The sequence below is a fragment of the Theropithecus gelada genome, chromosome 9 (assembly GCF_003255815.1).
Source record: "Theropithecus gelada isolate Dixy chromosome 9, Tgel_1.0, whole genome shotgun sequence".
NCBI lineage: Eukaryota > Metazoa > Chordata > Mammalia > Primates > Cercopithecidae > Theropithecus > Theropithecus gelada.
Window position 1 is genome coordinate 94,780,027 of NC_037677.1, and position 70,829 is coordinate 94,850,855.

Here is a 70,829-nt window from a genome sequence, read left to right on the forward strand (position 1 = left end):
GACTTCTCTAAGATAGTTCTGTTTGAACAGTACGGCCCCATTTGAAAGGAAATGCAGGGAATTGTAGCCTGACTTCATACCGAATGGTATACCTCTGAGTTATACCTTTGCTCTGTTTTGATTCTTCAAGGCCAAGAGTGACCTTGGGCAGTACAAAAGAGATGACTACTCCTGTCACTTGTCTGTGAGGATGCCTCTTTCTGGCTACACTTTAGCTTTTAAAGGCATTGTTAGTGGTAACATATAGCCCCATGTTTATTTCCCAGTTTTCTTGTAATCTTCATAATTTCAGTAACTTACTTTGGTTCTCATTCTAATGCTGTATGCTAGTAGTCTGTCCTGTTTTTCAGCCAGTAGTCAGCCACCTCTTTCAGATTTATCCTTATAACCAGACCCAGAGAAAGGATTTTTTTTTTTTCACCTACACTTGAAAATTATGGAGTGTTGCTGCTTCTACCATTAGTAGAGAATGTGCTTTTTAGTTACATTATTCAAGCAGTTGGGATTGATGTATGCGAGCTGGAGGTAAGAGCTCCTGCTGTGACCCAGCACAGACTGTATTGAGCTTTTCCAGATGGGAAATAAATCCTTGGGCACATCCAAGCCATGCTTTCTCAAGATGAGTTAGCTGGAGAGCACCCTGTAGCTGCCACTGGCGCCCTTGTTAAATACTCAGGAAGATAGCTAATGTACTCTGCTGTGCATATGTGTTGAACATCCAAATCTCAGGATTACCTGGAATTTAGAGAAAAGTACATTTCCCATGAGTTCTGATATGCTCTTCATAGAGTGAAAGTCTTTGTAGAATAAAGGTTAAGTTAGGCTTCTGAAGAGTAAGCTGACATTCTTAGCACCTTAGTGTCTCTGAGGCTAAAGTATGCTGAGGTGAAAGTCTTCTGACATTTTTGGTTCTGCCTGGAATTTGGTGGTTGGTATTCTGCTAACATTCCTCATCTAGTTATAAGTCATGCCAGCCACCAGTCTTCCCATGTCCTTCCCTTTCAGCTCAGAGTTGTAACAGCACAACCCTTGTATGGACTTTTCCAAGAATTAGAACTGACTGCACCTATCAAACGTGTGATGTGGCAGCAAGGCCGAGACCAGAGCCGGTGGCTGGCTGCCTGGCCTGCTTTTTTGGGCCCTTTTAGAAACTGAATCCAGCAAGCAGCGGCGGGTAACCTCCCTGCCTGAATCTAGTCATCAGTCACCACATGCTCCCCTGCTAGCTGCACATTCTTTCACAGACCATTAGCTGCATGTGTGAGCATAATGTTGTTACTGTTTGGGGGATGCTTGCTGGATCCAACAGGAAATCAGTCCTTCCCTTGTTTACCTAAACTGTCATGCCAAAATATAATGCTCCCTCTGCCTAATGAAGGAGACGAGGGAGTTGAGGAGAGGTAAGGTCGGGGAGAAGGAAGAAAGCACTTCTTTGTATTCACAGAGGGTTCCCCAGAACATGTCCCTTTTTACTCCCTAAGGAGGGGGTAGCTCTTGTGATGTGGTGGCTCTTGTGATGTGGTGGGGGTAGTGCTGTTGTAAATCTGCTCTATCTGCTACCATTTATTTTGGCTTTGCAGCCTTGATTATAAAAGTTTACAATCCTCAGACTTTACCTTCTTGTCCCTATCCTTCACCCCTTAACCTTTCTGACCCGTGTTTCAGCTCTGAGCCTGGGGAGGCTGACTGGGAAGCAGACTTATGTCTGATTGGAGAAATGTAGATGGGCAGTCATGAGAAGCATGTGTGCCCTGTGCATCCCAGGCCCTGGCTCTGTGGGAGGGAAAAGGGTAGGACTGTGGTTTTGGGGCGTGTACATAATCACAGCTGGTCTGGTCTTTGTAGCAGTCCATAATGAGCAACCTTTTTTGGCATTAGGGTGTCAGTCCTGTAAGGATCATCACTAAAGTTTGTCTCAGTGGAGAAAAGATCAAGAATCATGTCAAGAAGACCATGGGGTTTTATTCCACTTGAGCGAGAGAAATCACAGCCCCATCAAGCAGGAATGGTGGCCTTTCCCAGGTTCCATCCTTAACTACACTGACTGTTCCCCCTTCTGATTTCTCCATGGTCTTCTGTCTCTCACTCTGCCAGACTTGTTTTCATATCTCCATAGAGATGAGTAGCTTGTTTGATGTTCTTTCCATGGCAAAAATTTATTCAATGCAAAGTTCACTTGAGACACTTGGTTGGGACTTGAAGCTTAGACCAATCCTGAGATGCGTGGTGATCCTGAGAGATCAGACTGTCTGCCAGGTAAATCGTCCATATTTTTTCCTTGGCAGAGGCCCTGACAGGGCCTGGGATCCATGTTACCTCAGCAGTCTTTCTGCTTGGCCTACTCTTGCTGCTCTGTAGGAAGGCCCTATCTGGCCATTTCTGTGAAACTTGCCCCTTCTCAAGCACTCAGTAACTGTTGGTGTTGGCCCATCAGGCAATAAGGGGATGCCCGAGGTCTGTGCTTCCAAGGATAATAGAAACACCCATGTGTGTGGTAGGATAAAGGTAAGGACACTAAAGAACAGAGTGTGAGAGGTGAGTTGTAAATAATAACAGATGAAGAAAGGATTGGATCCACCAGCTTCTCTGCCAGTTGTGATTTTGATACAAGTTGTGTTGCTTTGAGCTCCTAGCAGAGAGCTAACACTACCTGCTGTGTATTTTGGTACTCGGTCCTATACTCCTCCAAGACATTTGCAAAGCACCACTTAGATGGGGGACTGGACCATAGTCCATCCCTAAAGAACTGAAAGCTCCTGAACCCCGCATCTCTGTGGCAAGATTCAGGGATGACTGGGTTTCCTTATAGAAGAGGAGCTCAGCTGAGCAAAGCCTGGAAGCCATATTCCAGGCCCTTAGGGGGTAGGCCCAGTGCCACCCTGAAGAAGCAGTACCATCTAGATTGGTGATCTTGCCATTAGAATGCTTCCTGAGCAGGTTCTTGGTGCCCCTTGGCACTGGCCCTTTTCCTCTGAGTTGGGACTGTGAAGGGCATGGCTCCAGTAAGCTGAGGTATGTGGTTATCGGCAGTAGCTAGGAGCGTGCAGTGAGGGCTTCAGATGAGGTTGTTCCTGAGACGCTGTTCTTGCTCCAGGGAGAGTTCTGCATTGGCTGGGTATGAATTCCCTGTGGGCCAAAGGAAAACAGGTAAGCAGCCAACCTTACCACAGTCTCATCCCTTCCCTGACAACTTAACGTAGATCCACTCTGCCCAGCTCATCCTTTATATCAAGTCAGTCATGGCGTGGGCACAGACACCAGTCATTCTATAGAAATAGGCCTGGGACAGTTGTGTGGTTTCAGGAACATCAGGAAGAACAGGCTATTGACTGGAAAGGGCTGTGCTAGTTATTCTCCTTTGCCTCCCTCCCCAGGTTCGTTCTCTGCCCTTTTTTTCCTCTGTGCCCCAGAAAGCTGACCCCTAGCGATTACATCACTCTGGTTCCTTTGTCTTCTTTTTTTTTGTTTGAGTTGGGTCAATGGAAAGCAACAGCAGAAGGTCAGAGGGTGGAAGGAGAGAGGCCAAATATTCTTTCCCCTACTTCGGCCCTGTGGTTCTGGCAGTGATGGTCTTTGACTCCTGCTCCAGCTAGGTTCACCCTCCTTCACCACTCTGGCTTGCACCTGGCTGCAAAACAGCCCTTGCCCCTCTTCAAGCCTAAAGCAGGTAACAGTTTTCTACTTTATTTATGCTTGATATCTCAACACCCCTTGTTTCCTTATAAATAGTCCTTTAATTAAATAACCTCAGACTCTCACCCGAGTGTGCCTTCTGTTTTCTGCAGGGACCCTGTTGGGTCCTAAACCCTGGCAAGATGACCTGCAGGACTGCATTATTTTTCTTGTCCTTGTCACTGCCTGGGAACCCTTGCAGCCTGATTCCAGCATTATGGAGGATCTGCTGTCTCCATGTGTGTAGACTTGGATTCTAGTTCCTGGTTCCTCTTTTCATTTAAGTTTCATTTAAGTGGCAGCATAATCTACTCAGCCACACAAATTCAAAACCTTAGACTGTTCTTCCTCTTCTCATTTTCGTCCATCTGTTGCCACGGTTATTTTTTGAAAACCTAAATGATCTTTTGCCTCCTTGACTGAAATTTGTCAATAGTTCCCAGAAGCCCACAGGATAAAATCCATTATCTTAGAACTATCACAACCCTCCCTGCAAAAAGCTCTAGTACTTAGTAGGTTTGAAGTATACAGCCTCATTTTACAAAACAGAAAACTCAGGTCGTGATTTCCTCACTGTCCTCCAGCTAGAAAGTGGTGGGACTGGATTCCGGAACCAGTGACACCTTCCGAAGCCCAGTCCTGTGCTCCTTCCTTACTCCTCCCATCTTTGACTTTGGCCCCTCCTTCAAAACTCAGCTCAAATACTACTTCTGTGAAGCTTGTGCTAGCCCCCATCCGGTTGCTTTCTGTCTGTGCTTGCTCAGCATTCAGTCCACACATTAGTAGTACTGGGGCTATTTGCATGTGTGCATACCTCATCTGACACTTACATTCCCAGTGTCTGGGGCACAGCGTTCAACACAACAGTGAGCCTTAATAAATGTTTGTTGACTGAATGAACAACTCTGCCCATCCCACCGCACAGATGCAAGTATGGGTGTGAATGCACATCCCATAGCAAATATAGGCATTTTTAACCCTTGAAGATGGAGGGAGTCTTTACTGACAGGTAGAACAGCCCCTCTTCTCTGACCCCACTGGATGATGATGCTTCCTTTGACTGATGCTACCAATCCTTTAAGTGGCCCTGTTTTCCATGGTCCCCTTCTTGCAAGCAGTGATCACAGCTGGAGACAGCAACACAGAGCAAGAGGACTTCTACTTTTACCTGTGAGGCCCCTAACCCTAACTTCTACATGAAAGAGAAAGGAAAAATAATGGACTTGAAAATACTGACATGGCTTGAGGTGACAGGAAAGATTCTAGGACAGATTGGAAACTGAGTTTACAATCGAACAGCCTTAAGTGCACACAGGGATGTAGAAGATGTAGTTATTGGGTGAAGCCAATGGTCTGACCAGTTCTAGAAGTCTGCCTTGCAAGATGTCAAAGGAAATGCATCTCTCTTCCATCCATTGCCTTTTACAAACCACACACATACAAGTCACACACTAGAGTGTGGGAGCAGAGGGTACATTTACAGTCTTCCAGCTCCCTGAGCCTATACATGACTGGTTCCACAGTGGCTCGGAGTTACCTGTGTGGCAGTTGTGCAGCCAGACCCGATGCCCATCATACTTGCAGCGGCACTGTATCATATTGTTGGAGAAATCTGACTCTGCCACCTCATAGTGGGGGTTCACAATCACCTGGAGTGAAAGAGGGGACAACTGAAAATGGATGATTTGGTTTCTGAATGAGTTGACTGTGGCTGTGATAATCCCTTACATGTGTTTCTATTTGCTTCATTAATTCTTACAGTTACCCAGGAGGTAGGCACTGATGTTCCCATTTTACAGATAGGGACTGAGAAGTTCCAACTGAGAAGCTGATTTATCCAGTGTTCACTGAATCAGGACTTAAACCCAGGTTCGCTGGATCCAGCTTGAGTGTTACTTCCCTAATAGGACAGCTCCTTTTAGAGACAGGCCTATCGGAAACCCTATATGGGAAATTCTCTCCCTTCATTTGCCCTCAGGGAAAGTTTTAGAACATCTGGAGGAAATTGGGCTCTGTAGGGAATCCCCCAGCCACCTTACCTGGAAGATATAGTTCCCAGGGCCCACGTCTGTGATATCCACCCATTGGCAATCAATGTCATGCCGGTAGGTGTCCCAGCAGCCTACAGTCACTCCCTGTTCCCCAAAGTTGGCACACGCGTAGCGCCGCTGCAGTCCTGTAAGGAAGGGGACAGCTTTTGAGACAGGACCAAGCACTCTGCTAGGTCTTTTATTTGCTTTACCAGTTCAGTGTCATCATGCCTGGTTCACAGATTAAGGACCGTCAGAGCTAGAATCTTGCTATGAATCCAGCACCATGACAAACCACATTTGTGACAAAGGTATGATTCATTTGATTAGTTTGACTGCTCCAGTGCAAATCCCTGTTGAACTAGGAACTGTGGTTGGAAGATTCCAACCCTCCTGTGCTCATTTATTTGTGCATCCGCCTATCCATCCTTCCAACCTTCTAAAGATCCGGTGTTTACCATGCAGTTCCTAAGGGTTAGGGACTGCGGGTATGCAGACAGGAAGCAGACAATGCTTGCCCTCCACGAGCTCAGCAGAGATAGGACAGGTCTGCAGCTCTTCTCCAAGACAAGTGCTGAGTGTTTTAAAAGAAGAACAGTGTGTGTGGGGAATTTAGAGGAAGTAAAAACCTCCCGTGTAAGATTTCAGAAGGTAAGAAATTGCCTTGATTGCTAACTTTTCAAGCCAGGGTCTCCAGGTGCCTTGGGCGGCTGAACGGAGCAGAGAGAAGCCTGATCCCAAAGGGGCTGAAGAACATAACAAGAGGAGATGTTGGTAGGTGCTGACAGGAAACCACATACCTGTGGGGCAGTTTGTGTCCTCCAGACAGAAGCTGGCTTTGTGCCCCTCAGCCACCTTGGAGCCATTGAGAGTGAGGAGGTCGTAGTGGGTGAAGACCTCAATGCTGTGGTAATGCCTGCAGAAGGGATAGAGCAGTCAGTGCGGCAGCAACAGGAGAGAGGGTCCTCTCTGGAGGGGCTGGTAGGGAAGACAGGCACCAGGCCCCATCATGACCAGAGAGGAAAGTTACAATAGTAGGCAGTGCCCTTCTCCCTCCCAAACCCAAGATTAGTATGACACACAGCCTACTTTGTTGGCATCCCTGCCAGGCAGCAAGCACAGCTGCCCTTATCACCTAGGGTCTCAACCCAGGCAAGAGGTAGAAGCCCTGCCCTGGTCGCCTCCAGGAGGCTGGTGCCTGACAGCAAGGCCTGAACTGGAGGGAGAGGTGGGGCACCAGGTCTATGAGCAGCCTAGGAGCTGAGCTGCTGGGAAGAGGGTCCCTGTCAGCCTGAGACCAAATTGCTACCATTGTTTCCAATCCAGTTATAATGACAGCTGTGTTCATGCTACAGGGAAAGGTGGTTATTATCTCGGGTGAGACCAAGTCCCAAAGTCATTGCCCATTCCTCTCCACTTTCTCCACCCATGACTGTGTTCTGAAGAAAAAAAAAATGCTGCCTTTGTCACAGGCATTGTCTCTCCCTCTCTCTGGTCTGGAAGCTCCTGATAGGAAAGAATGTTCATTGTCCCTTTTTTAGTGCCAGTCTGTTCATGCTGTTCTTTGAGGGCCTTGCCTTGCTGCTGAAGGAACCAGCGAGCTTTTCCTGCAGAGCCAGCACCCTGGATGGGATGTCTATTTTGGGCCTCCAGGTTCCTGGGAGTCCCCACTTTACCTGGCTTCTGAAGGCAAGGCCTGTGATCCAACATAGGAAAAGTGTCAAATACCATTCTAACAGAACAAGTCTGCTGGCGGTGATGCCTCTGTGGGATGTTGCTGTGGGAAACAGACCCCACGGGCATCACTGACATAGTGAAGGCGAGAGCGATGGAGGGGCAGGTGGATGCCGCTGTCCTCACTGCCTCCTGCAGGCAAGGCCAGCAAGGAGAGCGCACACCCCTCCCAGGAAAGCTTGCCTGTGGCCAGGGAAGGACCAAACTGCTCCCTGGACCCTGCTTTTTGTTCCTAACCCTCTGGTGCCAAGGCATGGGCAGGCTCTAACCTGTGGCACTGGTGCCAAACCCAGCTCTCGCGTCCAGTCTTTGGACGAAAGTCTGTCCGGCCCAGGTTGTAGATCTGTGTGGAGAAGCGCAGTAGGCGCCGGTATCCATAGGGCCAGTCCATGTGATCCGCAGACTTGGAGAGGCAGTTCTCCTCGTGGGCACAATACAGCTGGCTGAGCGGGCGGTCCTCCAGGTAGGCTGTCTCCTGCACTAGCTGGGCGTTCATCACCAGGTCTGGTGCACCTGGGGCAGCAGAGGTCATGGCAGTGACTCAGAGGGTGGAAAGGCAGCCAGTCTTAATCTCCAGCACAGGGCAGGCTTGCCCCCAGATTAAACCCTCTGGGAGGACCCCACAAAAAAAGGGCAGTTTTAAGAGTCAGGAGATGGTGAGTTCTAGTAACAGTTAAAGGAAGTCTATCACCTTAACCTGGGAGGCAGCTACAGTGTCATGGTTAAGCTTGCTGGGTTTGGAGCCAGGCCACCTGGGTTCATTCTTGGCTTTCTGACTGTATAATTCACCAGCTGTGTAACTGCTTAACCATTTTGTCTCTCATTTTCATCATCTGTAAGATGAAGATAATAGTGATATTAATGTGATGACACCTGTAACATGTCTGGCCCACAGTAAACATGCGGTTGAAGTAAGCTAGTATTTCTTTTGTAAAATGCTTTTAAGCCTGTAAAGTGCCTTTATGTAGCTTAGTTCATATAATCCTCAGAAAGCTCTGCTGATACCTAACTTGGATACTTTGCCTGTACTGTCACTAAAAATCATTATCACTAAAGTAGTCCTGGGCGGAAGTGAGGCCCTGCCACACCGCTGACCACAGCGTGCATGCCACCTGGGCAGGCCGGCCGCAGCTTGCCCCAGGCTGGAGCCATCTGCTCCTGGCAGTTGGCCCTGTGGGGTCCTGTGGTATATATTGGAGACAGCCAGGAAGTGCCCACTGACAAAGAGTTCCTTAGGGAAAGAAGGCAAGCTTTCAGAAAGAATGAGAAGAGGGAAAGAAAGCCATGTGAAAAGCCAGGGAGGAAAAACAGGTGGTTATAGAGGCTGCAGGTTGACTGGCTGTGCCCAGCTGTCATGAAGCATCCATCAAATGTGTTCAAGAAGAGAGCTGCCACTGTAGGCAGTGGAGCAGGGAGGGGTTCGAGGTTCCCAGGAAGGGGAGTTGAGTGGGGAGCAGTCTCCCCACGTGCTGGGAGGCCTTGGTGATAAGGAGACCCGTTCTGATGCCCCATCCCTGCAGGGGAGGGTCTGATGGATGGGCCCAGGGTTCTCACCAGGGTTCCCTGGACAGAAAGGAAGCCAAGAGCTCGCTGACAAAGGTTAAGGATGTCTTGGTGTTGAAATTTGGCCAAGAAGAACGTCAAGTGGCCACTTCGGTTGATGCTATCTGTAGCCTTTGGACCGGGTATAGTCCATCTTGGCACTGACCTGGTTGGGAGATGTCAGAGATGCTGCTGCCTTAAGAATCTGGGTTTGTGGGGCAGAGCAGTGCCACAGATGGCCTTGTCCCAAAACCTTTTGGGTAAATCCCACAGCTCAGGAAGAGAACACACAGCTGGGCCTTGGCCCCAAGTGTGCTCATATTTGTATGTCCTCTACGACAGCTTTCAAACTGCTTTTCTGACTACAAACCACAGTAAGAAATACATTTTATGCTGTAACCCAGTACACACATAGTTCCAAGGAAAAACTGCCCTTGCTATGTCCTGTCCTGTTCCATTGTTTGAAACTGTTGTTCATAACCCAAAGTTGAAAACGGCCGTTCTGTGTCCTTGTGCTTTCTCATGTTCTCAGTGTTCTTTCTCACAGTAACTCCGTGAGGGGGCAGGGTATGGATCCTGATGGGACGGGTGATTGGGCCACACAGCTGGGAAATGGCAGAGCTGGTACGTTCATTCCCTCATGCTGCTGGCCGTAGGCCTGGGACCAGCATGCAGGGCCTTCCCTGAGGAGGAGCACAGGCCTACCTGTCCCCAGCCCTGTGAGCCCTCCGTCACTCACTGTCCATGCAGGAGACTCCAGCCAGGAAGCGCCCGCCGCCATGGGAGCAGTGCACCGGCCCGTGCCTCTGGCACTGCTGCAGGGCCAGCTCTGTGCCTGAGCAGCGCACCCCGCTCATCACCACCTCTTGGGCCCTCGGCATCCCCGACCAGTACCAGGTTTCCTAAGAAAACAGCCAGTGTCACCCAATCAGCGTGACTTTGGAGTCACCTTCTGACTCCCATCTGAGGTGTGGCCCCAGTCATACCACCCCCACCAGGTTGTGTCCAGCCTGGGCCCGAAATCTTTAGTGATGAGAACCCATATTCCCTGGGGCAGTCCATGACACATTTGGACCCTTCTGATGTTAGAAATCCCTTCCACGTATAGAAGTAAAAATCCACCCACCGTGGCTTCCACTACTAGCCCTACACCCCTCCCTCTTCCAGACGGCAGAGGAGGGTCCTGTTCCCCACTCTTCTGTCCGGGGGCTGTGCTCCCATTTCCCTAGCCGCTCCTCAAGTGGCCCAGATCGTCATTTGTGCTCAGGGTTGCCCAGTCCGCATTGTGCGGCAGCCCAGTGTGGGTGCAGGTGCAGAGGTTTCTCTTGCAGTCACGCCTAGGTCCTCTTGATTTTATTTTTTGACGTATTTTAGATCTATCCACTTATTTCCCCTGGACTGCCTGGTCCAGTCCAGCCTCATTTCTCACCTGGGCTACTACAGTAGCCTCCTGAGTGTGTTTCCTTGCATTCATGTGAGTCTCCACCCAACTGTTCTCCAAACAGCAAAGGAAGAAATCTTTTAAACATGTGGATTGCATGTGGATTGCAAGCTTTGAGTGATCTTGCCCCTGCCTCCTCTGCCCTCATGCTTGACAGCACTCTCTCCAGAGCCACTCTACAACCCCTGGCTCTGATCTCCTCAGCCGAATCAAGCTTTCTCTGGCCACAGGGCTTTTGCATAAGCTGTTCATTCCTCCTCCCCCTTGTCTAACTTCTATTCATCTTTCCTGCAGACACAACTGTGTCCCTCATTGACCATTTCATTAAGGACTGTGTCTTCTTGTTCACCACATTGTTCCCAACACTCGGCATCATGTCAGCTCATAGTTTCACTCAGTAATGAATCGTCAAATGGGTAAAGAGGCAGCAGCTTTAGCACAGGAAGTTTTGGGCCTCAGTCCAGGGGGTGAGAGGTCATGCGGAAGAAACAACACAGGGACCTACCTTGTGGGCATGGATGGCAAAACCCAGGCCGAGCTGTCGGCAGGCCACCATGGCTTCGGTGAGCCCCCAGTTTTCACTGCACACACTCCCCCAGCGTGGGACCCCGTTCACCTCCACCTGCACCTCCAACAGCCCCTCCTCAGGGATGCGCCCACCAGCCAAGCGCACCTGCAATGGTGAGGGGTGTATGAGGAGTGGGGTAGCCTTGCAGGGAAGAGCTCAGGGCTGTGAGCCTGGAGGGCTGCCCAGACCAACTCACTGTGTCGCCCTAGACAAGATAGTCCCCTTCTCTGCCTTGGTCTCCTCTGTAAGGTGAGGACAGTGTAGCAGGTAGTCTCTAATGTCCCTGCCTACTAGAGAAATCTGACTCGAAGTGCCTGGACCAGGGGCTCTTCCTCCTGCTCTGGCACTTGCCCTCCACCATTAACGACAACTGGCAATTTGCCAAGGGCTTTCATGCCCCTCGCCTCATTCACAGTGACCCCCTGAGAGTGTGAACCCCGTTTTACAGCGGCACCAGCGACTTGCTCACAGTCCACATTAGCACTGACACTGCCCTGAGCATCCCACACAGACTCCCTCGTGCCGACAGCCCTGTGGCCGTCTTTCCCAGGCACCTTCTTTCTCAGCTTCACAGGGGACCCGAGACGGGTGTGGGAGAGTACATCCATCTGCAGAGCCCCTGTGACCTCTGACATTTTGGAGGGGCTGCAGCCAGGCCGGCTGTAAGGGAAGGAGACTGGTGCCCAAAGCAGAAGCACTAGCCGCTTCTCCTGGACCTCTCCCCGCTAGCTTGATGTGGTATCCTGGGGACTCCCCAGGGTTTCCCGGTCCCCAGCCTGAGGCCATGCTCAGACCCAAACTCACCTGATTCTGAAAGCCCATGTTAGGGACGTTGCACCTGACAGCAGCATCATTCTCATGTTGACAACCATTCTGGGACCCTTCTAGGGCAGGGCAGTCGCTGAGGGTCCGCTCATACCCCCTGCAGCGCACCTCACTCAGGTGGATGGGCCCTAGCCCTAGACAGGGAGAGAGGTGCTGTGTGCAAGGCTCCATCTCCGTAACCCCGCACTTGTGGCTTCCCCTTCACAGAGGGGGAGAATTTTCTGTCCTGGCCCTGTCACCCCCGGGCCGTCCAGACATGGACCAGTGGCATACCCAGGCCTTCTCACCCCTCCCCAGGCCACCTCACTCACCTTGGCCCAGCCGGGCCCCAAAGAGGGCCTCCCGAGCAGAGCCAAAGCCCAGCTGACGACACACGACACTGGCAGAGATGAGGTTCCACCTGTGGTCACAGACCGTGCCCCACTGGCGGTTCACGAGCACTTCCACCCGGCCCTCGCCCACCTGGGCCCCGGAGCGCAGGCGCACCCTCAGCTCCTGCTGGGAGAAACCTGCTTCAGGGACGGCCGAGGAGGAGGCAGCCAGCAGGGGCTGAGCCACCACAGCAGAATCCCAAACGGGACTCCTTCAAGCTCCATGGCGGTGGCCAGAGCCAAGGGTGGGGAGTTCCAGTCCTGCCTCTGACTTCCTATAGCTGTCACCCTGAATAAGCTGTTTTTCTTAAGCTCCATTTCTTCAATAACCAATCACCACCACAGCCTCATCAAGGATGTCGTCTCAAGTGTGGCGCTGAGGCGTCTGTACCACCTCACGAGGCCACCCCAGTGTGGCGCTGAGGCGTCTGTACCACCTCACAAGGCCACCCCAGTGTGGCGCTGAGGCGTCTGTACCACCTCACGAGGCCACCCCAGTGTGGCGCTGAGGCATCTGTACCACCTCACGAGGCCACCCCAGTGTGGTGCTGAGGCGTCTGTACCGCCTCACAAGCACTTGCTGATCTCCTCTTTATAACAGAGGAGCAGGCTCAGGCTCAGTACTGGCCCTCAGCGGGATGTAGTTAGGATTTAATTACTGTTTTTACGGTCACCTTCTATTCAAGGCGGGTGATGTCAGCTTTCCATTTATGGTAGGGCTATATATGATCCTTTTAAATACATTCCAAGGTTCTACAGTTCTGTGATTCACTCTCCTCCTCCCAGTCTGGTTCCTCTCGCCTGCATGTCCTGGACCTCCCTGCACCCCTCACCAGGCAGGGTCCCGCCCATGCCTCCAAGCTGTGGTGTGGGTGCAGGGCCCCCAGGGCTCACCTCTGCCCGGGACCCTTTGCGTTGTGGCTTTGTCTTTGGTGGGCGGAAGCGAGGCCCTGCCACACAGCTGACCACAGCGTGCATGCCACCCGGGCAGGCTGGCTGCAGCTTGCCCCGGACTGGAGCCACCTGCACCTGGCAGTTGGCCATGTGGGGCTCTGTCCCCAGGCAGGTGACCTGGTGGATCCAGAAGGAGTTCTTATTCGTCAGGCTCTTCAGCCTAGAAGACAACGGAGATTGAAGGTGGAGGAAGGGCTGAGGGAAGAGCTTCAGGACTAAGGCAGGCCAAGGTAGAAAGGAGGGGATAGAGGCCCTTCATGCCACACCCTGTTGCTTCCTCCCCCTAGGGTGCTGCTCCTCACCTAGATTTAGGGTCCCTCATCTTCAGATCCCAGACTTTCCTGTTATGGGAGAAAACAGATAGGAGATGGAAGGGGTGTGGAAGTCCCACCCCCTGCCACCTGGTTCCTCATAGTTGTCCTTAAGTTTGCACAGGACTTTACATTTGTAAACTTGTTCATAAATCTTATTTCAATGCTGAGTTTCACAGCAGCCCTGATGGGGTGGCCACCTCACAAATAACAATTTTACAAGGAAGGCAAGCAAGGTCCCTCAGCCAGGCCTAGAGTGGGGACAGGCGGATCAAGCTTGCCCTCTCCCAAATCCAGAGGAAGGGGAGCATTTAGGGAGGGCCCAAGACAAGGGGCCCTCTGGGGACAGGTGGGAGGTGAAGGCCTTGCTAGTGGGGGTGGCCCCAGAGACACCCAGGCTATCATCAGGCCTGCCCTCCTCATGGGTGGCAGGCGAGTCAGCGAGACCTAGGCGTGCAATTACCAGGCAGGGGGAGTCGGGCTGCATCCCAGGATCCCCAAGGATGGAGCCAGGGACTGGCCACCACGCATGTTTCCTCAGGACAGGGGTCCTCTAAGTCAAAGACACAAGGACACTGCAACAAGGGCCTTCTAACCCTTTAGGGAAGCAGGATCAAACTGATTGGGGTGGATGAAGCAGATGACTCACATGTACTATGGGAGATTTCTCCCTTGATGAGAAACACAAGTCTTCCCTGACACGGATCTGGCAGAACCGTGACTGTGGCTGTCGTTTACTGGTTGATGGAATCAGCTGTGACAGTTCAGCCATGTTTCTGACAATATTTTTATGTCTCCTCTCTCCAGGTCCCCACCCCATGCCTCGCTTACACGCAACCCAGTCACAGCCTGGCTTGAACCAGAGCTGAGGAAATTCATGAGGGAAGAGTTGGGATATTCACAGTGGAATTGAGGATGGAGGCCCAGAGGCCCTCCCCAAAGCCCTAAAACCAGTCACTGGCTGAACTGAGGCCAGAACAGTTTGTCTAAACTCTACATGTGGGTGTCACTGAAAGTATCTGCAGGGAAGTCTAGGGTTTTAACCAGGGACACTCAGTTTTATGTTCGATTGTTTTCACGGGGCCGGGACGGAGCGCGCATTCTGTACCTAGTCAGTTCTGTTTACATAATTCAACAGTGCAGTGTTTACTTTCTGACTGTTTCTAGGTATTTCCCAGGATCCTAAAGGTCCTCCTCATTCACTTTCCTATTTATTATTCTGAGGCCCCCATGAAGCAGGAAATCTGGCCACATTCCTCAGTAGGGCCTGTTTTCTCTCCCCCAGTCCCAACACCTGCTGGATGTCCTGCCACAGACAACACCACTGCCACTCAGTCCTCACTGAACTCTGCGAGGTCCCACATGCCACACACATCACACACTCACCTGTGTGCACACTTACTTGCCCCTTACATGAGTCCACACTCAGGCTTATGCACACACCCTACATCGCATGCAGGCACATGCACATGCACTCAGCCCCTGCCCCACAACCCTGCCTCCTGTGGGGCTTACACCAGCCACGCTCCTACCTGTAGTAGTGGCTGTCGACAGGCACCTCGCTGGGGAAGCCCAGCATCCCGCACACCACCCTGCTGTTGTTCATGGTCCAGCCCTGGTCACACACCTGCCGCCAGTGGCCCTCATACTTCACCTCCACGGCTCCCTCGGTCACTGGGCTATGCTGCTTGGCACTGGCAAGGATGGGCTTGAGCCGCACCTCCTCCAGCCGCCGGCCCTGCAGGGTGCACAGTCACCTGTGGGCCTCGGGACTCCCCGCTGCAGATCTTCATGCAGAAAGGCTGGGGCTTGGAGCTTGTAGAGACCATCCCACCCAGCCCCATCATTGAACAGGCCAGGAAACTGAGGCCCAGAGAGGGGGAGGCATTATCAAAGGCCACAGAGTAAGTGCAAGGCAGAACCTCAGCTTGTCTAAGCCCTTTCCCTCAGTTCCTTGAATTTGTCCAACTGGAGAGAACTAGGCAGATCTGGCCCTCCCTGGGATCAGGATGGGAGCCCTTGGAGTTTGTGAGGCTTCTGCTGGGCATGGAAGGGCCTTCTCTGTGCCACCCTGAGAGCGCTGAGATGGGCATAGACCAGCCACTTGAGACCATAGCAGGATCCTTTGGCCCATAAGACCCCCCAGCCCTAGCCCTGGGATGACTTAGACCAGTACAGAGTCCCCTTCACAACGTATTTCAGTGACCAGCTGTCCTGAGGCTGGAGGCTGCCTGGCAGCAGAGCCCTGCCCGCTCCTGTTTGGCTTGGGCTGTTTTTAGCTCAGGGTTGTTTGTGCTGGGAAGAGGCAGCAATTGTGGCCAGGCCTTGTGGATGAGGGAGCCCCTTACCCCACTGCGGTCTCCCTTATGGGAGCAGCTTCTGTGATTCCCAGTGGGGTCAGCTCTGGTCCTCTGGCCTGCCTTGCCTCAGGCTGGGGCCCTCTATTTATGCACCTGCTGCAGGGCACACTCAGGAATCGGGGCCCCATGCTCAGTGCAAACTGCACCCTTTCCCCTTGCTCCTGTAGGCCCACCTTCTGGGAGGCTCTCTGTCCTCTGACCCAGCCCTTGGCTCAGACCAGAGCCTGAACAGCCCCCTTACCTGGGGCCCAAGGGCATTGGAGACGGTTTCAGAAAGGTAGCCACGATGGCGCCTGGGGTGGCATATCACCCCTACGTCTTCAGAGTGACTGCAGTCACTGACACCCCAGCCATTAGACCCGCACTGGTCCAGGGAGCTCTCCGTGCCCACACAGCGCACATTGTCCAGCCAGATGGGTCCTGTGGAGTGGGGGTGATGCTCAAAGATGGCACAGAGAGGCAGGTCACAGGCTCTGCCTCCTGCATAGGATCCCACACTTACCAAGTTACCTCTTCCAAACCCTGGGAGAAAGTGGCAGAGAGGAGGAAGGTTGGGTCTCCTGGGGAATTCATATTTATAACCCTGCCTGCTACCTCCTTTGGGCACTGGGTCTTAGAGAATCTGTTTTTGGAAAATGCCAGGTAGCTGTAGGAATCAGACCTACCCATTTGCCCATTTTTTCATTCAACATTCTCTAAGCACCCACTGTGTGCAATTGCTATGTTCAAGGAACTTGGAGTTTAGTGGTGGTGACGGCGGTGGCCTTATCACAGGAGAGAATGGGAGGGTGGGAGCAGGGGCTCTGTGCAGCTGAGGCACTCAGGAAATGCCTTGTGGAGGAGGTCACGTGAGCAGGGTATCAAAGGATGGGTGAGTGTCAGTGAGCTCAACCCAAGAGAAGACTGTCACCATCTCCTTGCCACCCCGCTGGGCGGCACCAGTCACTCACCCTCCCCTTGGCCATACTTGGCACTGTGGGCCCAGGTCAAGGCAGCTTCGAAGCCCAGCTGGCGGCAAGCCACCGTGGCCTCCTGGAGAGCAAAGCTGTCATCACACACGGTGCCCCACTGGCCCTGGTGCAGCACCTCCAGGCGGCCCTCCTCTGGCTTGCTCTCTGGGCCCACCAGCCGGAGCTTGGTGGTGCCCAGTGACTGTGGCCTGCTGGGAGGCGGCTGGCCTAGCAGCAGCAGGAACAGGGAGAAGGTGGCTGGTGGGGACCACGCCATGGTGACTTCAAGGACAGCTGAGGCCAAGATACCTGAGGAATGAGTAAACATGACAGTGATCACCACCTCTACCCAGATCTCAGGCCTCTTCAGCAATGTGGCAGCTCCTGGCAAGACAAACGAAAGAAGACCCCCCGAGAGAGAGACAGAGAGAGAGAGAAAGAGAGAGAGAGAGAGAGTGTGTGTGTGTGCATGCATAGTGGCATTAATTGAGTCTGGGCCAGTTTAGCTGATTTGGTTCAAATCCACCACATTCGCCATGCGACCCTGAGGAAGTTTAAGCTTAACCTCACTGAGTCTCAGTCTCCTCATCTGTAAAATGGGGATAGTAATCTCCATCTCACAGTGTTGTTGAGTGTTAAATAAAACACCGTAGGGAAAGTGCTTAGCAAAGTCCTAGCGATGGCGAGTACACAATAAACAGCCGCTCTTACATACCTAAAGTCTTATGTGTAGGTAGACGAGGTCACCCACCCTTTGAGTCATGGGGGAGCCCCCAGGGTGCCCTCAGGTCACGACTATCTACCCCAGGGGCACTGCCACCACCTTCTGATGTTCCTAGCACCCTAATCAAATGTGTGAAATGTTGCCTTCACCCTAGAAGGCACATGGAAGGCTGGAGCAGAAAGGGCTGAGGGGCATCGAGGACTCCACCACTCATTGGCTGTGTGGGTTGGGCAAGTCTCTTCACCTCTCTAAGTCCTGACTGTCTCTTTTTCCTTTTTTTTTTTTTTTTTTTTTTTTGAGACAGAGTCTCGCTCTGTTGCTCAGGCTGGAGTGCAATGGTGCAATCTCGGCTCACTGCAACCTCCGCCTCCCAGGTTTAAGCAATTCTCTGCCTCAGCCTCCCGAGTAGCTGGGATTACAGGTGCCCACCACCATGCCCAGCTAATTTTTTTGTATTTGTAGTAGAGACAGGGGTTTCACCATCTTGGCCAGGCTGGTCTTGAACTCCTGACCTCGTGATCCACCCGCCTCAGCCTCCCAAAGTGCTGGGATTACAGGCGTGAGCCAGCGCACCCGGCCCTGACTCTTTATTTCTAAAGTGAGGAGATGGAACCACATATCATCTGATCCCTCCTGCAGCTTGGATAGCCTATGATAGCCTCGCATCCATCTAGGTGTATGATTCATGCAGATTCAATACACATTTTTTGAATACTTGCTTCAGGCCAGGTGCTGGGACACAGAAATGAAGACATCAAACACCCTCCCTACCTTCATGAAGCTCAAGCAAGAAGAATTAGGGAAGCCTTTCAAAGAAGGGACACTTAATCTAAGCCTTATTGGGTGAATAAGATTCTCCCAGGTGAGAACAGGGGCATTCAAGGTAGAGAGAAGAGGACTAGGAAAGAGGGAAAGAGGTGAGTTTGTGCAAGAGCAGGAAGTGCCCTTCTCTTACCCCAGACTACAGTGTGGGGGCTTGGAGGAGAAAGAGATGGAAGGACGAGCTGGGGCCAATGATCAAGGGCCTTGTGTACCACACAGAGGGTTTGCCTTCATCCTGTAGGAAATGAGGGGCCAGCGGAGGGTTTCAGGCAGTAAACAGAGAGGGCCTCTGTCTCCAGGAGGCTGTAATCAGATGTTCTTTGGGTCCTTAGAGAGAGGATGAGGCTGGGGGCAGTTCCTCTCCCCCTCACACAACAGCCTTGGTCCTGGGACCAGCAGGTGGAGAAGGGTGTAGAGGAGAGAGTCACAGCTGGTTAGAGCTGTCCGAGACCTCTGGAGCCACCAAAGCTGAAGCTCCTTCACCCCGAGGCTCTGCTGCCGAGGGGAGCTGAGGCCAACCTGGACCGGGATGGAGAAGACGGGCTAAGAAAGCTCATTCTGATGAGACCTGCCTCTTCCACGGCCATGGGGGAATCATGCAGCTCATCCGCTTGAGTGCGAAGGCTCTCACAGGCCCCTGCCACTCTCACTTCCATGCATGGCATCTGCCCCACTCCCTCTCAACAGCCTTAGCCAGCAGGGCCGGGTGGAGTGGGCTCCTAAAAGTGCACTAGACAAGTTCTGGGAATGAAGCTTCACGGGAGTGGGGATGTGCTGTGTCCCCAGTGTCCAAAATAGTGTCAGGTGTGTAGGTGGCACTCATTCATATCTGTGGTTGCATGGGTGGGAGGTGGCAGCACAGTGCTTGAGAGCACAGGCTGGACAGTCAGACTGCTGGGGTTCAAATCCTGCCTCCACCAGTTCACTTCTAAGTGATCTTGGGCCAGCGATTTAGTTTCTCCCTGCCTCAGTATCTCCCTCTGAAAAGTGGGGATAATAATAGCAACTATCTCATAGGATTTTTGTAAAGATTAAATGAAGAAACATTAAACCCTTAGAAGAGCAAGCATTCAGTAACAATGAATTATTATTATTATTGAGATGGATTTTTGCTTGTCACCCAGGCTGCAGTGCAATAGCACAAACTTGCCTCACTGCAACCTCCGCCTCTCAGGTTCAAGGGATTATCTTGCCTCAACCTCCCAAGTAGCTGGGATTACAGGCATTCGCCAGCACGTGCAGCTAATTTATTTGTATTTTTAGTAGAGACAGGGTTTCACCATGTCGGCTCTTGAACTCCTGACCTCAGGTGATCCACCCACCTTGGCCTCCCAAAGTGCTGGGATTACCAGCGTGAGCCACCGCACCGGCCAACAATGAACTATTATTAACAGCTACTGTGAGAGCTATGACAGAACCATTGGTCGAGATTGGTCCCACCTCCTCTCTATACAGAGGGAAATGGAGGCCACGTCCAATCTCAACTGCAAGTCTTTGGTAGTCCTCTCTATAGCATTCTCTAGATTTGCCCTTTTTCCCTCCACGCACACTACAGAGCCTAGATGCTCCCCTCTCCACTCCCTGAGACTGTGTAGGGGCTGCCTTCCCATTCTCACCTCTGCAGCTCTCCCCCTCTGACCCCTCCCACGCTTCCTTTCCAGACTGAAACACTGTCTTCTGCATGTCAGGGCCTGTGGGGGCTCCCAGCTGGCTGTCCCATGAGCAGAGTGCTCTCCATTGTTTCCCATTCCCTCCTCCGTGCTCCCCGGAAGAGGAGGTAGATAGCCAGGGACTGAGCCAAACCACTCCCCAGATGGCAAGAAAGGATAGGATGGATCGGGCTCAGGTCCCTCAGCTGCTAGGACCCAGTGGTCACACTGGGTCTCGGCTGAGTGATGACCACACCTCCTCTGCTACCCCCAGGAGTCAGGAAGCTCCTATCTCTGCCACCAAATTGTGTCTGGTGTCAATTGTTTTCCTTTCTCTGAGTCTCAGCTGCAAAACCTGTAAAATGAGGGGGTGGCACTCGAGGGCCCCTCTATACAACATGCTCTGATGGGGCCCAGCGTAGGCTGGGCAGGTCTGCTGTTTGACTCGTGGCTGAAGTCCGCGCCACGCTGAGGAGGTCTTATTACAGGCTGTGGACAGCCCCAGGCCAGCAGCTCCTTCCTCTCCAAGGGACCAACCTGAGGGCACAGGAGGGCTTCCGCTGTAGAACCCTGGGGTCTGGGCCAGGGAAGCTGCCTTCCATGAACGCTGCTGGAAGGTGGGGGGATGGCAGCGGGAACCAAGAGTCAGATGCAGGGAGAGCCCCTCTTATCGGCCTTCCTGTCCACTATAGGCCCCCCAGAGCTTTTGCTCACACCAAACTATAGCCTTCATCTCCCAGCCTCCAAGCCTTTGCTCTCTCTGTTCCTTTCCCTCTAAGACTGTTAAACTCCTACGCATCCCACGGCACCAGCTCAAATGCCACCCCCTCCATTAAGCCCTCCCACAAAGCCTTCCACAAAGCACATTGTGTGTTTGCTTCCTGACGCCACAACCAGACTGCAGGTATCTGTTCCCCTAGCACTGAGCACAGAGAACCAAGCTGTGCATCCTCCCTCAGAGAAGGAAGCAGCCTCAAAAGTGGCCGTTACTTTCCCAAATGGAGGAGAAGGGGACAGAGGAGGGAAAGAAGGTGGAGGGGAAAGAGGAGGGGAGGGAAGTGAGGATAATAATTACACATTTAAAAATACAGATTAAATACTTATCTCCATTTTACAGACAAGAAGATAAGGTCCAGGGAAGTCAGGTAACTTGCCCAGTCAGGATTCAAACCCAGGCAGCCTGGCTAGACGCCGGGCTCTCAAAACCACCAAGAATGAATGTTGGAAGAGTGGGAAGAGGAAAGGAAGGCAGGGAGCAGACTGAAATTCCACCGTGTTCTGGAGGATTTATGACCCAGGCCCTGATGTGAGGGCACTGCGCAGGGTGCTCTTCGCTGAATGCCACCGAGTGACAGATCCAAGACCTTGCCAGCTTGAGGCACAGAGGCACCTGCTCCAGGTGTGCCAGGAGATGCTGTGACCTGGCCTTACCTAGCACAGGTAGGGAGGGCTGGAAGACAGCAAATGCCTGTATTCAAGAGAGAGCATGGGGGGTGCTGTCCTGAGGGCGCAGCAACTTCGGGATGGCTCTTCTCTTCTCTGCAGTTCGGCAGCTCTTCTCAGCAGCCTCCTCTCAGCCCTGTGGCCTCCCCGGGGTTACCGACTCTGTGGACCTGAAGCAGTGCCAACAAACGGTCTCTGAGCTGTACCTGTCCGGGCTAGGAAAGGGGGGGCTCAGAGTCTTCTGTCCGCTTCCCTTCCGTGTTTCTGTCACACACCGACCCCCAACATAATCAGCTCCGGTCTGGATAGTTGGAGAGCCCAGATCAGCCCTGGCTCTTTGTCCCCCAAGTCATAAGTGTGACATCTGAACCCGCCTTGCCCCTTCCCTGTCTCCTCCCTGGGAGAAGGTAGAGCAATGGTTACACACGGCCACAAACAAGACATGCAAGCACCCCTGAGGCCTGGGCGCACCACTCAGGGCGGGCCTTGGGCCAAGCTCCCAAACGTGGTTACTTGTCCAGTTGGAAGCAGGTTGGTGAGCGACTGGAGGGCTGGGCTGAGGGTCCATGGGACCCCTTAGGCCCAGTCTCCAGGAACCCTCAGAGGCCTGCAGACCCACAGAGAGACAGAAGGACAGACGGGACAGCAAGAGGCAGACCAAGAGGCAGACGCGGGGCCAGGGGCCAGGGCCAGGGCCAGGCCAGGCGGGGGCTCACCAGCTGGAGCGCGGACGGTCCGGGGCTGGGCGGGCGCCGCGGCCGAGCAGCGCTAACGGGCTCCCTCCCTGGGCGCCCTGGGGCCTTTTTATCCGCCTGCCGCCCGCGGCCCCCCGGCCCCCAGCTGGCCGCGGAGGAGGCCCCGCAGGCCCCGCCCCGGGCGGGCGTGGAGTCCGCGGGCGCCCCGCCCGGCCTTCCGCGCGGCGCCCCCCGTCGGACACGGGCCAGGTGGCAGGGGCGCCCAGCCGCAGCCGGCGGGGCCGGGAAGTCCCGGGGGCGGGAGCCGCAGGGGTGGGGGGAGCGGAGTTCCCGGGAAAGGGCGGCGCGGGGCCTGCGGCTGTTTTGCAGGGAGGGCCGCTGCGGCCTCTGGAGTCCTTCTCCCAGGCACAGTTGCCTCTTTTGCCGAACGAGGTACTGACGCTCACCTAGAGTCCCAGTCCGTGAGTCCTGCTGAGTGCCAGGGCCCCCGGCACAGCGCCCTTCGCGCGGGTGTGCCCGGCTGTCACAGGGGCCGAATCGCACGAGCGCGGTTTCTTAGGACAATGTGGACGCTCTTTCGGGGAGGCCCGGGGCTCAGTTCAGATAGGTCGAGGTGGCGCGGTGCAGCCGTGCCCTACTGCAGGAACACGCGATTCCCCCCGAAGTTTACTGTACTGAATACCGTCCCCCGCCCTCTGTGTGAAACTCCGCGCTGCCCATTGTGCAGTTGGGAACACTGAGCCCCAGGCGACGTAATTCTAGGAAGTTTGGGTTTGTGATCGGCAAATACACAGTGAATGCGAGAACCCCTTCACGGAGCTGAATGATGTAGTCCTGGCCCTTGTCAGACTCACGGGAGGAGGGTGTTAGTGCAGGGAGCAGGGACTGTGGAATTGAAATGTGGACATGGCTGACAGAGAGGAGTCCCATCAGCTGATCTGAGCACTTAGGTGCCTGAACCCCAGTCCCAGCCCTCAGTTTCTTTACCCTAGACCTGGTCCTACTCTGAGCCTCAGTGGCCCCATCTGTAAAATGGACAGAGGGTTCTAGCCTCCTGGTTTCCTCCGTAGGCCCAGAACTGCCCCACCTGGTCTCCCCTCTTGCCCCCACCTTGCCTGAATGTCCTTCCAAAGGTTCATTCATCCCACAAGCCTTTATTGATTTTCTCCTACATGCTAGACAGGGTCCTGGAGTGCTAGACGCTGGGAGGGGGCCTTCCCATTCTGGTGGAGAAGGCAGATGTGCAAATAAGAATAAGCCTGGACAGGCAGAGTGTGATAGAGCTAGGATGTCGAGATGGACTTTTTCGATCCTGGGTGACAGCCAGGTCTTAATGACCCTGCTGCCAGGGACCTGCCATCCACTCCTGGCCGCCCATGTCCAAGATGTCCCCCTAGTGCCCCTGCCCCACCCCAGCTGGGCCAAAACATTCCCTGTGATGAATCAACAGGAAAGAATGCTCCCAGCCTCGGGTCAGTGGCAGCAGCCCAGCTCCTCCCCCAGGGACAATGAGGCAGCTGTGGGCTTGGGTGCCAGGTATGCCTAAGCCCCCTCCTAGAGCTCAGCCACCTCTCATGCTGAGCCAGAAGCAACACAGAGGGCTCAGAAACGTGGGCTCTGCCTGCTGCCAATCGCTCACCAGGCCTGGCTGCCCAGAACTAAAAATAACCCTGGAGCACAGGGGCCAGCAGAGGATAAAGACCAGGGAATGAATGGATGTTGCCCTGAAGTCCTTTAATTTGCACAACTCTGGGCAGAGGCCAAGGCTGGGAAGCAGTGGAAGTGGGGATCTCTAAGGCATGCGCTGTGAGCCCCCAACCCTGAGAAGAGAGGGGCTCTGGTCCCAGCCCCAGCTCATGGCAGACTAGCAGTGGGATTTTCTCAGCTGAGTCGTCATCTCCTCATCCTTAAATGTGATTGCTGTAGGGGTCAGATGGGACCACTGGATTCATCTCAATCAGCTTTGATTTGATTGAGAACGCCCTCTTCTTCCCTCCCACCTGGCTATGCTCACCCAGCCTCAGCCCAGCACCTGTGACCCTCTCCACGCTCTTTGTATAATGGTCTGTGTCTGCCTTAACTCTGCCCACCCCCTCCCCCCAGCTTCTTATTTGCCTCTAAACCCAGATCCTGTCACAGGGCTTGGCACATAGCAAGTGTTCCAGAAGTGCTCACGGATTGAATAAATGGACCTAGTAGTGTGTGCCGGTTTCTGGTCCCCAAGGAGATACAGACAAGCCAGAGGTGATTCCTATCTTGTCCTCAAGGAATTTGCAGAGTGGTGGGGGAGACAGAGCCACAATCAACCAGCAGGACAAGGCATCATCACCATTATCATCATCATGGCTGGCTGGGGTCAAAAACCCTTGGACAATGCTTTCATCACCTCCTGTTTACACAGTGAAACTGGGACACAAAGGGGTTAAATGACTTGGCCAACATCACACAGCTATAATCTGCAGAGGGGAGCAAGTGATCAATGACATCGAAAGCACGGGGCTGTGTGGATGCCGAGCAGGGAAGTCTGAGGGTTGAAGTCTTCCCAGAAGTGCCTTGAAAGGTGGATCGGATACACTGGGTAGAGAGGTGGGAAAGTGGGGTGGTCAGGAATAACACTTGACGATGCTGCGGAAGCCGTGAAGCATCATGCAGGTGTCTGGAGTTACCGCAGCTCCCCTCATCCCTCAGCTACTACCCAGGGACTGGGGTGTGTAAGCATCACCTCTCCCTGCCTCCTCCCAGGGAAAGGAGCTAACATGAATCTCTTCCCCACGGGCTGCTTCTCAACCCTCCCTTCCTGCCTAAGCCAGGGTCTCTACTTTCCTCCCAAGTGGGAAGGCCAGAATCTCCTGCAGAAAGCGGTGGCCTGCAGGGTGCACCTGGGTGAACCTAGTAGTGAACCTGGTGGAGTGCCCAGTGCCCACGCCTGCTGCAAACTTCCTCCTCAGCAGCCTTCAGGACTCAGTTCCAGCCTCACCTCCTTTGTGACTCAGTATGGAGGAAATTGTATAGCTTTAAAACTGGGCAACCTGAGTTCTAGTTCTGCTTCTGAATTGTGTGGCCTCGGGTAAGTTATTTCACTGAGCCTAAGGTACTGCCTCCTGCATCTATTTGTCCTGCCGTTGCATTCCTGCCCCCTCTAACATTCAGTGCTGTGGCAGTAGCCCCCACACTGCTCTCAGTTTTTCCCTGCGTCTCACTCTTCCTGACATCAGTCTTTCTAAAGCATCTTGCTCTACCTCAAGAATCTTCAATTGCTCACTACTGCCTGCAGGAAAGGAGGAATCTCCTGTTGCCTCTACTCACTTCATTTTCCATATTCTACCTACCCTTCAGGCCTAACTCAGATTCCAACTTCTCCACGATTTCTCCCATGAAAACTTGCATGAATGCTCTCAAAGTAGAAGGTGCTGGAAAAGTCACAAAGCCAAACCAGATACAGTGTTTGCCCTCAAGGAGCTCACTGCCTAGTGAAAGAGATGACTCAAAGACATAGCTTGATGGAATGTGGATTGAGATAACAGAAAGTAGGACAAAAGGGGAGAACAAGCCATTTTGGCCAAGGACAGGCTTCTCCTTTATTGAGAGCTGTTTAGCTAGGAACAGGGCTTTTGTTCAGGGAGAAGATGGGAGCTGAGGGGGTTTTGTAAGATCATGAAGTTGGGGGAGTGGGGAGGGTGGATCTAGGAAGGCTGGAGAGGCTAGTCAAGGATATGGTTTCTAGGGAGAAAGGAGAGATGGGCTGGCTGCAGTAAGGAGAGGAAATTCGGGGGAAGAGCAGAGCTAGTTAAAAAGAAATTCTAGGAAGTTTGGGTTTGTGATAGGCAAAGTCACCCTCTCCCCTATTCTCCTGTGAAAGCTTCAGAAATCCTGCATAAGTCAATCAAGTTTGGAGCTGAACAGGCCCACCCCAGCATTTGCAGGGCCTAGGGCAAGACTCAAGGGAGGCTTCACGCCATGAGTCAAGTATTTTAAAGCCATCAACCAAATGAACCCGTTGTTAAGTCAATCATGGTCTATCCTCCTACCTTGACAAATACACCTTTGGAAAGACCTGGAAGGCCAGGTTTGCATTCAGAACTCTCCACTCCTCGGAGTTCTGTATGGAACACGCTATGACAAGAGTGTCTGCCTCTGGCCTTGCACCCTGGTGTGCTCCTTCGCAACATATCCTGCCCCATCCCACACAGCAAGGGGCCTTCTGCTGCGACAAAGACATGCAGCACCCTCGGCTCTGTGCAGAACTCCCACAGACAGCTGTCTTGTGGCTGCCCCATGCCTGGGTGCACACTCTGGCACAGGCACAGGCCGCACTCAAGAGGAAGGGCTAGAAGTGGGCTCCGGCCTCCTGGGCAAAGAATTCCAAGAGCACGGGTTTGGAAATCCAGTGGAAGTTCCTTGCCCTGTGACTGGCAGGGGGGAGGGGGATGTAATTGACAAGGGCCATGGTGATGCCCTCTATAGCAGGAGGACCAGAGCAGGGACCCTTGCCCAGGTCTAAGGGCAGCATGGAAGTGGGATTGTGTGTATGTGTGTATGGGGCAAGGGAGAGGATGTGACGTGAAGGTGGGAATGTGGCTCAGAGGTGGGCCCTGGGGGAGAGTGAGGGGGCTACTCAGTCACTCAGCCTCCTTAGAGTCACACACAATGCTCCGCGGCTGAAAGAGAGGAGAGGATGGCTCCAGTGCGGGGCGTGGGTGAGGCGGGAGAGGATGGCCCCAGTGCGGGGCGTGGGCGAGGCGGGAGAGGAAGGCAGAGGCATTTGGTCTGGGCTCAGGTGGAAGATGCTGGCAGGGAGAGGGTTGAAGAGGGAGCAGCCCAGCCAGGTTACCTTTAGAGAGCTGTGGGCCACCTGAGCAGGGGCCTTAGCTGGGCAGGTAGTAGGGGCCGCTGCAGCTTTCCCAAAGGGTTGGGGTAGGGGTGGGATTTGGTTAGAGTTGGGCTACAGGAACATTAATCTTGCCAGGTACTGTCCTGAGCTGGTTTAATGCTTCACAGTCATACCTTTTTGTAGGAGGTAGGGGGAGAGGAACTGATAAGGGGGTTGGGGTGAGGGGATGGGAAGGAGTTTAACAAGCTGTGAGCTACTGAAAGGCAGAGAATAGGACTCAGATTCCCCACTTCCACCTCCAGGAATCCTGGCACAAATGCCCTGAATTCCCAGAGATGTTTGAACTCTGTAAGATCAATTGCTCAACGCGCATTTCTTCCCCAGAGCCTCTTCCTGCGCCTCAGGAAGACACACGCTGTCACCCCATTTCTCATATGTAACTCCTCCTCACCCGGGGAAGCTCGGTGTCCTGGCTCTCCTCCTCCCCCTCCTCCTCCTCTTCCTCTCTCCCCTCAGGACCTCTTCCTGCCCTGCTGCCTTCCCCACCCTCTCTCTTCTTCCCCCGTCTCCCTCCTGGCCACACACCCTTTCTAAACTCACCTCCAACCCCTCTCCAGTTCTCTTAAAAATATATCCCCCCCTGCCAATCTCCCTCTTTCCCCTCCACCCCCAGTGCCACCTGCAGAGCCCCGCTTTCCCTGTCTCAGCAGCTGGACACAGGCGCAGCGCCTGGATGTGCTTCTATTCAGGTAAATTACAGTCATAAGTTCTGGGAGGAAATGAGGTGGAATGAAGACTCAGTGCCACAGCCACGCAGCCCCGGAGGCCCCTTCAGGAGCTCATGCAAGTCTGCACTGACCTTCTCACCTGCCAGTAATTGAACCCCTTTTTCCTTAAGCAACACCAGACAAGTTAAATTAAAAGACATTTCTTATTCTATGCTGTTTTCCTGGGTGCTTTAAAGCAACTGGTGTAGTAACTGTGTTGCATCTCCCATGGCCCATGGCGGATGAGATCAACAGGCCTTAGTGGACTAGCCTGGGAACTTTGCAGGCTACAATGTTCTCTTCGCAGGGGAACGGTGTTCTTCCTAGCCCAGGGCTTTGCTTCTTCTTGGCCCCTTTGGGAAGATCACTGACTATTTGGGGGCATAGCCAAACTGAATGCTTAAGTGTTAGGAACCACTCCCAATCCCAGATCCACTATTGGCGAATTATGTCTGGAATTAATTGAGATATTCCATGGGAAGTAATTTCAGGAACAGAGGTATTGATTAAAGAGAGTGACACGTGAACTTAACACAGATATCTTCAGTCTTGTATTATCTTAGTTTTTCTTCTCTTTTCTTTTTCTTTTTTTTTTTTCTTTTTTTTCTTTTTTTTGAGATGAAGTCTTGCTCTGTTGCCCAGGCTGGAGTGCGGTGGTGTGATCTTGGCTTACTGCAAACTTTGCCTCCCGGGTTCAAGTGATTCTTCTGCCGCAGCCTCCTGAGTAGTTGGGATTACAGGCATATGCCACTGTGTCCGGCTAATTTTTGTATTATTAGTAGAGATGGGTTTTCACCATGTTGGCCAGGCTAGTCTTGAACTCCTGACATCAAGTGATCCACCCGCCTCGACCTCCCAAAGTGCTGGGATTACAGGCATGAGCCACTATGCCTGGCCCAGTCTTGTATTATCTTGCATTTTGGTTTGTTGATGTAGAGCTTTGTAAACATTTTAAAGACTCTTTGTTAGGAATTGGTTTTATCTACCAGCTAGAAAGTATGATCCTTCAAGACTGGGACTGACAGATTCCAAAGGGTTAATTTTCATGTAAACAGCTCATCTTTAGCTTCCAGGAAGCAGGAAGGGACAGCCAAGAGCTGTCCTGGTGGGGAATTCCCTTGACCTGGCTTGGAGGGGCAGAGAGGCAGGGGACCTGCCACAGAGGTCAAGGGAGATCCCTGGATCAAGCAGGACCTGAGCCAAGACCAGAGCCAGAGAGCCAGGAGCGAGATGTAGAGCCATTGACATCAAAGTGTTATCAAAGACCAAGCCAGAAGTCAGGACCGAGGGTGGAGGGGAGAAGGACAAGCCCTGTCAGAAGCCAGGGCTGAGTCTGACGAGCCTGTTCAGATGCCACCAGACAGAGCAGGAGGCAGGCAACCCCCACTTCTAGTCCAGAGGCTCTTCGAGTGTAGTCCTGGATCAGCAACATCAGCATGGCCCAGGACTGTGTTTGAAATGCCAATTCTTAGGCCCCACCACAGAGTCACTGGATCAGAAACCTGGTGGTGATGGGGCCCAGCATCTGCGTTCTAACACATCCTCCAGATAATTCTAACTCCTGCTACCATTTGAGAACCTCTTGTCTAGACCACACCTTTAGACACTGTTTGGTCTGAGAGTCTGGAGCCCTGCAGGTGCCATTCTCCTTGAAGCCCCAGACCCGTCTGGCAGGCAGGGGCCCTCTTGCATTCTGAGGAAGCTCTTCCACAGATGTCAGGCTGAGTTTTGGGGAAGCACAGCCTTCTACATCCCAGTTATTTCCAAACGGATTCCAACCTCTTCATGGTGGAGTGGGAGAGCCATGTCCTGCTTAGAGTTCTGTAAGGACCTCCATGTCCCCAAGGAGCCCATCACTGTGGTGGTGGGAATTCCTCTTGTTGTCTTCAGGGGGCCCTACCTGTGCTGGGTCAGGAAGGGGAGGTCAGGCCAACATCTAGATTCTGACAGAATCTTCCTGCATGATGGGAATTTCAACATCTATTCAACACCAGAAAAGTCAGTGCCACTGTGAACATCAGACTGAAGGCTGAGATCTTCCCGGAGACCAGCTGGCCAAAAGGTGTCATTGATGCCCAGCTCTGGGCAGGCAGAAGAGACCCGAAGCCTGTTACAAATGCCTTCTCTTTCTTCTTGGAGTTGGTTCTGGCTTTCATAATTCACAGTGGATCCAGAGTTGCAGAGATAATTCTTAGTCTTGGGCCATTCTGGATATATCATTCTTCGTCATAGACCATTCTGGATACATCTTTGTGGCCAAAAAAGAGTTAAATAGCTTCAAGGTTGTTGATTTGTTTACCAAAAAAAAAAAAAAAAAAAAAGAGGAGGAAAACTCAGAAAGGACAAGAAAAGCTTCATTTCCTAGCCATTAACTGAAAACCACTTTTCCTAGGACAGCTTGACCTCTAAAGTGTTGACTGATCATCCAGAAAAAAATGTAGATAAATGATGTCTCTTTTTAGCATTTCATACTAATAAACAAGGTGGGAGAGAAGGAATTTCACCAAGATATCAGCAGAAACATAACTTCGGAGGAGAAATAATTTCCTCTTCATTACCAATTAATGAACACAAGCTTCTGCCCGCCAGCACTCTGAATTGCTGTCGCTGTGGTGAGGTGGTGTGATGGGAACTTGGGGTAATGCCTTAGGCCTCTGGCAATGATTCTTACATCAGAGCTAATAGGTGAATGTGTCTCATTCAAGGTGGGTGTTGCTCTGTGCTAAGTCTTGGGCATGGAGCCATTGTATCTGTACAGAAAACACTTTACTAGGCACAATGGGGACACCAAGAGGGAAAGACCCAGTTCCTTCCCTTGATTTAAGTCATGGATTATGTTCATATCACTATATGAATTAAATAAACCAGTGAAATCTATTTGTATAGATGAGATCATTCATTCACTTATTCATTCAGCACATATTTATTGAGCACCCATGATTTATGTAGCCACTTTGGGGGTCTAGAAAAGTCAACATAACCCATGTTTCCCAGGCTCCAGGACAGTGCTGGGGTCACACTAATGATAATGGCCATATTTCCCGGGTTCGTGTCTCTACTACTCAGAGAGCACTTCCAGCACCATGCCCCCCAACCCCCTGCTCCAATCAAATTCTCACTCAGTTTGCATCTAGGAGTTTTCAAAGGCGGCCAACATGTACTCATAAAGCAGGCTGTAAGCCACGGTTAGATTGCAGCATCTTCCATAATCTTCCCACCCAGCTTTGCACACTTCCTTCCCCAACCCTTGGTGTTCATTACTGAGAAGCTTTGTAAAAAAACTTTTCAAGTATTTGTGGCTAGTGCCCACTGCAAAAAAATGCTGCTGTCCATGCCAGGGTGTTAGCAGCTCCTAAAGCTGCCACCTCACCTCTCAAGGCATGGAATGGTGCTACGTTTCCTCCGTAATGAGGAAAGTGCCTGACTCCACCCTGTGCTTGCAGTGTGCCATCTGTACTCTATTCTGTTCCACTGGCCTATGGCCTGTTTTTTCACCAGTATCACACCATGTTGGTTATTATAGTTCCATGTAAGTCTTACATCAGATAGTGTGAGTCCTCCAACTTGGTTCTTTTTCAAAATTGTTTTGTTTATTCTAGCTCCTTTGCCTTTCCATATATATTTTATTTATTTATTTATTTATTTATTTATTTTTTTTTAAGACAAAGTCTCACTCTGTCGCCCAGGCTAGAGTGCAATGGTGCGACCTCAGGTCACTGCAACCTCCGCCTCTTGAGTTCAAGCAATTCTCCTGCCTCAGCCTCCTGAGTAGCTGGGGCAACAGGTGTGCGCCACCGTGCCCAGCTGGTTTTTGTATTTTTAGTAGAGATGGGACTTTGCTATGTTGACCAGGCTGGTCTTGAACTCTTGACCCAAAGCATTCTGCTCACCTCAGCCTCCCAAAGTGCTGGGATTACAGGTGTGAGTCACCACACCCAGCCTCCATATACATTTTAGAATGTCTTTCCATATACATATTTCAGCCTGTCAATTTCTTAAAAAAAAAAAAAAAAAAAAAAAAAAAAGCCTGCTGGGATTTTCTTTGGGATTACACTGAATTTATAGATGAGTGTGAGGAGAGATGACATTTTAAGAAAACTGAGTCTTTCAATTCACAAAGTTTGGTCTCTGATTTCTTTAATCAATGATTTGTAGTTTTCAGCATAAAGATCCCACACGTAACATAATTTTTTAGACTTATGCCTGAGTGTTACATATTTTGGTAAGATTGCAAATGGTGCTTAAAATTGTTTTAAATTTCCGATTGGTTATTGCTAGTACATAAAAATACAATCGACTTTTTTTGTATTGACTATATATTTTCTGTGAAATTGCCAAATTCATTTCTAGTAACTTGTATTTTCCTTGAACTTTTCTACATAGAAAAGCATGTTATCTGTGACTAGAAACAGTTTTATTTCACTTTTCCCACTCGTGTGCCTTTCATGTCTTTTCCTTGGCTAATTGCACTTTCTAGGCCCTGCAGTATAAAGATGAGAAAAAAGGACAGCGAACGTCCCCGCCTTGCTCTCAATCTTATGGGAAAAGCTTTCAGTGTTTTACCATTATATATGTATGTTACCTGCAGGTCCATTTCACTTCAGTTGTCAAATTTATGTGTGTAGGGTTATTTATAGCACTCTTTCATTATCCTTTTGATGCATGCAGGGTCTTTAGTTATATCCCTTGCTTCGTTCCTGATACCAGTAATTTGCGTCTTCTCTCTTTTTCTTTGTCAGTCTTGATAGAGGACTGTCAATTTTATGATCTTTTGGAAGAATTGACTTTTTGTTTTATTGATTTTCTCTATTGTTTTTGTTTTCAATTTCATTGATTTCTGCTCCTATCTTTATTATTTCTTTCTTCTGTTAAAACTGTGTTTATTGTTTATTTTGTGTTTTTAGGTGCTTAAAGTGGGAAATTAGATGATTAATTTGAGACTTTCCCTCTTTTTTAATGTAAGCATTTAGTGCTATACATTTTCCTTTCAACACTGCTTTATCTCTGTCTCACAAGTTTTGATATGTTGTATTTTCATTTTCATTCAGTTCAAAGCATTTTAAAATTTCCCTTGAGACTTCTTCTGTGACCCATGAATTATTTAGAAGTGTGTTGTTTAATTTCCAAGTGAGCAATTTAATAGATATATTTAGACCATTTACATTTAATGTAATTATTGATACATCTTAAGTCTGTCATTTTATTTTTGTTTTCTGTTCTCTCTGTTTTTTGCTTATACATTTGTTTCCTGTCTTTTTATGGGCTAATTGAACATGTTTTAGAATTCAGTGCTGATTAATCTATACAGTTTTTCAGTGTATCTGTTTGCAAAGCTATTTTAAGTGGTTGCTTTAGGTATTATATTATATATATCTAATTCATTATAATCTACTGGTATTGCCATTTTCCCAGTTACAGTGAACTGGGGAAACAAATCTCCTTTTATGTCTCTTTCCCCTCCCCCATTTATATAATTGTCTTAAATATTTATAACCACAACAGTGTTTTGTTGGACGGGGAACCTGGACTTATACCTCCACCTAGCAGTAACAAATGATGCCACTCTTTCCCTGATGGAGCAGTATCAGAGAAAGCCAGTTAAAACAAAAGGTTTAAACAGTATCCAGAGTGTTATAACATAGTACCCCAAATTTTTAGGCTTTGATGAATCACTCATTATACTGAGAACCAGGAAGCCCTCAAACTGAATGAAAAAGACCATCAAGAGATACTAACACTGAAATATCACAGATGTTATAATTTTCTGAGAAAGATTTTAAAGCAGCCATTATAAAAATGTCTCAACAAATGATTATGCAGTTGAAACAAATGAAAAAGAAAACAGTCTTAGCAAAGACATAAAAAGCTTCAGAGAAAAAATTAGAAAATACAAAGAAGAACCAAAAGGAAATTTCAGAACATAAAAATACAGTAATCAAAATTTGAAATCTCAATGCATGAGCTCAAGAACAGAAGGAAAATGGGTATTTATTCATCTCTTTACTTTTCTGTTTCTTTTTCTTTTTTTCTGACGTTCCAAAATTTCTTCTTTTCATTGTTTTCTGCCTGTTTAGAAAATTTCTGCTAGCCATTCTTTTAGGATAGGTCCTCTGGCAACAAATTCTCTGTTTTACTTCACTTGAAAATATCTTGATTATTCCTCCATTCCTGAAGGACTTTTTTAACTGATATAGAACTTAGAGTTGACAGTTTTTTCTTTTAGTTATTTTCTGTCTTGAGAATGTGCCATTTCTTACTGGTCTCCATGATTTCTGATGAGAAATCCTTTGTCATTCAAATTGTTTTCCCCTATAGGTAAGGTATCATTTCTCTCTCATTACTTTCAATAATTTTCCTTGTTTTTGGTTTTCAGAACTTTGACTATGATGTATCTTGGTATGGAGGTACTTGGGTTTATCCTATTTGGGATTTATTCATCTTCTTGAATTTAGAGGTTTATGTATTTTGCCTACAAAAATTTCAGCAACTATTTCTTCAAGTGCTTTTTCAGTTTGGCCCCATTTTCCCCTCTGCTTCCAGGACTCTGATGACAAGAATGGTGAATGTTAGATCTTTTGTTATAGTCCTACAGTTCCCTGAGGCTTTACTCGTTCTTCTTCTTTTTTTAAAGTCTATCTTCTGTATATTGTTTAGATTAGTTAATGTCTATTTCTCTATCTCTTAATGCATTGATTCTTTCCTTCGTGTCCTATATACTGTTCTTGAGCTCATCCATTGAGTTTTCAAATTTTAGTTATTGTATTTTTATGTTCTAAAATTTCCTTTTGGTTCTTCTTTATATTTTCTATTTTTCTTCCTCTGAGGCTTTTTATTTCTTTGGTAAGACTGTTTTCTTTTTTATTTGTTTCAACTGTGTTTGTAATCATTTGTTGAGACATTTTTATGATGGCTGCTTGAAAATCTTTGTCAGAAAATTCTAACGTCTGTGATATTTCAGTGTTAGTATCTCCTGATGGTCCTTTTCATTCAATTGGAGAGCTTCATGGTTCTCGGCATGATGAGTGATTTTTCATCAAAACCTAGACATTTTGGGTGTTATGACACTCTGGATATTGTTTGAACCTTTTGTTTTAACTGGCTTTCTCTGATACTGCTCCATCTGGGGAAGAGTGGCATCATTTGTTACTGCTAGGTGGAGGTATAAGTCCAGGTTCCCAATCCAGCCTCCCTTGATGCATGAAGGGGAGAGCTTCTCATTACTCCTGGGTAGGAATGGCTCGTTGGCTTTCTACTGTGCCTTCCCTGACGCTTCCCTGACTGGGATGAGTAGGAGTTCTTGTCACTATTCCTTACATGGCCTTCACTGACCCCACAGGAAGGGGGTGGCCTCATTATTACTCAGTGGTAGTGAAGGTCCTGATTCTCCACTAGCCCTTATTTGATACCACACTGGTGAGGAGGGGAAGGAGTGCCTTATTACTGCTGGGTAGGAGTGGAAATTAGGCTCCACTGATACTGTCAAGGGTATCAGTGGTGGCGAGAGGCTCATTACCACCTGCTGGGAATGGAAGTCCCAGCTCCCTACTCAGCCTTTTCTGATGCCACTGTGGTGGAGGGACTGAGTGCCTGTTATAGCTGGGAAAGAATGGAGGTCCGGACTCCATGCCTGGTCTTTGCTGGGGTGTGTGTGTGTGTGTGTGTGTACACATGTGTGTTGGCCAGTGGTGGGGGTAGGGGACAGAGCCATAGTTTTTTCTGTGATGTCTGGCTAGAGTATAGCAGTCATTATCTGGACATTTTCTGTCTTGCTAAGCTGCCCTTTTCCTGATCTTTTAGCTGGAGAGAGCAGGTTTTTATTTGACCACTTTGCTTTTCTTTTCTATGCACATTGGTGCAGCCAGGTTGCTTGCCTCTTCAGCACTAAGTCTAGGATATACATGAGGCAAACATAACACCCAGAGAACTCACCATCATTCGTTCCTTGGGCCCCAGGGTCTCTAGCTGGGTTGCCTTATTCTTTCCACCTTTAAAGGTCTCCTTATGTTTATTTTATATATAATGCCCAAGATTTTCAGTTGTATTAATACTTAAATTCCCAGAGAGACAGAAAAAAGTACTTCTATTTCATCCTCCCAGAGGCAGAAATGTTTCCTCCTCATTTATTTTCTGAAGAGTTTATGTAGGATTGGTATTATGGTTCCTTAAATGTTTGGTAGAATTTTCCAGTGAGGCCACCTGAGCCTGTGGTTCTCTCTGTTGGAAGATTTTTTACTGTGAATTTCTTTACTATATCTAGGATTATTTGAGTTACTTATTTTTCTTTTTTCTTTTTCTTTTTTTTTTTTTTAGACGGCGTCTCGCTCTGTCACCCAGGCTCGAGTACGGTGGCGTGATCTTGGCTCACTGCAACCTCTGCCTTGTGGGTTGGAGCAATTCTCCTGCCTCAGCCACCTGAGTAGCTGGGATTACAGTTGTGCACCACCACACCTGGCTAATTTTTGTATTTTTAGTAGAGACGGGGTTTTCACCATGCTGGTCAGGCTGGTCTTGAACTCCTGACCTCAGGTGATCCACCCATCTTGTCTTCCCAGAGTGCTGGGATTACGAGCATGAGCCACCGCACCAGGCCGAGTTACCTATTTTTCATGTAAATGAAAATTTGGCAGCTTGTGATTTTCAAGGAATCTGTCTATTTTATCTAAGTTTTCAAATTTATAGCCATAGTTGTATTTTTTTTTTTTTTAACATTCTCTTATTTTATTTTTAATGTCTTAGGGTCTATAGGGATATTCTTTTTTTTTTCTTTTTTTTTCATTTCTATTATTGTGTCTTCTCTCTTTTTTTCTTATTAAGCCAGATCTTGAGGAGGACAAGCATTATCTTGTGAGGCGTCTACCTCGGCTGACAACTTCGAATAGTATCCATTCAAGGGGCTGGATCTTGTAGGTGGGAAGATCTTGAATAAGGGAGAGGGTTATGTCTCAGCCAGGCCAGAGGCTTCAAGTGAATCTGAGGGTTCATGGTTCTCATACCCATTCTCCTATGTGTGTTATCCTAGATCTTAGGGTCCATTTATTCCCTATCATGGTTCAGCATAAGAAACTAGTTAAAAATGCATCCATATCCTTTTCAGTTTTACCACTCTTACAGCTAAACCCTGTGCCTAATTCTCAGCACTCTCCCCCATGGCTACAGGGATGAGAGTCTCATGCTGAGTCGGTAGTTGACTGAGCCTGTTGTTTTCTTTCTGTAATATTTCTAGGATAGTATTTATCCTTATTATTACCATTGCCACCACAATATTCAAGTTCTTGAGTATCTCATGAGCCAATATTTTCCCTTCTATCTGTTTGTTATCCCAGTACACCGCTGGCAAGAACCTTAACATTTGTGAGCTGCAACATAGTACAAAGGGTTTTAACACCCACCCTTACCACCATTAATGCAGTCATTTTGCTATGTGAACCAGTAAATAATCCAGTTTCAGAATCCTATCCTGAGGGTACACTTTGGTACCAATGGAATTAGTTTGGGTTCTCCTGGAGGCAGTGCCTGAGACAAGGACTGGTCTGCAAATTGTTTACGTGACAGAACATTCCAGAAGGCAGAAGTAAAGGACAAAGAAGAATGATGCCAGCAAGGGAGAAAAGCCAATAGATGTGTTATTGAGCTGGTGACCATAGTGAGTAATTGACGATCTATCTACTAGGGACTCTTCTTTGGAGGGATACAACTAAAATTTTTCCTGAAAAGATGTGAGGCTGGGACATTTATTTCCCAATTCTTTCTCCATTTGTGCCCTCTCTTGTGGAGGGTTGCCTTTAGGGCATTAGCTACCTAGGGAGATACAGCATGGAGCATAAAAAGCATCTGCTGGACCTCCATGCTGCAAGTGTGGAACCTGGATGCAATGCCAGGCATGGCCATAGTCCTTCAGCTACAGTATAGTTTGAGCTTGTGTTATGACCCCAACAATTGTGCCTAGGTTTATCCTAACCTGACTCTAACTCTGCTGGTCTCTTAGCCAACCAGGCTTCTCCAGTGCTGGCTCTCTCCTATGATATGCAGCCTGCTTTTCTGGGGTTTTGATGTCCTGCCTGCTCTGATGAGCGTTCGGGGGAGAGATGGGGTAGGCAGAGGCTGATTCTATTCCCAGATACCAGCTGTATCAGAGGGCTGAATAGTGGCCCAAATAAGATATATCTAAGTCCTAACTCCTAGAATCTATGAAGATGACCTTATTTGGTAAAAAGGTCTTTGCAGATATAATTAAGGAACTTGAAATTAGTTCATCCTGGTTTTAGGGTGGACCCTAAATCCAGTGACAGGTATCTTTATAAGAGAAAGGAGAGAGAGATTTGAGACACAGGGACAGAGATTGGAATGATGCTGCCACAAGACAAGGAGTTTCTAAAGCCACCAGAAGCTGGAAGAAGCTGGGAAGGGTTTTCCCCTGGAGCCTTCAGAGGGAGTGTGGCTCTGCTGACACCTTGATTTTAGATCTCTGGCCTCCATACTCTGAGAAAATAAATTTCTGTTTTAAGCCACACAGAGTATAATAATTTGTTATTGTGGTTCTAGGAAAATAATACATAAGCCACAGGTTGAAACTTTTGCTGTGAGAGGGCCAAGTACCCCAAAGCTGGAGCAGCTGCCCCATTGCTGTGTTACCTCTGTTGGCTGAGAAATGGCCACTCCTGTGGTCAGCCATCTGCTGACCTCATGGATCCCAGCCCACAATGGCTGGAACTTGGCCATAACTGAGGTCTTTAAATCCGCTCAATATTGTCCTGACCTGTGTGATGCCTCCACTAAAGTGGCTTAGTTGCCCGGGCCCTGCCTGGCCAGAGACATGGGATGCAGCCTGACTACCTGTCACCCCTCAGATCTCTCCTAGCAGGCTCTTGTGGGTGATATGGATCAGAGCTTGTGTTGCTTAGAAACGATAGACATCGACTTTGATTAATTTAAACAAAAAAGGAAGTTATCAGAGGGATATAGGAAAAGCTGAACAATCCAGTCTGGTAAAGGAGACCTGGTTATTAGCTGGAATGAAAGACTAGTTGAGCCAGGTTGCTGCCAGTAAAATGGCCTGACTGGGCCAGATGAGGTTCTGTGCCAGGCCTCTGGGGGAACAGGGATGCAGGTGATAAGGGGACACTTTGAGAGTCCAACCAAGTCCCAGAATGGGTGGGGGGTTCCTCAAAGGGAAGGTGAAGTGTGGTACCAGTGAAAGGAGAAAGGGTCCTGGGCAGAAGAAACACCCGCTTGCAGGCCAGGGACAAGAGCCTGTTTTACTGCCCCTCTTCCTGCCCTGATTCCTCCCTTGCAATCACTACCGCTTTCCACTTGGTTCCTCAGAAGGACTAGGGAGAAGCCAGACTGTTTTTTTCTAACATTAGAGGATCCCTCGAGTCAGCACGGAACGATAATTAGACTGTGATCGTTCTATTTAAGCACTTCACTTAATCAATTACAATTGCCTATGCTGTCTCCTAGTATCGATTATAGAGTCCCTCGTTCTGGAAATCATAAAGCTCCCTCCTGGGAGATACCACTGGCACCATGACTCTCGTGGACGCGTGAACGCCCCGTGCTGAAGCAGAGCTTTCTATGCGGCTGCTTGAGATCCTTTTTCATCTTAATTGTTTCTGAAGACAGGACAGAATACCAGCTCCTTCTATTCCTAATCTGAATCTAAGTGGGAGGGAGCAGCCCAGTTAATGGGGCATACAGTGGCTCCCAGGTGGGCAGGATGAGGTTGGCGGCTCCAGACACCCTCTCAGAGGAGACACAGGACACGGCCTGCAGATTGGCTGTGACCCCTTGTAAGGATGATAACTGGGGAAAGGTGACCCTGGGCAAACATCAAGCCACCTCACCTACAACAGTCACCATGTCGGGAAACAATGGCTCAGGCCAGGACAGGTGCAAGTCAGCAGGAAGGTCCCAGAGCTGCCTCAGGTCTAAGCAGCGTGGAAAGGAGAGGAAGGGCTGGAGGCTGAAGACAAAGTTGCAGTGGTTTTCAACCTGGCTGCACATTTTAAAACACCCATGCCTCGGTGGGTTAGGGAGAGCAAGCTAGTTCACAAACTGGAGACACCTGAGTAGGGAGAATAACTGGGAAATTATCCCGAGTCTCTTAGCCAGGGTTCTCCCAAGAGACAAATCCAATAGGAGTTCTTTCTCTCTCTCTCTTTCTTTCTCTCTCTATCTCTATCTCCACACACATGTACAAACACACACAGACACACACACACACACTCATATATGAGAGGGGATTTCTTAGCGAACTGGCTCACGTGGTTTGGAGGCTGAGAAGTGCCACAGCAGGCTGTCTGCAAGCTGGAGACCCTGGGATGCTGTAGTGTGGCTCAGTCTCAGAGCCAAGGAAGCTGACGGTGTAATTCTCAGTCTGAGGCTGACGACCTAGGAAGCTTGGGGATGGCTGGTGTCGTCCTGAGTCCCAAGGCCTGACAGCCCGAATTTCTGATATCCAAGGATAGGAGAAAAAGAATGTCCCAGGTCCAGGAGAAAGTCAGGCTTTCTTGTCTGTCTTTCCTCTGCCCTTTTTCATTTTATTCAGCCCCCCAGCTGATTAGATGGTGCCCACCTACACTGAGGGCAGACCCTCCCCACCCAGTCCACCCACTCACATGCCAGTCTCTCCTGCAAACAACCTCACAGACACACCCGGAAGTGATGCTTTACCAGCTCTCTGGAGAGTCCTTCATTCAATCAAGCTGATGCTTACAGTTAACCATCACGCCAGGTATGAAGTGATAAGGACCCTCCACTGAGGTGTAGGCAAGTTGGTAGAGGTGGTCATGTTTGAGTGAATGGCCTGGTAATGGTTTAAAGGCTTTTTATTGAAGTATGGGTGGTGAACAGAGCTGCCTGCCGTCCCCTGATCAATCCCAGGGCTGTCTGCCTCCTCTCAGCACCTAGTTCTGTGCCTGGACCTGGGAAATGCTTGATAAATTGTGAATGAACCCAAGGACCTGGGCAAAGAAACATGGTTCATTACCAGGAAAAAAGGAAATTTAAACTTACCTCAGTAAAGGAGTGATTAAATAACCCACGGTATAACCCTGGTATGGAACATTGAGCAACAGAGAAAAAGGATGAGAAAAGCAATCCCATTATTGGGTGTATACCTGAAGGAATATAAATTGTTCCACTATAAAGACACATGCACGTGTATCTTCACCAAAGCACTATTCACAATAGCAAAGTCATGAAATCAACCTAAATGCCCATAAGTGGTAGACTGGGTAAAGAAAATGTGGTACATACATGGAATACTACATGGCCATATAAAAGAACAAGATCATGTCCTTTGCATCAACATGGATGGAGCTGGAGGCCATTATCCTAAGTGAACTATCACAGGAACAGAAAACTAAATACTGCATGTTCTCACTTATAACTGGGAGCTAAACATCAAGTGCTTATGGACACAAAGAAGGGAACAACAAACACTGGGGCCGACTTGAGTGCGGAAGGAGGAGGGTGAGGATCGAAAAACTACCTGTGGGTTCTCTGCTTACTACCTGAGTGGCCAAGTAATCTGTACACCAAACCCCCATGACATGCAATTTACCTATATAACAAATAGGCACATGTACTCTTGAACCTAAAATAAAAGTTACGAATAAAAAGTAAATTGAAAAAAGTATAAGAAAGACATGGAATGGTTTCCAGACATAAAGTGAAAAAAGCAAGTTCCTCACCAATGTGAGTAGAAGGATGCCATTTGTGTAAAGAAGGAGAAGTTCAAATTATATGAGTATGCAAATGTGTTTGTTTGTTTTTGAGACAAAATTTTGCTTTTGTTGCCGAGGTTGGAGTGCAGTGGCATAATCTCGGCTCACTGCAACTTCTACCTCCTGGGTTCAAGTGATTCTCTTGCCTCAGCCTCCTGGTTAGCTGGGATTACAGGCTCCCACCACCACACCTGGTTAATTTTTGTATTTTTAGTAGAGACGGGATTTTGCCATGTTGCCCAGGCTGGTCTCGAACACCTGACCTCAGATGATCTGCCCCCCTCAGCCTCCCAAAGTGCTGGGATTATAGGCGCGAGTCACGGTGCCTGGCCTGCAGTTGCATTTTTAAAAAGTATGGAAGGATGTGCAACCAGCGATTGACAGGGGTTTCCTCCAAGGAAGGAAGTGAGATGGGAAAGGAGGACATTCACTTTGTGCGCTTTAAGTTTTGCTGTGTGTTCTACTTTTCTTTTAAAACAACTAATATGCATTCCTTTATTACCTGTATAGTTAAGACAACTTTTAAAAATTAGAAATATAGTCAGCCTTCTGTGTCCGCAGGTTCTGCATCCTCAGATTCAAACCAGTGCATGTCAAAAATACTTGGGAAAAAAATGATAAAAAAATAATACAGTGAGAAATAATATATATAAAAATACAGCATAACAACTATTTACATAGCATTTACTTTGCATTAGGGCTTATAAGTAATTTAAAGATGATTTAAAGCAAGCTTGTCCTAGCCGCGACCCACAGGCCTCGTGTGGCCCAGGACAGCTTTGAATGTGGCCCAACACAAACTCATAACCTTTCTTACAACATTATGAGATTCTTTTGCAGATTTTTTTGTTCTTTTAGCTCATCAGCTATCATTAGTGTTAGTGTATTTTATGTGTGGCACAAGACAATTCTTCCAATGTGGCCCAGAGAAACCCAAAGATTGGACACTTATGATTAAAAGTAAATGGGAGGATGTGCATAGGTTATATGAAAATACTACATTATTTTACATCAGGGGCTTGAGCACCTGTGGATTTTGGTATCCATGGGGGGCCCAGAACCAGTCTGCAGATATGAGGAATGCGTGCATAGTTACGGAATGGGTTAGAGGAGGTCACGATACTCAATTTTGTTGTGTAGTTGAGGGAACAGTGGTGACTGACTATGCGTGGACAGGACGGGGCTGAGATGAGAATACCTCCCCTTGCAGGGAGTCTCAAACCCCAGTGTGCACCAGAATGAGCATTAAGGGGCTGCCTAAATGCAGATTTCTCAGCCGTACTGATGCAGGATGTCAGAGTGAGACATCAGCATTTCAGCCAGCTTTCCGCGATCCTGACACCGGTGTGTCCTCGAAGCACTCCTGTGCATCCACAAAACTGCCTCCCTCCCTGGGCTTAGCAGCCAGACAGCAGGCCGCCAGCCCTGCTGGGTACCTGGGCAGGTCGACTTCCCCTTCAGCTGCATCTAACCTGAGGGAGGAGAAGCTGGCGTGTGCTGTGTGGGGTGGCCCCGCCTTCGGAACGTGTGGTTCAGTGGGGTAAACACCATCCTTTTTCACTGCTCCGTGCCGTGAGCTGGTGCCACTGCGCCCCTCGGGATCTTCATTTACTGAGGGACAAAGGTAACAACTTAAGCTTCCCTGGGCCATTCTAAAAAGACACCCGAGCTGCCCAAATTATCCATTCCAAATTCATTTGGAATTCTAAGCAAGTAGGGCAAACTGGTGTTAATTAAATATTTAATTCATGTCCATTAAGGCTAGAATATTGGTTTTCATTCAAATTTATGGCCTGGTTGTATTTTTTATAGCTGCCCATATATTGCATATAGGTCATTGGTTCCCTTCCCTCAGTGAAGTGTTCAGTGTATTTATGCCCATTTTATAGGACTTGGAGCATAACTTGAGTATTTTAAGTGGTTATAGAGACATACAGTATTCACTTTATGACATTGGTCACATCAGTGATAAATTTGCTGTCGAGTTACCACTGATCAGGCCAGTAACCACCAATTACAACCCTGTGCCTATGGGAAAATATGGGCTACTTTACAGCAATCTATTTTGTTATTCGATTTTCAGGAACCTGTTGAGGTTCAAATGTGAGTCCATTTGCACATTTACAAGGCAGGGGGCAGGGGTTGAAGGGCCCTTTCCCTCACATGGCCAAGGCAAAGTCTAGAAGCAGACTTCTGCAGTTTCATACATGAGTTTCTAGAGTCCCTCGAAGAGTTACAGAGCATTACGGAGGGGACTCCCTCCACGGTCCCTCTCATGAGTCACAGAGAGTCCCTGTAGAACAGAGTGACTGACCAATCTGTGCAGGGAGGAGAGGAACACAGAGGCCTCCCTTCCTCTTTTGTTCAGCCTTCTGGAAGCCCTGGCCCTGGAACTTTCACCTTTCAGGAATGATTCTTCTACCAGGGATGGGGAGCTTTAGAACTTCCGGTCTCCAACCATCAACAGAACAGATGCTGAGGTCAGTCTGGGTTCAGTGGTGAAAATGGGACCCGAACTGACCCTTCTTTCCTGGTAGCCCTTGTTTCCAGAAAATCGATGTGGCATAGCTTTCAGTTTCCAGAATGGATGAAGTAGATCTCGCTCTGTTTCATGTAACATAAGAGCTGGGAGAGAGCTTCGAGATCTGAGGGCCAATGTTCTTCTTTGAAGATTTTTTTAAAAGAGAAAAAAAATTTTTCCTGCAATCATACCATGTACCAGACCTACACTAAGGGTTGTGCAGGCATTGCCTCATTTAGCCCTCAGAATAGGCTGCTGAGGGAGGCATTCTTATTACCCCCGTTTACAGATGGGAGATGTGAGGCCCAGCGAGGTTGAGTAATTGATCCACTGTTACCCCAGCCGAAGGTGGCTCAGCTTTAAACTAGGTCTTCCTGATTCCCAGCCCAAGCTCTCAACCTTATGCTCTGAGAAATTCGTTGTTTAGTTGCGGAGTAGAAGTTGGGATCCGGAAGATCCCAGGCAGACGAGGAGGGGCAGAAGGCATAGAAATGGCCCAGAGAAAAACAAACAACTCCATCAAAAAGTGGGCAAAGGATATGAACAGACATTTCTCAAAAGAAGACCTGCGTACAGCCAACAGACACATGAAAAAATGCTCGTCATCACTGGCCATCAGAGAATGCAAATCAAAACCACAATGAGATACCATCTCACACCAGTTAGAATGGCGATCATTAAAAAGTCAGGAAACAACAAGTGCTGGAGAGGATGTGGAGAAATAGGAACACTTTTACACTGTTGGTGGGATTGTAAACTAGTTCAACCATTGTGGAAAACAGTGTGGCGATTCCTCAAGGATCTAGAACTAGAAATACCATTTGACCCAGCCATCCCATTACTGGGTATATACCCAAAGGATTATAAATCATGCTGCTATAAAGACACATGCACACATATGTTTATTGCGGCACTATTCACAATAGCAAAGACTTGGAATCAACCCAAATGTCCATCAGTGACAGACTGGATTAAGAAAATGTGGCACATATACACCATGGAATACTATGCAGCCATAAAAAAGGATGAGTTTGTGTCCTTTGTAGGGACATCAATGCAGCTGGAAACCATCATTCTCAGCAAACTATTGCAAGAACAGAAAACCAAACACCGCATGTTCTCGCTCATAGGTGGGAATTGATCAATGAGATCACTTGGACTTGGGAAGGGGAACATCACACACCGGGGCCTATTATGGGGAGCAGGGAGCGGGGAGGGATGGCATTGGGAGTTACACCTGATGTAAATGATGAGTTGATGGGTGCTGACGAGTTGATGGGTGCAGCACACCAACATGGCACAAGTATACATATGTAACAAACCTGCACGTTGTGCATAAGTACCCTAAAACTTAAAGTATAATAAAAAAAAAAAAAAAGAAAGAAATGGTCCAGAGAGAAAGTTCAGAGACACAACCACAAACGTATTCAGCCACTTTCTCCAGAAAGGGCCTCTGTCCTCTGGATCAGATCTGTTCCGGGCCCCACACGTCTGAGAACAGTTCCCACACTACCGGAAACTTCTCTGTTGCTAAGCAAAGCATTTTTGGATTTCTGCATGTTTGCAAAGTATCTTTGCCTCAATATTTCTGGAGGAGTTCTTGCTTCCAAATGGCCTGGAAGCAGGCTGTGTGCATCCTAAACCTTTATTTAGAGCTGCTTCTGATGCTCACCACAAAGCCTTGATCACGTAACAATTGAAACACCACAAACTGTGACCTTATCAAACCCGCAAGAGTCGATCCCAGTAAACGCTTGAGGTTTGGAGCAGCAGAGTAACCTGCCCACAGGCACACAGCAGAGCCCTAACTAAGACCCAGTTCTCCAGGGACCTGCCCCATCTCTTCTCCCAAAGTTCACATCCCACTGTGTCCACCTGGAGCTTCAACTTGAGGTGCTTTCAGCCTTAAGAACACCTAGTGTTTTGGGAGAGCCACAAATGGCTCACAATCACTCTGTATTTCATTTCTGGACTCAGTTTTTATTTCAGTTCATTGCATCCCCATCCTTCACCTTGGTGGGAAGATGACTTTGTTTTCAAATAAAAGTCAAAAAGGAAGGATATCTGTTGCTGATGAGAATGCAAAATTGTAAAACCATTCTGGAAAAGAGTTTGGCAATCTCTTATAAAGCTAAACACACTCTTACCGTAGGATACAGTTCATGCCTAGGTATTTGCCCTGAAGAAATAAAAAACTTTTGTTCACAGAAAAACCTGTACATGAATGTTTATAGCAGCTCTATTCACAAAGGCCAAAAACAAAAACAAAAGCCCACCTTGAAACAGTACACATGTCTTTCTTCAGGTGAATAGATGAACCGCGGCATGCCCATGCAGTGGAATGCCACTTAGCAACACAAGGAACAAACTACTGATACAGGCAGCGACATGGTGTATTTCAAAGGCATGGCACGGAATAGAAGAAGCCCGTCTCAAAGGCTACAGACTCGATGATTCCTTTATAAAGCATCCTGGAAAAGACAAAACCATGGTGATGGAGGACAGATCCGTGGTCGGTAAGTTGTGGGTTGGAGGAAAGTGCGACGAGAAGAGGCAGCACGAGGTGTTGGGCGTGATGGAACTGCCTGTACTCCTGAACTGTGGTGGTGGGTATGTGAACCTATACATGTGTTAAAACTTGTGGAACTCTACACCAAAATTAAGGTAAAAATGAAAAAGGAAAAGCTCCATTTCTGCTAGAACAATCTAGCTCTGACAGCACAGGAAGAGGGATTTCATGTTGGGGAGGGTGGTTCTTGGCCAAGTCTGAGGATCCCACCTTTCTGCCCTCCAGACCAGCAGGACAAACCCTGGTCTAAGGCTTTGGCTCCAGGACGTGCGTCCATCACCAGCAGGTCCCTCCGTGCTTGGAGGATGTCCACCCAGCTGACAGTCCATCTCCACCTCCCCACGGAGTTGGGGGGCAGCAGGCTACCAGCTCCAAGACTCTCTGGACTCCTTTGGGAGTGGCCCAGAGGCTCTGGGGCTCCTTTTCCTCTGGACGCTGGGGAGCAGCCAGATGGCTCCAGGTGACAGAGGTGTCACTCACAATGGTTGTTCCTTTGAGCTATGCTCCACTCCTTGGGATTCTGGAGAAAGGAAGCCTACCTTCCACTTCCAACCCCCAAATCATACACATATCCACAGGAACCAAGCAGCAGTCACTCCACGCTGCTACTACTGGGAAAAGTCTTCCAGAATCAAATTAGTTTGAACTGGCCAACCTAGCCAGGAGCCCAGGCACGCAGACATGAATAACCTGAGGATTCCAGGCATGCAGACATGAATAAACCTGAGGATTCCAGGAAAAGGAACTGGAAGGCAGTCAGCTCCCAGAGCAATGGCACCGAGGTTGGCAGTGCCTTCTGGCCCTGTCTGAGCAGGAACACATGTCTGCAGTTGGGAGCTCTGTGGGTGGCCCTTGTACCACAGAGTCATATCAGGAGGCAGGAGGAGAAAAGGCCAGGTGGTGGCTTTAACCATTTGTGGTCCCAAAGGAGTGGTCCTCAGAGTGGCAGCTCATGGCACAAGTGACTGGCAAGGCCGTGGTGCAGAGCTGGGCAATGCTGGGCAGGCTGGGGCTGCCAGCTTCGGCTGCTAGTACTTTTCTCCATTTACTCATCAGACTGAAAAACAACTCGGCCCACTTGTGGTGAGCTCTGCCCTGCATTTTTCACCTTTGAGCTATCATTCCAAGGAAGAAACACCAGCCCAGGAGGAAAGTTCTGGCCAAGTTCAAAGGGAAGGGCTTGGGGGAATGGAAAGTCCTCTGGAACCTTGCTCAGACGGTGACTGCCTGACCCAGATTTTGCCTTTTCAAAAATATGCTTGGAGCTCAAAGGCCCGGGTGTCTTGTAGACACGGGCGTGACAGAGTCACAGGGAAAACACATGAACCAGGGCACAGCTGGATCCTCACTCAGAGAAACCTCAAGCCTGAGCGTTGGGCAGGACTCCAAAGGTCAGCCTGGCTGTCACATGCTTCTGCAGGGGCTTCTGGGGACACCCACAGAGGTGAGGCTTGAGCCCACCCAGTGTTGGGTCTTCTCTTGGGGCCAGCTCCTGTCTAAACACGAGACTCCTCTCCCCTGTCCCTGTCTCCTGGGTGTCCTATTTTCTACCCTCTAGCTTGGATGCTGAGACCCAGGAGGTGACTCCAGGAGGCACACAGTGTGGCTGCTCCACTGGGCGATGTTTCTGCTGCCTGGTCTATGTTGACAGGTGTTTCCCTGACTTGACACTCCTACAGGGATGGAGCTGGAGAAAACGGGCTAGTGCAAAATTGTACATGTGTCCTCTCACCACGCCCCAGCACACACACACTATACTGGCATCTGTATGACAAGAAAAAAAGCCCCTACCCTTTCTCTTTCTAGCAGGGCAAGTGGGTTTGACCTAGTAAAAACAATATCTGGTCTCGTCCTCATCTGCTTCGAGGAGTTAATTCCTCACTGCTCCTGCTGCCCCAGGAGGAAGCGGGGGAGGAAATACTGAGACTGAAAGGGATGAGCCTCTAGGCTAGCCTTTTCTGGTTCCCAGTCTCTAGAGTATGGTTGTTCAGCCCTGAATTACTTGGGCACCAGCTGGCACCTAGTACCATGACAAGTTCGGGTGTCACCCCAACCCCGGCTACCTGGGGCCCCTGGAGTTCCATGATTTCCAAAGTGTCGAGTCAAAGCAAACTTTATTTTATTATTTGTTTAATAAATAATAAATAATGTCGCCCAGGCTGAAGTGCAGTGGTGCAATCACGGCTCACTGCAACCTCAGCCTCTGGGTTCAAGAGATCCTCCTACCTCAGCCTCCTGTGTAGCTGAGACTACAGGTGCATGCCACCACACCCGGCTAATTTTTAGTTTTTTCATGGAAATGGTGTCTCACTATGTTGCCCAGGCTGATCTCAAACTCCTGGACTCAAGCGATCCTCCTGCCTTGGCCTCCCAAAGAACTGGGATTACAGGCATCAGCCACTGTGCCTGGCCAAGGCAAACTCTAGTTTCTTAGCTTTCGTGCTGCACCCCTGGGCCTCTTTGATTCTCTCTCATCTGCTGTGGTCCCCCTGGCTGTAAAGCAGACTGCCAGATAGTTATCTCTCAGCCCAGCCCCACTGTTCTATATTCTGCTTTGTAGTGCCCAGGCTGGGATGCTGCAAACCACACATTTCCTTTGACAGCTGCTCACTGGTAGGTGCTGCCAATGGGGAAGCCAGAAGGAAGCAAGGGGCAGGAGGAGGGAGTTGGGCCTGGCTCCTTCCTGATTTGCTTCTTGGTCCTGGCAACATTACCCAGTGATTGTTCTCCATCCTGGCAGCAGGAGTCAGTTTCAGTTTCTAGCCGTTTTTATTTTGTTTTGTTTTGTTTTCACACTTCTAGAATCAGCCTCACTGTGCCCCCTCAGATATACCAGCCAGGCAGCACCTACCTCTTTGAGGCCTGGGTCCCAGCTTCTCCCCCATCGCAGGCAGCCACTCCTCCCAGCTTATAGGTTCTAATAACCCCTCCCTTCCCTTTCTTCCTGCGGTGGGGTGCTAGCTGCTTTTTGTAGTTATTCACTCTGCTACCTCAATGTGTCCCTCACTTCTTTTTTTTTTTGGCCGTTTCAGCCATCCAGTACAGGTTTAACCAATTCTCCAGATTAAATTCTCTCTGTTAAAATAACTGCTGTGGTTTCTGTTTTCCCGACCAGACACTGACTGATACAGACCCCACGGCTGCCAAACAGGCTGCATGAGGAAGCTGTAATTTACCATCTGTTTTTCCTCCTTCAAAGGAGTAGGTGGCTTCCAGCTTACCCAGTTACTACACTGCATTGAGGTCATTCCAGCCCAAAGCAGAAAACCCTGAAACCTCGGTCAGCCTGTGTAACCTGATCGTGGGCAAAGTGATGATTCCGTTCTGTCCTTATGGTAACACCTTTTTGCAGATTTCCTCGAGGTCCCTGCAGGACAGGGAGGAAGGCCATGATGGGAGCCATCGGCCTCAGGTCTCCTTAGGCTTGTAGAACCTTCTGCTCCCCAAAAGGCTATGAGGCACCCCTCCAGGCTCCCAATCTCCACAGCTGCCTCCCAGGTTGTCCCCGCCCCTTGGTGCTCACCTCTCTCCTCCTAACTGGTTATCAGGGGATGGTCTCCATGGTTCTGAGTAGGCAGGGTCCCCACAGGGCCCAGACTGGGAGGACAGAGGAGATTCTAACACACGCAACAGTTAGGGTTGATCTTTTCCCAACTCAGTGGCAACATCCCTCACAGAGCCTCAGAGCTGGAAGAGAACCCAGAGACCAACTATCCCCACCCTGCCATTCTACGGAAGAAACCAGAGCCCACAGAGGTCAGGCAGCTTGTCTAAGGTTACACAGCTTGCAGAGGCAAGTCTATGGCTAAGGACAAAACCTCTGTCTCTGGAGAGCTCCCAGTTCTTCCCAGGAACCACGCTGAGATCGCGCAGTCTACAAGTCTCTGCAGGCCAGCAAAGGTCACTTGTTTCTGCCCGGCATCCTCTCCTAGATTTCCTGAGAAGTGGGGAGAGCTCTCTGCTTCCCCTGACTCATCTCTGAGCTTCCTCTGAGTTCCCTGACCCCTCAAGCTCTTCCTTATCTCTATTTCTGGTCCAGCTCTCTGATTCTCTGCCTGTGCTAACTGCCTTTCCCGACCCAGCCCCAAAGGCTTTCTGCCCCTCTTAGGGACTTGGGCTCTCACTCTCCCATTACCAATGGACCTTGGCAGTCAGTCTTGGCTGTTGGGTTATGTGAACAGTGGCTTCATGCAGGGTACACCCCTGGAATCACAGGCAAGTCCCTGCCCCACTGCCCCATGGCATTGATTGAGCCGCCTCTCATGAAAACCCTGTTTTTCTCAAATTGCAGGTCTGTAAGTACCATCTTCTGAGCATTCTTGGGAAGGTGGGGCAACATCCTTAAAAGTCTAGACATGATTGCTCTATTGATCAGCCCAGGTTACTCCCCAAAGCCTTTTTCTCTGGCGAGTTTGTCTGTGCAAAAGAAAGGAAAGACATTGTATCCCTTTGAGTGGTGAAAGCAGAGCCAGTTCTGAGAAATCACATCTGAAGCTGTCACCCCAGGCACAGCATAACAGAACCTCAACTTATGTTTGTGGTGCGAGGCAGTTTGCTTTAGTTCAGGGGCTCTCATGTCTGATGTAAATCAAAATCACCTGGGAAGCTGTTTAAAAATAAGTTCCTGCCCCACCCCTGAACTTAGAAAACGGAGCCCCTGGGGGCGGGGGTCTAAGGATCTGTGTATTTTAAAACACTCTCTGAATGATTCTGTTGCTCTGCCAAGTTGAGAAGCCCTGCCTAGACAGATAACAGAGGATACAGGAAGGCTGCTAGCACATCTGCACATCTTGGTAGAAAAAAAGCATACAGTGGAGGGTCTGAAGTGCATGGGGAATGAGGTTATACAGTTAAAACTCTGGAGGCTGAGCATTTGTCCTAGAACAGGCTGTGTGGGGACAGATTCTGGGCTCGTCTCTCTGCATGAGTAGCTTTTCTTGGTCAGGAGTGTCTCCTTCAGGGTCATGCCACCTCTGGAACATAGACTGAGAAACCAAGAGACCTGCCACTCTGGCATCCTCCCCTGCCAGGGACACTGGGTGACTCTGGGACTGCACACACCTTTGAGGACTTTCATGAAATTACGATGCCTGCAGTGTTTCCCATCATGGCCCCCATGCAGTGAGAGTGATTGAATGGCATTTGTAGGTCCCACTTTGACAGGGACCATTAGCTTTTCATTCTGCATGCGTCTGATGACAAGAAAAATGCATTTGAAAAATGCATTAAAAAATATGTGACTGAAGCATCTTTACCATTATCACTTCTAAAGTTTTATCTATCTATCTATCTATCTATCTATCTATCTATCTATCTATCTATCTATCTATCTATCTATCTATCTGTCATCATCATCTATCCATCTATCTATCATCTGTCTGTCTATCCTACAATAATTTAACAATTTTTATACACGGATCAGCTTTGGAAGGTGGTTTGCACTGGGAGTTAAAGTGACTTTGTTGGACATCTGTTCATCTATCTTCCCTGGGAATGGCTCCCCTGCTCAGTAGCCACATTCCTGCTGGGTGACCTGCGAAGTGTGGCCTGTTTGCACCAGGGGTGATTCAAACAGGCTCAATCAGATTTTCTCTTCCAATAAATTGGAGTTCGGACTGAGAAAATGAAGCCAATCTTGTCCAGTGTCTGTTCTGGCCCTACAATGTGATACTCACGAACAACAGAGAGCACAGTGGGCTGAGTGGATGGAAGAACAGAGACAACTGACATACAGAGGGAATAAGGAGACCCTGGGGAATGGTGGTCATTCCCAGGGAAGACAGATGAACACATGTCCAACAAAGTCACCTTAACTCCCAGTACAAACCTCTTTCAAATGCTGATCCACAGTCTACAGATGAGCAGCTGAGATTTGAGCAGTCACATGACTGTTTCAAGAGCACCCAGGTGCCCAGTCTATGGCTCCTATTCTCCCTACCTTGAATGGAAGCTTTGGAAACCAGTTTAGTTGTCCATTTGGGGCAGGGAGGCAAAACTGGTAGAATGCCTAAAAGTTGTTAAGTTGTTGTATGATAGACAGATAATGTATAGATGATAGACAGATGATAGATAGATAGATAGATAATAGATAGAGATGATAGATAGAGATAGACAGGAGATGGTGAAGGGGCCTGGTGATGTTACATCTCCCAGTTTGCAGCGCTACTGAGGAGTGGGACACTCATACTCTCATACTCTTGGCTTCCATAAGACACCACCATGCCCTAAGGCAACTCCCATTTTATTTTACGTAAACCCACACCCATTTTTTGTTACTTGCAGCCATTGAGTCCTAACTCATGAACAGGAAGAGGGCCCACCAATCCAGAGATTGGAAGTCTACAAGAGCAGCCTAGGCAGAACATTGAGGCTACAATGGATATTAATGTTAGAATTTTCTTATTGAGCACCTACTACATGACAGATACAATATAAGTATTTTATATTCACCAACCTTTTAAATCTCCTCAACAGACTTGAAGGGCAAATGTTATTATCTTATCTTACAGAAGAGGGGCTGAGGCTCAAGGAGAAGAGACTCCTTTCTCAACTCACATAATGGAGGATAGAATGGAGACTCAGACCCAGATCTGCATGATTTGACAACCTATCTTCTTTACACCACGCTGCTTTTCTGTGTGGTGTAAGACTGAAGCAGATGTGGATGCTGGCAGGCTGTTAATATTAGATGTGGCTGGCATATGGAGGGCAAAATCCAGGAAAGCAGAGGCAGCAGACCCAGCTCAAGGTCTGAGGGTCCACTGGGTCCAAGAATATCAAGCAGAACCTGGCCAGTACCCTGGAGAGCTCCGAAGAAGCAACAGAGACGACATACATTTGCTCCTTGGAGACACAGGCCTGCCTGGCAGCTCCACCTCTGGAGGCTGGAGGGAGGGATTATTCACACACATGAAGAGGGGTTATTCCCTGGAACCCCGGGATTATCTTGGATCATCTCCTTTCCCTCCCTCCAATCCAACCCCACTGTATACGTTTTTCTCCGCATCAGCTTTGGAGAGGGAATGCTGTCTTAGGGTGCCCATGTCTTCACATCTAGAGTTGAAAATAACTTGAGTGGTCTCTTTCAAACCAGCCCACCTTTTCATAGATGAAGCAACTGGTAAATGTGATCTGTTAATCATGCCAGCTTTCCTTTGGCAATGTAAAAACCAAACTGACTGCTTTGCATAATAAAAGGTTAAAATTATGAGCCGTACAGGGAAAAAATAAAGCTTAATCATTCAGGCTCAAAATCTGTGACCGAAGCTTCTTGCTCTTGCCTTTCACTTTTGCTCCTTTGTCACATGTCTGACCTCAACTGCGGCTGTTTATTTTTAATCCGTGTTTCCCCAAAATAGATATTAATAATTTTCCTGCAGCTTTTCTGGCAACACCGTCTACATTGTCCAAGAGCAACGAGATTTCTTTAACTATATGCATTTGGGGTTTTCTTTGACACCGTAAATGGATCTTTTGCGTGGTATTTAAGTTGGCTCTTTGTGGGAAATGTTGGCCAGTTCAGACTTCCTTAATAAGTTCTTCATGACTGCATTTGTGATGACGTTAATGAAACCATTCTGAATATCAGTGGGCAGATAATGAGCCCAGAGGCAGAGACCAGGGCGAGGACCCAGATGGAGGGAGGGGTGGGGTGACTGAGCGGAAGTGGGGGCAAAGTGGTCTTTCTGGTTCCTAAAGCAAGGTGATATGAATTCAAAACCCCTAGAGCCTGACTTTTCTCCCTCCATGTGGAGAGGTTTTGGAGGGGGGTATCCAAGAGTTTAATGGTTCTGTCCTCAGCCTGTGTAAGAGAATGAGACTCAGAAGACTGTTCTCCTCCTGGAAGAGAAGCAAGCTAGGACATTTTCTCTCACACTCATGGAGAGACACTGTAGGCAGGGCCTTGATGCTCTTTGGATGCACTTGGCTTTGTGCCCCTCTTTCTTACTCTCCCTGCAGACCCCCATGCTGGCCTACCTCCCTACCCCTGACCCCAGCACCCCACACCTACACTGCCAGGAGGAACGCCTAGCCTCCCACCTCACTCTTCCCTTTTCAATCTGTGTTGGCCTGGGTTCTTGTTCCTGCAGCCTCTGACCATTCTCTTGTATTGGGGAGGGTGCAGGAGGTACCAGGTGCTCCTCTCAGGTCTCAGGGCTTCATCAGTCTGCTCCCTGAGTCTCTGGGTGACCAAGAGCTGTCTATTCCGGGCCAAGCCAACTGTTCAGAGAATGGAAGGGAAAAGTCAAAGGTCTTGATGGGGCCATGTTGGAAGGATCTGAGATGAGAGGCAGAAAGAGGCGGTGCCCCCCATCCAGGCTGCCACATTCAGATGATGCATTGCACAGCATGGAGGCCCCATTCATGTCTTACACACTGCAGATGTGTAAGAGAATGATGACAGGTTCCTGGCAATCAGGTATCTTATACTAACAAAATCAATACATGACAACGCTTTTTCAACAATCGGAAGTAAAGTATGTTGTGTAAGGGGAATCTTTCTCTACTTTGCCCGAAGATGCTGTATAGGCTGGGGTGACCCTCCATTTGGGAAACCCATAAATTTTGAGGGACTTTCTGCATCTCCAAAACCGCTGTGTGACAGTACTCAGACCAGTGTCCTCATGCAGGGAAGGGCAGCAGGGGGAAGAGGCTCGTGTCCAGAGGGAGGGGTATGTCATCACATATGAAGTAAATCTCATTCTACCAGTTTTGCCTCCCTGCCCCAAATGGACAACTAAACTGATTTCCAAAGCTTCCATTCAGGGTAGGGAGAATAGGAGCCATAGACTGGGCACCTGGGTGCTCTTGAAACAGTCATGTGACTGCTCAAATCTCAGCTGCTCATCTGTAGACTGTGGTGGCTGTTATACCCATTGACCTTACCTCCTGGGGATATTAGGAGGTGCAGGCAGAGAAATGATGCCCACGTGCTTTGGAATCTGAGAAGTGGAGTTGTTTAAAACCTCTGACACCATAAGATACAAAGGGCTGCAGCAGGGGTCAGCTCACTCCTCGCCCCGGCAAACAGCAGTTCCATTTCATCCTAGACATTCCAAAGGTGGTGGAATAACAGGCTGTTCTTCAGGAGGGTCATTCGATAGCTGTGGCCCTGCCTGGCCCCGCTGGCTCTTCCCATAAGAAAACAAACAGGAAGGCAAGTTGGCAGTAAACAGAATGGGACCAGGGGCCAACAGGCAGACTCAGAGGGTGCTGTTGAGCCAGATGTGGAAGTGTTACTCTAGGCAACAGATAACCCAGCTGAGCAGCCCAGTCAACGAGTCCCCTAGAGAGGTCACTGGGAGGCCAGGGGCTGTAGCTTTGCCTCACAGTGGGCTCAGAGAGCATTTCCTCCTCTCTGCCAAATGCCAGGTGACAGCATGGCTCACGTGTGGGTTTGTGTCTATCTTGGCCTTGTCCCTGGAGCCTGGAGCTCTCAGGTCAACCCCAGGCAGCTTGGTTAAACAACTTCTTTTCCAGCTGGGAGCGAGGCATGCCCCAGCCTGGCCCTGTGGTCCCAGCTCCCAGACAGCTGGTCTTCCAGCTGGAGCGTGCAAAGGTGCCAGAGCGAAAGAACCACTCAAGATATTGATTTTAAAGGGAGGCTTGGAGGTTATGTGTATCTCATTTGTACCCCCACCCCCACCCCCACCCCACGAGCTGTTCCCTGTAGCCAAACATCTTAGCTCAGGGGAGTGCAAAGCTGATAAAAATAGATTTTAGCCAGACTGGCAGAAATGGGAGGAGGGGACAGAGACTTAGCGCACCCCTCCTTCCTGAGAAATCAGCACAGGCCATGTGCTCTACCCTGGGTGAGGGGCAGGTGCTCCTTACCATCTTCCATCTCCAAAACTGCTGTGTGACAGTACTCAGACCAGTGTCCTCATGCAGGGAAGGGCAGCAGGGGGAAGAGGCTCGTGTCCGGAGGGAGGGGTATGTCATCACTTAATAGAGGATGAGAGCTTGGTTGTCAGGAATAATAATAGTGATCATGGTAATAATAGTAGTAATAGCTAACATTTAGTGAGCGCTGGCTATAATGTTAGGTACTGCTATATTTACTATTTAATTTACTCCTCCTAGCACAAGTATAACAGTTATGGTGTCATAGTCAGTTTGGTTTACCATAAAAAGATACTGTAGACTGTGGGATGGGGGTTGAGGGCTTATACACTTAGTTCTCGAGTTTGGAGGGTGCCAGCGTAGTCAGGTTCTGGTGAGCATCCTCCTCTGGACTGTGGACTGCTGACTTTTCATTGTGTCCTCACACGGTGGAAAGAGTGAGACAGCTCTCTGAGGTCCCTTAGAGAAAGGCATTTTTCTCATTCACAAGGGCTCCACCCTCATAACAAAATCACGCCCCAAAGTCCCCACCTCCTCATACCTTCACACTGGGGGTTAGAATTTCAACAGATGAATTTGAGGGGGAACAAACATTCGGTCTATTGCATTTTGTCAACTCCATTTCCCAGATGAAAAACCAAAGCTGAAAGAGAGTGAGTCTCGGCCTGAAGCTGCCCAGCTGGTCTGTAGCAATTGCCAGGATCCAAACGCAGGTCCGTCCAACAGTAAAGCTCACAGGCCTAGCCATGGGGCTGTGTGGGAAGTGGACCTTCCTGTGGGACTTGTGGATCCAAGCCATGCAGAAGAGAAGTTGACCAGCCAGGGACTCTGGGGAACAAGAGCACAGGGATAGACAGGTGCTGGTGGCTCAGGCAGATGTTCAGTACCTGAGAGGGTGCCCTCGAGAAATAGCCTGGGGTATGATCCTAGCAGATGTGCCTCATGCCCTGGGAGTCTGGGGAGTTGGGGAAGGCTAGGCAGGGGGTGCCCGTTGGGAGGGTGAAATGGGTGATCCAGCAAGCAAGTGGCCGGCCCGGGGAAAGGTTCCAATGCAGTGACTCCCAGCTGTCCATTCAAGGGCTCTTCTGAAGGCTTCAGGGGCTTCTACAGATTTAGAACCCAGGTCTGCCCAGTGAGTGTTTCTGGGGAAGGGGCATGGGAGTTGGTTTTATACAAGCTCCTTGGATGATCCTGACTCAGATGCTCCAGGGACCACATTGCCAGAAGCTCTAGGCAGTAGAAGTGATGAGAGCAGGGCAGGCCCCAGGGTCAGAGACAATGGGGCTGCAAGAGGGGCAGTCAAGCCTGAGCTCAGGCAGCAGGAGGTGAGGTGGGGGCTGGCCACCAGGGCAGACACTGGCTGCCAAGAGGAGACTCTAGCTGAGTGGAGTGAAGGCTTCAGGTTCTTCCATGTAGGGCAGGTGGGGCAGAAGTTAGGATTCAGGCTTAAAGCAGTGGGAATGGGAGGAATCTTCTCATTTCCCTGCTTACAACTTTATAGGGACTTCCCGCACCCTTACAATAAGTGCAAACTCCTTCCGTGGCTATCAAGGCTGCATGGTGGAGTCCTTGGCCATTTGACCTCAGCTCTCCAGCTTCCCCGTTCTTATTAGGCTCCATCCACATTGCTCTTCTTACCTCTGAGCCTCCAAACATTCTGCTCCTTTTGCCCTGATGGGTTTCCTCCCTAGTGTGATGGTGTTTTCTAGGGGAGATTCCTCAGACTTTGGACCCCTCTCTGAGATGGACACCCTCCCCCTCTACCTCCACAATTATTTTCTGTCTCAGCCACTTGCTGCTTTCTTGCAGGGTTCTCACCAATATTTGTAATGTTTTGCCCCCACTGCTCCCAATAGAGTACGCTCTGTGAGGCTGGGAACACGTCAGTCTCGTTTACCTGTGTATCCAAGTACCTGCCACTTGGTTGGCACCTGACTGGTGGGAGGATGTGGGGAAACTGCAAGGCTTCAGGAAACTCTCTTTGGAAACTTTCTGAAACATTTTCTTTTACACCAACAGTGATAGGAAAGTTGGGAAAATCCACATCACCTCTGGTTTTGTTGTCCAAGTCTGAAAAAGATGATGGGGTGGGGAAGAGGGGTAAGTTCTCCGTCTTGCTGAGAAAGGTAAAATAAATAAATACAACGACAATTGACAGGTTATCCTTCCTCAAGGATTTGCTTCAAATGCCACCTCCTCCAGGAATGCTTTCCTGATCAGCACCTGCATTAGCCAGTTGGGCGTGGTGGCTCCCTCCTCTGAATTTGTGCTCCCGCTTTGATGTGTCTTCTGTGGTGCTTCTCACACACTGCCTGGATTGTGCCGGTTGTGCGTGCATGTCTTATGTGTTATATATGTGTCTTGATTCATCAGGATGCTTTTGATTGCAAATGACAGAAACTTGACTCAACTAGCTTAACCCATGAGAAATTTATCAACTCATGTAGCTAGGAAGAAAGAGGTGGTGTTAGCATCAGAGGAGCTGGATGGATCTGGGACAACTCTGATGAGAGCCTCTCTCTCTCTTTTTCTACCTCTTCTTTTCCTCATTCCCCATCACTTCACCTCCTGGCTTTTCTCATTGTCTTCCATCCAACAGTTCTCTATGTGGTAGGGAATATGACCACTGCCCAGCTCCGGGCTTATCACATCACTGGTCACTATCCATGGCAGATGATCCTCTCTCCCAGTCCTCATAGCAGATCTCATGGAAGTTTCCCAAGTGGCCCTGCTTGCTCATATGCCCAGCCTTTTGACCAATCACTCTGAATGAGGAGGGGGATTGATGAGGCCTTGTTACGGGTCCATCCTCTTAGTCAGGGCACAGACCACTGTGATTGGCCACCTCACTAGAATCATAATTAGAGAGAGGGAGGAGTAGTTGCCAAAAGAAAGGAACATGAGAAAGGGGTGCTGGGCAGATAAACATCGTAGAAATTTACTCACTTATCTTATAATGGCTTCTATTTTTAAAGTGTCTATGTGTTAGACTTGGTGTAAGACCTTTTCCATAAGCTGTTTCTAATCCCTTTAATTGCCAGTGAAGGTGGGTGTGTTAGGCTGTTCCTCTGTTGCTATAAAGCAAGCTTGTCCAACCCATGGCCCATGGATGGCTTTGAATGCAGCCTGACACAAATTTGTAAACGTTCTGGGCAGTTTTTTTTTATTTTATTTTTTTTAGCTCATCAGCTATTGCTAGTGTTTGAGTGTTTTATGTGTGGCCCAAGACAATTCTTCTTCCAATGTGGCCCAGGGAAGCCAAAAGACTAGACACCCCTGTTATAAAGAAATGTCTGAGACTGGGTAATTTATAAAGGGAAGAGGGCCAGGTACAGTGGCTCAGGCCTGTAATGCCAGCACTTTGGGAGGCCAAGCAGGAGGATTGAGTCCAGAGGTTCACCACCAGCCTGGCTAACATGGCAAGACCCTATATCTACAAAAAATACAAAAAGGAGCCAGGCATGATGGTGCTCGCCTGTAGTCCCAGCTACTTGGGAGGCTAAGGTGGGAGGATGACTTGAGCCCAGGAGATCAATTTGCAGGGAGCTATGATTGTGCCACTGCACTGCAGCCTGGGTGAGAGGGTGAGACCCTATCTCAAATAAATAAATAAATAAATAAATAAATAAATAAATAAATAAAAGAGGTTTAATTGGCTCACGGTTCTGCAGGCTTTATAGGAAGTGTGGCGCCAGCATCTGCTCAGCCTGTGGGGAGGTCTCAGGAAGCTTTTACTTATGGTGGGAGGGGAAGTCAGAGCAGGTCCATCATATGGCAGGAGCAGGAGCAAGAGTTGGAGGTGGTGCCACACACACACACACACACACACCCCCCAGATCTTGAGAACTCAATCACTATCATGAGGACAGCATGAAAGGGATGGTGCCAAACCATTCATGAGCAATCTACCCCCTATCCAGATACCTCCCATCAGTTCTTACCTCCAACACTGGGGACTGCATTTTGACATGAGATTTCACAGGCACATATACTCAAACTAAATGAGTGGGTATTGTGCATTATATTTGTAAAGGTGAGGAAAACAAGTTCAGAAAGGCTAACTTGCCCAAGCCACATAGCTAGTAAGTGGCTAGTCCAAGATTCAAACGTGGGTGTGTTTATCTCCAAGGCCCAAGCTTGGGTGTGTTTATCTCTAAGGCTCAAGCTTGTCCCACCACACTGTCATTCCTGGGGATGGAGATGATCTATTACTAGAAGTAAACAGATGGATAATCTTACATATTCTTACCTGGGAATTGTATCAGTCAGGATAGGCTTGGTTAAGATACAGTAACAAACAGCCCCCAATCTCAGTGGCTTAAAAACCATGGTTTTTTTCTTACTTAGTCGACATGTCCATGATAGGTCAATAAGAGTGCTGTGCTCATCATAGCAGCTCAGGGAGCTGGGCTGCAGGAAGAGCCATGACTTGTAATGTTGCCAGTCACTGTGCCAGAGGGAAGAGGAGCTCTGGAGGGCCCAGAACCTTCTGCTCACAACTCACTGGACATAAGTAGCCACACAAACATAATCCACCACAGGGGCCCCAAAAAGTGCAAATCTGCCACGAACCCAGAAGGAGGAAAACCAGAAAAATTTAGAGAACAACACTAATACATTTTAAAAACCCATTTTGTATTTTTTTGTGGTATATAATAGAGTGATTTTTAAATGTAATTATTTCATTTTAGATCAGTATATTATGATCAATTATATTTTAAGGTATATTTTAATCATTCTTTAATTATAACCATAATGTATAAAGATGAATTTGAGCATTTTCCTCACTGAGGAGGTGATATAAGTGCTATTTAATTTAATCATGCAAAAAAGTGATTTGCTGACAAATTTTAATTTGATATATTATATGTTTCATTTGAGGACCAAATGTATTTTAAAATGCATGTTGTAATTGTAAGTTGCAGCATAACAATGTTTTTAGGACCTCATATTTGAACTTAATGGAAATTTTGTATTTCAAAAAATCAAGTTTTTTTTTTTTAATGTAAAGGATTTTCTCCTATTGGATATTGAGATTAAGGGTATGAAACTGCTATTTTTTTGTTTTGTTTTGTTTTGTTTTGAGACAGAGTCTTACTGTGTCCCAGGCTGGAGTGCAGTGGCATGTTCTCGGCTCACTGCAACCTCTGCCTCCTGGGTTCAAGTGATTCTTGTGCCTCAGCTTCCTGAATAGCTGGGATTGCAGGCATGCACCACCACACCCAACTAATTTTTGTATTTTTAGTAGAGATGGGGTTTCACCATGTTGGCCAGTCTGGTCTTGAACTCCTGACCTCAGGCGATCTGCCCATCGTGGCCTCCCTAAGTGTTAGAATTACAGGCATGAACCACCTTGCCAGGTCAGAAACTGCTATTTGTTAGCACTTCTTAAAAATACACTACAGGAATGGATCATCTTTATTCTTAATAAATAAAAATGTCAACTTGGCCATAATTGCCAGTGTGTTTTCTCTTTTTAGCATTGGTTTATGGAGTACTAGAACAATTTTTAGAATTATTCTATTTTTTATGTTCCTCATTAACTTGATAGTGTATTTCCATCTCAGTGTTCCTTATGCTTCTTGTCTTAAACCAATGGTCCATCCATCCTGGGTGTAAATTAAACTGAGTATGACTAAACATAAAAAGAATTTAATGCTGCATGATAGCGAAACCCACTAAGATGGTTAGTGGTGTTCGGCTGAGTGCTGAGCCAACGGGCTGGAGACTGAGTCACAGCCAAACTGATCTCTATTCCCAGGGAAGTTGTGCTCTCCGGGCATGCCTTCGGAGCACTCACACCCTTCCATTTAGAAAAATAACTACTGTATTATTGATTTAGAAAATAAATGGAAACATACTATCATTGCCTTGAAGCACGCAGATGCTTGCAATATCTTCAGGAGTCCTTGAGGATCACAAATAGCACACTGGGAAATGTTTCACAACGCCAGCTTCCACCGACTGTAGGCACCTGGGGGCACATCTGAACTCAGCCATCTCTGCAGGTGACAGCCTCGTGGTGCCCAGCCCAGTGGGTTTTGCATAGGCTTAGATGCTTGCTATTTGTAGATTGTAGCAGACATTGCTTGATATTTGGAAGGGCAAAGAAAAAAAGGAGGGAAAGACCAACTACTTCCTCTTGAGTACATTCGCTTCCCAGTTTACAAGGGGGTTGACTGCACTGCCCAGGTCTGGATCATGTCTACACAGCCCAAGGAATGAGAGATGGTGGTTGGCAGGATGCAGCCAGGGCTGGAAAGAGATGCAGAGATTCCCCAGGAATCAGCGTGTGAACTCTCCGGCCGTGTCCTCCCCCTGCCATGAAGAGCCAAGATAATGAAGATAGAACAAGTTCAGAGCAGGGCAGAGAAGCGATCCAGGAGACATGACTTACGGGAGGAGAGTTTAATTGGTTTAGCCTAAAAAGCCCATTACGCTCTCTGGTGGACACGGTAATGCTATAAATATCCACAAGGTGACAACAAGGGAGAGAGGATGGAATCCGTCTCGCTGATAGACTGTTAAGACGCACGGCGCAGGGGGAGGCAGGACCTGCTGGGGGCTTGAGCCCATTTCAGGGGCTTGGAGATGTTTTTACAGTCAGAATCCTTTGTTCTAATGAAAGCATACATAGAACTCTGTTACATGAGACAGATGGATAACTAAGCTTCTCTAGCGGAAGTGAAGGTCATTCTCTGCCCCAACTCCTGCAGATACCTCACCTCACCCTCCCCCGCCCCCAATTCCCCCAGCATCTCCTCTAGGCTTAGCTGGAAAACCTCTAGGTGAGCTACTCAGAGGCCCCCAGCTCTGACAGTCCTTGCTGGGGAGTGACCGTGTCTAAGCAGGAGATGAGGGTGGGGCACCCAAAAACACAGGCTGTGGGGATGCAGCTTAAAGCAGGGCCCCTGGATGGAAAGGGGTTTTGGCTGGGATGAGATCCTGGGAGTGGTGAGACAGTACCCATCAAGCCTCGGGAAGGACCGAGCTCGTTAGATCACAAGTCGTATCTCACTGGCAGCTGCAGTCTTGGGAGCAGGCATTGGCGATGGATTGTGAGCAAGCGCATGCCTGTGGGGTCTTTCACATGGTCGGGAGGGGAGCTCAGCTTTCAGGGAGCATCCCAGAGTGTGCAGACGAGAGGGTGTTAGGGAGAAGGAAGCAGGGTGAGGAGCATGCGAGTCCCGGACCCAGAGTGTGGAAGCTGAGCTCTGATCCCTGCTCTCTGTAAATCTGCCATGTGACCTTGGGTTGTTTGGCTCTCAATTTCCTGATCTGAAACACAAGGTTGGATAAGAAGAGGGAGTGGGATGGAGGCGTAAACTGCAGCCGCCCATTCCCAGCCCTCTTCCGCCCTCTTATGGCCACCCCTGAACCAGCCTTTGCTAAGAGGCTTCCCAGAGACTCCAGGGCCTGAGAGCCCAGCCTGGGAAAACTCGGCTTGGCAGTGACCCTAGCAAGGGCATGCCAGGCCCCAGCTCCTGGATGAGAGAGACAGAATCAAATCTGCCCTGGGGGAGGGGAACTGGGAGAGCTCCTTTTCCAAGGGACCACACTTGGGGGCCACTCTTGAACCTCTTTCTAACAAGGAACAAAGACAGCTCCACGAATGACTCACCTGCTCAGACATACAGCTCTCTGCTGTCTGGAAATCACAAAAAGGCACCGAGTGATGGGGTCCCCTTCTGTGCTCTGGTTCCCTCCCAGTGTCTTTCCTCCCAATTTCCCTCCTCATCTTCTACACCTCTATTTAGCCCTCAGGACGTGACAGTTCCTAGATCTCGGCTGGATGCCTCCCTTTATCCGAAATGCTGGTTCCAGCCTCCAGCACTCCCCGCTAACAGGGAACAGGTACTCACTCTCTCCTCCCTATGAGACACGATTAACACTGACATGCAATTTTTTAATGTGAATATCAACCACAAAGCAGGCCAGGCACAGTGGCTCATGCCTGTAATCCCAGTACTTCAGGAGGCTGAGGTGGGAGGATTGCTTGAGCCCAGGAGTTCAAGACCAGCCTGGGCAAAATAGCGAGACCACATCTCAGAAAAAAAAGATAACCAGCCACAGAGCCTACTACTCACACCTGTAATTCCTCAATAGGAGCCATGGTGCACCTGGCCTTTTGTTCTTGGGTTTTCATCACTGTACAATGTTTTTTTCCTGCTGCTTCATAATCCTGATGATAGTAATTTAGCAGCTGCATGATTCATCATTGTACAGACTGGTGGCTGTCAGTCTGAGTCTAGGGGCTGTCCAGGTGATGGCATCCAACTGCTGCATTGACCCCAGGAACTCTGCATTTACCTTTCTCCCAGCGTCATTGTCTTGTTATAATACACTGGGGGTTTCAGGAAAGATTTTATTTGGAAAAAAAATCTGTGATTTAAAACACTTAAAAATCATAGAGCTAGATTAACAAATCTGCACATAACCAAATGCATAACAAATATGCACCTAACCAAATGCATCATTTCAAAGAATGGTTGTGCACATGCAGACTTTCCCTCTTTTAAAAGTGTCTTGTTGGCATTTTTTTTTCTCCCCTGCCTGGCATTGTCCTTCTCTGGAGAATGCGTTTGCCTCGTCCCTTCAATTAGAACAGGACTCCTGAGAGTCAGCGGCTGGGTCTTGTTCATCTCAAGGCCTGGCAAGGTGCCTCACACACAGTACATGCTCCCTTGTGGAACTGAATATGAAGGTGGCTCCACGGGGGATCTGGGACGTGCCTATGTTGGATGGACAAGACGTTCCTGTTCAGAACTTCTCAGCACACCAGGGAATGGCAGCGGTTCTCCAAGAAAGTTTTTGTTGTCAGGTTGGGCCAAGACCACCTCCCTTGCTGGGCTCCGGGGGGACTCAGAGAGTCGTTGCCCTGGCAGGGGTTTTGTCAGGAGCACCAGGTGAAACAGACCATGCTGGGCTCCCTCCGGGGCTCAGGACAGGCCTCGGCCTTGGCATTCATCACTGGAGCCTTTCCCACATCCTCCACTGCACACGTGCTGGTCTGCATCCATCACTCATCTGAATGTCCTGCTGGTGAGGCACCTAGCTGGGAGAGAAGTGTCCCTGGGCTCTGCTTGAAGAAATAACCCTTGGCCCATCTTCTGTGCTGTGACCCTCCATGCCTGCCCTCAAGTCATGTCCCCAGAAGGAAACTGCCAGTCAGTCCCCAGCAAGGGGGAATAGTGAATCAGAACACAAAGAGGCTTTTGGCTGGGTACGGTGGCTCATGCCTTCCCAGCACTTTTGGAGGCTAAGGCAGGCGGATCACTTGAGATCAAGAGTTCGAGACCAGCATGGCCAGCATGGTGAAACCCTGTCTCTACTAAAAATACAAAAATAGCCAGGCATGGTGGCAGGTACCTGTAATCCCAGCTACTCAGGAGGCTGAGGCAGGAGAATCGCTTGAACCCAGGAAGTGGAGATTGCAGTGAGCCAAGATCGTGCCACTGCACTCCAGCCTGATAAAAAGAGGCTTTAGTGAGCCAGCCCACACCCTCATTTATTGATAACCTAACAGGGCACAGGCGGGCTCAAGGCAGGGCCTAGGGTTCCCGGTTCCTTCGTCAGCATCACCGTGTTAGGTGTGGCTCTTGACGCCTCTTCCTTGCATCTCTCACTGGACAGGAAACAGGAGAAAAACACCGTGGCCTAGAACTTGGGAGACTTGGTTTTTGGAGATCCCCATCTGGGTGAACTTGGGAACAGCACCCGAGCCCTCTTTCTGCCTTAGTTTATTCAACTACAAAACAAGCAAGTTGGACTAGCAGGTCTCCAAGGGGGCACCCAGGTGTGGCATCTTGTGGTTTACACGTGGGGAGTGGGATTGGGAGGGGATTCCATTTCCTTGACTGTGGCCCCAGGAAAATGTCGTAAGTCGGGGAGTACCATGTGAGTTATTATCCAACCCGGGACACTTCTGAGTAAAAGGGAGTTTTGTTTATAAATACCTAGGGACAACAGGTGGAAACCAGACAAACTGGTACATTTGGGTGCCTGGGTGATGGGGTGTAGGTTAAGCCACAAGCACCCACACAGCTCACCTCCCAAGAACCCTGTAGGTTGCTTGCTCGAAGCAAGCAAGATTAGTAATGCCTAAGACTAGACCTGTTTCTCCCTCTTCCCACTTGTGGCATGGCTGATGCTGCAAGATCCATTCCAGAGAGATGAGCCTCCTCCTCCTGGGGAGTCCATGGGGCACATCAGATGCCCTGGGCACATCACTGGGCTTCTTCTAAGAAATGTCTTCTATGACAGCTTCTCTCTGAATGGCAGAACCTAAAGTCTTTTCATTGCGCTCGAGCTCATTTCATCTTTATGGCGTTCTCAGCAGGAAGGCATCATGATTCCCATTGTACAGGCGGGAAAATTGACGCTCAGAGACATTAGCTTGTCCCAGATCCCATGGCTATAAGTGGCCGAGTCGGGCCCCAGCCCAGGTGTGTGGCCCGCTCCTCTGGCCCTCTGCAGTCCGCCACACCCTGCTGGCCATGAGCTGCGGCTACACAGCGCAGGCGTAAGTGCTTAGAACGGGAAGCAGTGTTTGGTGATGGGGTTATAAATGATTTGCTAAAACCTCAGGCTAAGTACTAGGCATTCTGTGGTTTTGACTAAGTGCAAATGCCTTTCCTCAAGTAGAGGACCTCTGTAAGCTGGGCTTGCTCAGCCAGGAATTCACCTTGGGATTCTGAAGATATGTATAGCCTCACCATTTGTGGATTTCACATTTATGAGCCCTTCCTTGGCACTTGTAATAACTGTCCGTTAAAAGTTTGCATTTTTCCCCTCTGCAAGGGCCCCTCTCCAGCCTTTTGGGTTGAACTTGTCTCTACCTTGTTCAGGATTTTGGAACTATAACAAGGGAAGGAATTACTAGTGAGGAAGCACTTACTATTTGCAGGATCCATCACTTCTGTTCACTAGTTAAATCCTCAGCATGAGCCTAGGAAGTAATCGAACTTATTTTCAGGTGTGAAAACAGAGTCTGTGATTTGGCTGAGTCACTCTAGGGAAGGGAAAAGCTGGTTCTTAAACCCCTGAGGAGCAGATTGCTTTTCCCTTCCCTGTAAGGGTGAGGGCCACCAATCCCAGGGAGTAATTCTCAGAAGCCAGTGATGTCCTAGACAGGACTTTAAGCTACATTTAATTGAGGCCAAGGTGGAAGCTGTTCCAAGAACTCAGGGACACTTGGGAGCATTAAAATCTGTTTCTAGAATTCCAAGGACAAAGACCTTGGAAAGCTGCTGACAAATGCCCATTAAAGGGCCTGTAGAATTCAATTAAATCCAATGAACTTTTATGACTGCCTCCTATAAGCCAGGTGCTCTGCCAAGTGCTTTGGGGAAACAAAGGGGAAGAGGCAGGTCCCTACCTTTATGGAACTCCCTGGACGGCGACACTGGCATTTCTGGCCTCACCACACAGCAGCCCCATGCCACCGAGATGGAAGAACAGAGAACCCTCTAGCAGGGGCCGTCAAACATGTTTGTGAAGCATTGAGTTCTGGAACCTTCTCCTGTAGCCCATCCACATTGGCATTTTCAAAGGCTTGAGAAGGAAGGACATTTGTTTAACTTTCTTTAGAGTTTCCTGAACTTATCTGACAATGGAGCCCCCTCCTCCTATGTCCTCTTGTGCCTGGTGGAGTATTTACTAACATCCTCAGAATATTCCATGGAACACGTTTTGGGATACAGCAACCTTGGGGAAGCTCCATGGTGGGCCCGGGAGGCTAATGGACATGTTCTCTTCTTTTAGAATAAATCGTTTGGGGATGTCACTACTTCTCGCTCTTTGCTCTCTTGGACAGAAGGTGCATCTGCGGAGGGTTGGGTTTAGCTTTGGCAGCTTACTTGAAAGGGCATCTTTCAAAATTGGAGATTACTCAGGCTTTTCAGCCTTTTCGCTAAAGAGATCCCTTGGGTCAGCATACGAGTGTTTGGGGCACATGAACATGGCCACAGCTTTCATAACATATGCAAGAGCACAATTTCCAGCAGGGGATTGATGCAGCCTAAATTTTAACAGAGAAAACACACTGGAAAACAACATGGGGAGGGGCCGTTTGGCCTCTCGCTTGTGGGCTTTGGTCAACAGGGCTCCACTTTCATCCCCACTGAGGTCGCCCGGCCCCACTGGCTGGACTCCAGGCATTTATTTGCAGGATGAAAATGGATGGGCAGCTGTTGACAGCATCACAACATCCAAGCCTTCGCCTTGTGTGTCTGTGGCCTCTTCTTGGAGGTGACACGTTGACAAAGCTGTTTACCCAGCACAGCCAATGCAAGGAAGTAACTTAGATCCCCAAGGCTGTGGCAAAATTAAATGCCTTCATGGGTGTGGTGACATTTTTCCTTGGTTGAGAAATAGCCTGGCACCATGACTAGGGCACGTTCTCCAGTGTCATGCAGGCTTGGCCCTGCCTTGGGCCCGTTGTGTAATCTTTCTGAGCCTTGGGCTTTTCTGTTAAACAAGGATAATTCCTACCTTGGAATGTCCAGTTCTGGATGAATTTAGAGGCCCCCTGGGGTCTACCTTTAGGATTAGATTGTCAAGTCAATGTGAAAATGCTTTATAAACTGTAAAACGCTGTACAAATGGAGAAGACTGCAGTCAAACTTTACTGAATACTCACTGTTTGCTGGGGTCTGTTCTCATATAATGAGTTACACACATTATCTCATCGAAGACTCACAATAACCCTATGAGGTCGGATACTGTGATTCTCCCCATCTGACAGACGAGAAAACTGAGACTCAGAGAGGTTGAGTAACTTGTCTAAGGTTACATGTGATGGAACCGGATTTCCTCCCAGGTCTGTTTCCTTGCAGAGTCCCAGACCTCAGTTCCGTAATCTTTGCTGGAGAAGAAGTATTCTCCTGTTGGGGGCTGGCCGGGAGAGAGGGGAGTCTGAACATTCTGAGGGAGGCGCAGGATTCTAGAGGCTCTGAGTCTTTCCTGGAATCTTTTATGTCAGGTACCCCCAGAGAGAGGAGCAGCCTTCTCACCCTGGCCTCTGCAGGTAAGAGTCCTTCCCTTTCTCCTGGTGATGAGGTGGGAGCATGATGAAGGCACTGCTTCTGCTGTTGCTGTGATGTTACTGGTAATATGGACAGTTATGGAACCTTTTATCTTGCTTCATCCTCACAACAACAATCAGGGAGTGACAGCACAACACCCCACTTCATAGTTGGGGAGACTGAGGCATAGAGAAAACTTGTGCTTGGTAAGCTCCAGAGCTGAGACCCAAACCCCAGTGCTGGCTCTCAAGCCCGAACTTCACATCCTCGGAATGTCGGGGTTTCAGATCCTCTGGAAGGCCCCAAGGGGAAGCATCTCCTGTGGTCCAGTTCCCAGGCCAGGCCTGGAGAGAAAGAGGTGGGCCCTCCACATATTTCCATCTTACCAAACTTTACAATTGAGGTACGTCCGACTGTGCTGATTTCACAGATGAGCAAAGGAAGGCTTAGAGAGCTTACAGAGATGTGTCTGAGGCCACCCAGCTAGGAAGGAGTACCAGTCTGCTGGGCTCCAAAGCCCACCTTTGCCCCTCTACCTCTCAGACACCCTTAGGAACATTTCTGTTCTCTGAGACTCTCACCCAAGCACGCTGTGTGCTTCTCAATTGGGCACCCATGGGACCAGGACTCTCAGCATATTTACTTTAGGCCTCTTTCTCAGAAGCTCAGACCCAAAGGCAGGTGGTAAGAACAGAGGGTGGAACATGGTAATGAGGGGAACCAAATCACCCATCTTACCCCTGTGATGGCCATGCCCCTAAGAGTCTCTGCAGATAACTTTGGCCGCTGGATGGACATTTCCCTGTTCAGAAACTATCACCTGCTCTTCTCCTCCCAGAATCACATGCTCCTCATGCAGCACAGAAGGCACCAGGACCAGGAACTTACAGGAAAACTCAGGTCACGAGATCTGAGGCACGGTTGCAAGATCCAGGCACAGAGTCACTGTGCTGGGAAGTGCTGATGGCGGGAGGGGTGTCTGCACAGGCTGAGCTGAGGGAAGCAGGGATAAGGCATTCATTTATTTACTTCTTCCTTTCACTATGCTTTATTAAACACCTACTGTGTGCCAGGCACCATGGTGAGTGCTGGGATTAAGAACAGAGGTTTTGGAGCTCATTGGACTGAATTCAAATTCCAGCTCCATCCCTGGGCAAGTCACTTAACCTCACTGTTCGTCAGTATCCTCAGCTCCAAAATGGACACAGTGGCAGCACCCCACTCACTGAGCTGCGGTGAGGATTAGATGAGGTTATGTAGATTAAGTACTTAGAGCAGTGCGTGGCACAGAGTAAGAGCTGAATAAATGGCGGCTATTCGTGCTATTATTATCTCTGTCCTTGGGAGTTCACAGTCTGGTGAGGCACAGGCATTAAAAGAAACAGATAATTTCCTAATGACTTGGGCCAGGAAGTGAATTACACTGAGTAATGAGTGTCAGGATTTCCTGCCTCC

At 49.1% G+C, this 70,829-nt stretch overlaps 1 protein-coding gene across 3 annotated transcripts; it reads right to left on the reverse strand.

The window, feature by feature from the left end:
- Nucleotides 1–1,838: 1,838 nt before the first annotated feature.
- Nucleotides 1,839–22,231, reverse strand: LOXL4 (lysyl oxidase like 4). Of its 3 annotated transcripts, none has more exons than XM_025397698.1 (16): nt 22,113–22,222; nt 21,385–21,566; nt 16,759–17,067; nt 16,050–16,228; nt 14,981–15,186; nt 13,440–13,478; nt 13,078–13,297; nt 12,124–12,307; nt 11,792–11,946; nt 10,925–11,092; nt 9,718–9,880; nt 7,706–7,949; nt 6,503–6,618; nt 5,712–5,848; nt 5,210–5,321; nt 1,839–3,126 (listed from the first exon to the last, which is right to left on the reverse strand). In XM_025397698.1, exons 3-16 carry the CDS (start codon nt 17,033–17,035, stop codon nt 3,056–3,058), a joined length of 2,271 nt encoding a protein of 756 aa, XP_025253483.1. In that variant the 5' UTR covers nt 17,036–17,067; nt 21,385–21,566; nt 22,113–22,222; the 3' UTR covers nt 1,839–3,055. The 3 variants fall into 3 exon arrangements, with proteins under 3 accessions (XP_025253483.1, XP_025253484.1, XP_025253482.1); XM_025397699.1 differs by lacking the exon at nt 21,385–21,566 and adding an exon at nt 21,603–21,793; XM_025397697.1 differs by lacking the exon at nt 21,385–21,566 and having other exon boundaries at nt 22,113–22,231.
- Between the last annotated feature and the right edge of the window lie 48,598 nt (nt 22,232–70,829).

Coding starts and splice junctions, on each gene's coding strand:
- LOXL4 (XM_025397697.1), bottom strand. CDS start 17,035: ATGGCGTGGTCCCCACCAGCCACCTTCTCCCTGTTCCTGCTGCTGCTA. Junction 6,619..7,705: donor GTTTGGCACCAGTGCCACAG/GTTAGAGCCTGC, acceptor TCCCTTCTGCAG/GCATTACCACAGCATTGAGG. Junction 3,127..5,209: donor GCTGCACAACTGCCACACAG/GTAACTCCGAGC, acceptor TTTGGCCCACAG/GGAATTCATACCCAGCCAAT.